The sequence below is a fragment of the Microcaecilia unicolor genome, chromosome 2, assembly GCF_901765095.1.
Source record: "Microcaecilia unicolor chromosome 2, aMicUni1.1, whole genome shotgun sequence".
NCBI classification, from domain to species: domain Eukaryota; kingdom Metazoa; phylum Chordata; class Amphibia; order Gymnophiona; family Siphonopidae; genus Microcaecilia; species Microcaecilia unicolor.
The window spans coordinates 473,992,540-474,064,628 of record NC_044032.1 but is presented as its reverse complement, the minus strand read 5'-3'; the positions used below and the strand labels follow the sequence as shown (position 1 = coordinate 474,064,628).

The window sequence follows — 72,089 nt, the reverse complement described above, 5'->3', positions numbered from 1 at the left end:
TTTCAATCTAAAGAGGGTTAAGGAACTTGCTAAAGATTACAATGAGCTCTGATCATTTGGCTATTCCTCCTCCAACTTAGCTAGCATTATGAAGCAATTTTCAAAAAATGGGCATATCTGTAAAATCTCAGGCAACTTTTAACTTGCAGACTTAATCAATTTTGAAAAATGGCTTGGAAAAACTATGAATACAAATCTGCCCTTGCTGTTTGGGTAGGTGCTTTGCTGAAGTAAATTTAAGTCCACCAGTATGATATGAGTATAAGACTATATACAAATGCTAGAAGCCTGAAAAATAAGATAGGAGAGTCAGAGTATTCAGCAATGAGGGCCTCATGCACAAAAGTTCCTGGTAACATCCGCTCGCTATTTCCACCTCGGTAAAAATTACCGAGGTGGAAATAGCAAGCTATGCTCAGAAGAAATCACATGCAAATGAGCTGCATGGACCTTTAATGTACAGCTCGTAGGGAAGGCTGCCAGAGCATGCACAGAGTAGCTACTTACAAAGCTGTGCATGCCCAGAACAGCCCTCTGTAGCATTTCATATCTTTCACACATGCATACAAGCTGCCTATGTGAAAGCCTTGTGTAGCTTTTTTTTTCCAAATTTGAAAGCTCGGTATGGGGGAGGGGAGAAGAAGAGATAAAGCACAAAAAAAAAAAAAGGGATTGATGGGGAGAAGAAAAGTAGAGTAAGGTTCTTTTATGACACCTGAGACTGTGCCCAACACTCTATGAGCTGTGCTCACCACCTCTGAATAGTGTACATGGCAAGGGAGAGATGTCGCTGGCACACTGCATTGATGCATGGACTCCCACCCTCTCTCACATGCTTCTATTTCATTTCATCTAATTTAAAAGCATCTGCTTAACCCCCCCCCCCAAAAAAAAAATAAAAAAATATTGGCTCAAAGCAGGTTACGTTGCATAAAATGAACCTATCATGTTATATAAACAGGAGCACTTTGATTTGCTTATATGGGGAATGTACATGAACACTCATGATCCCTTGCACCTCGGAGCTCAACTGCCCGCAAGAGAAGGCAAAGATGAGAAAGCAGGGGAAAAAATCCAGCACAAGTGAAGACAATGCTTACCAGCCAGTTGGGCTCCTCTCCATCAGCACTGTTCAGTACTAGCGTCCTTCCAACACATGGGAAATTGCCTCTTCAGTTTACTATTGTGCTGCTACAACAGCTCCTGACCTCCCGTAAAAGATTTGTTGTAAAAGTCTGTACATCACTCAGAATGTACTGTTAAATGGTAATCCACTCATTTTAATAACTTTGCATACCATTCCCATTTTCTGCTGCCAGAAACATAAATCTGTTCTTTGTGCATCTCCCGCCGAATAATGTGCTCACTAAATCTGCTGGAACAGGTCAAGAAAGCATGTTGCTGGTCCAGTAAGTTTGATGCATCTCCCCATAAATGAAGAGGTAGATATAGCAAGTATCCCAGAGACCTAGTGGAAGAAGGACAATAAATGGGACACCAAGGTACACATTACATTGCAATGATAGGGTGGATCAAATTAGAAGGGGGTGTTGCACTCTCTGTTAAAGAGGTAATTAAGTCAAACAAAATAAAAATTCTGCATGAATCAAACAGCAATGTGGAAATAGAAACTCCATGTATGAAGTGAGAGAATATATGTGTAGGGCTATACTACCATTTGCCAGGCCATAAGAGTGGCCTAGTGGTTAGGGTGGTGGACTTTGGTCCTGGAGAACAGATGAACTGAGTTCAATTCCCACTTCAGACACAGGCAGCTCCTTGTGACTTTGGGCAAGTCACTTAACCCTCCATTGCCCCATGTAAGCTGCATTGAACCTGCCATGAATGGGAAAGCACAGGGTACAAATGTAACAAAAGATAAACTGTTTAGTTAAATCATTTTGAATATCAAGCTTGAAATCTTCAACATGGATTTTGCAAAAGGAGTAGCTTGTAAAAATATCCTGCCCAAAACCAGAAATATTTTAGACATGTACCTTATAAAGAAAGTCTATTCATTTTACCCTCACTTAAAGCATGTGACTTGGGGAGCATTTATAAAGTTGCAAAATTCTATCTGCGCAAATCATGATCTATAAATCTGTGTTTTACTGCCACCTTGTGGTAAGTAATTATATTAGCTGACTTAGATAACCTTTGTTTACAACCTTTGATCCAACATCTCAGAAACCATATTTATGGTTAATTTCCCATTGGACGTGTCTAATATCCATATCCATTTCCAGTCATGTTGGGGAAGTTGTTTACTCTCAGCAGTAAGTCTCTAATGCAGACATAAGGCTCTGAACTGGCCCTATTTCCACCACCTCTCTGACCATCCAAGAAGAATAAATCACACCAATTCAATGATCAGCTATTCAGAGAAATATTCATCACAACAGTTGTACAAATCTAGTCATTTCATTTTACAATTAACTATTGTTTTTTTAAATTCCTCTAAAATAATTTTTAAAAAAATTGAAATTAGGTCAGATGTTCCACTATCTGCCATAGCTGTACAGCAACAAATGGAGGAAGTTCAGAAGACAAAGGACAGCGAAGATGACCAAAAATAACAAAATGGAAGATGCTTCAGTTGAAAATCCAATAAAACAATTTAATGAGCTCACCAACTTTTTATTGTGTATTTATTCTCTTATTGCTCATTAAATTGTTTTATTGGATTTTCAACTGAAGCATCTTCCATTTTGATATTTTTGGTCATCTTTGCTGTTCTTTGTCGCCTGTTTATGGTTTTGCAAAGACTTGTTTCTCCTGTTTTTTGCATCGGAAGTTCAGAATATGCATCAATTAACAAAATAGTACCGATGAAGGAATAAGTGCAATCTAGCTCTAATATTGCTTAATTTGTTATAAATGCATTTTGAAAGCATGTTGTTGCATTGGACTGACAAAATGAAGATATGTTTTTAAATCTAGTTATAAATATATTGTTAGCCCAATAAAAGCAGAACCTACAACATTTGTCACTATTTCTGTGTATCCAAAATGATTAAAACAATAACTACAGCACTTTATTCAATAAATGGAATTGAAATCTATTTTATCTTCTACGAACAGGACAGAGTCAGGACAGATTAGCCAAGGTAAGTGTTGCCTTACCAATTTGCTGTATTTTTTGAAGACATGAATAAACATGCAAACAAAGATGAGTAGGCTGATGTAGTTAAGTATATCTACATTTTCGGAAAGCTTTTGACAATGTCCCTCATGAAAGATTTCTGAGAAAATTGTAAAGCCATGGGATAGGAGGCAATGTTCTGTTGTGGATTGGAAACAGGTTAAATGGCCAGTTCTCTCAATGAAGGAAGGTGTATAGAGGAGTGCCACATGGATCTGTACTGGGACCAGAGTTTTAAAAATATGTTTATAAATGACCTGGAAATGGGAAAGATGAGTGAGGTGATCAAATTTCAGATGACACAAAACTCTTCAAAGTTGTTAAATCACATGCAGACTGCAGGAGTATATTGGCAGGCTGGAAGACTGGACATCCAAATATCAGATGAAATTTAATACAGACAAGTGCTAAGTGATGCGATTATAGCTATGTGATGCCAGGTTCCACATTAGGAATCACCACCAAGGAAAAGGATTTAGGTGTTATAATGGACAATGAATTAAAATCTGCTGCTCAGAATGCGCTGGAAAACAAAATTACAAATAAAATATTAGGAATTATTAGGAAAGTAATAAAGCATAAATTTAAAAAAATAACACACTGCATCTGTATTTCTGTATGGTGAGACCATACCTTGAGTACTGTGCGCAGTTCTGGTCACAGCATCTCAAAAAGATATAGTAGAATTTAACAAGGTACAGTGAAGGAGACCACAAATATTAAAGGGATGTAAATATTCTCTTATGAGGAAAGGCTAAAGGTTAGGACTCTTCAGCTTGGATATATGATGGAGGTCTATAAAATCCTGAATGAAGTGGAATATGTAAACCTGAATCAATTGTTTCTTCATTCAAAAAGTACAAAAGCTAGGAGACAACCATGAAGTTACACAGTAGCACATTTAAAACAAATAGGAAAAAAAAATTTTCATTCAACTTATAGTTAAGCTGTGGAACTGATTATTGAAGCAGATTTAGATCCCAAAGCAAGTGATATAAGCAGTAAATGCAGTTGAGTTTTTAAAGCGGTTGGACAAATTCCTGGAGAAAAAGTACATAACCCATTATTAAGGTAGACACAGAAAAAGCCACTGCTTAACCTTGGGGTGAAGTAAAATAGAATTTTGCTAATTTTTAGGACTCTGTCAGGTACTTCTGACCTGGACTGACAACTTTTTGTCTAATCTTGCAGGGCAGCTCTTTTTGGTTCTACTGCTAGATTTACTAAAATATGCTACTTGGGTTTTGGAGTTTAGTGCATTCCATGTTATTTTTCTCACATTAAAATTGTGCAGTAGTGCAATGTTTTAAAGTTACCAATCAGTTAATTGTCTTTAAAAATAGGATATACAAATAAATAAATACATACATATAAACATAGATAAATAGACGAATAAAGGACTGGCTGCAATTTTGATCTTACCCTCCAGCTGCACTAAGGAAAGAAGGCAAGTTCAGAAAGACCCCAGGTCAGCAGTAAAAATGTTGTAATGCCAGTGAACTGGATGCAAATCACCACTGACTTCAAGTGACCTGAACTAAACTTAAACCTTGTGGTGTTGCTCGGAAAAGGTAGTTAATCAAATTGGATTAACATAAATATAATTTTATGGCAATTCCTTTGATGGCATCCAGTGCTTTGGATACATGATGGACAGAAAGTTAGAGAGACATTTTCCTTGTTAGGTTGATTGTGAGCCCTTGGACCTAGGCTGAGTCCTAGGACAGACCTAGACCAAGGCCTAGGGCAGAAGAAGCTCACGCTATACAGAGACAACGGGCTACGAAGCCCAGCGCACTCAGGGAGACCAGCGAGCACCACCAGTAAGGGAAATAGACCATTCGTATGGGCCTCAAGGCCGAAATGGAACCCACACATACAGAGTCCAAACGTATGGGCCGCAAGTCCGAACTGGAATCCAAACATGCAAAAGGGAATGGAAAAGAACAGAGAAGAGTCCTGGAATGGACTGGCACTCAGGCCGTGCACAGAGCACCACACATATAGTCACCAACAAAAGGTCACAAGACCAAACACACAGATACAGACAACAACCAGAATAAGGGAACCCATGCAGTGAGGCAACCCCAAGCTGTACCACTCAGAGGGGCCTACACAGGATCCAAACAAGAGCTACAGCAAGAATAGGGTAAAAGGGAAACCACACAGAAAGACAGGAAGAGCTACACAGCTAGGTAAGGAGCAGTCCTCAGTAGAAGCAAACTGCAGGCAAAGGGTTAAGGCTAGGGTTACCATATGGCTCCAAAAAAAGGAGGACAGATTGAGCCATTCTGGGTTTTACTTCCATTGATTTCAATGGAAGCAAACCCCGGACTGGATCAATGTGTCCTCCTTTTTCTGGAGCTATATGGTAACCCTAGTTGAGGCAGACTATACAGCGAGACTGCTCAAGTTACACAGCTTAAACAAGAAGCAGTACTCACAAGACCAGATACAGCAGGTAAAGGGTTAGGGCAGGCCACAAAGAAAGACTGCTTCAAGCTACACAGCCCAGAGGAGGAGCAGTGCTCTCAAGAACCATGCAACAGATCAGCAGGTAAAGGGTTAAAGCAGACTACACAGAGAGACTGCTACAAGCTACACAGCTCAGATGGGGAGCAGTGCTCACAAGAACCAAGCAATAGATACAGCAGGTAAAAGGTTAAGAGAGACTGCTCAAGGGACACAGCTTAGACAAGGAACAGTTCTCAACAGATACAGTAGAAAAAGAGTTAATAGGGAAACCCAAAAGAAGGAAGTAAGCTCCCAGGGACTCACCCAGCAGGAAAGGGAAAGTCAAGGCACAGACACAGAGAAGCAGAGTACACAGAGAAACTGAACACAGCTGAACAACAACAACAAAGCAATCAGTGGGAGCTGACTCATTCAGACTCAAAGAACAAACACAGACAAAGAGAATAATGGCAGCCATACAAAAGGGAATTCACATGGTTCCACACGCAAGACCTAGTCACTACCCTGCATGTCCCAGCAGGATCATAACATTCCTCTATTTTATTTCCTCTACTTAAATATGCATATTACCATCAGAAATAGTTCTACCCCCAGCGCATGGTAATGGAAGGCATTTTTACCCACTGCGGTAAAAACAGCCCACATTGCTAGCACAGGGCCCTTTTAACTGCAGCTTAGTAAAAGGGCCCCTCACAGAGATATTGCTGTGGAGGAGGGAGAGGCAGAGCAACAAAGTGGAGAGAGAGATCCCTGCTATGTTCAAAGTGACCCACTCTCTATTTACTGATGACATAGGTATCACTCACACCAACCAAGAATTTTAACTTTCTATGCCATGCCCCATCCCTTCCCAACCTAGCCCCACCCCATTTTAACCTCCCCAATGTCCCAGTGTTCTAAACCCCAGTGCTTTACTGAACAGCGCCGGAGAAATAGCAGCAGAACAGCAGGTCAGAACAACTCCTTAATGCTCAATGTTAATGAGATGCAAATATAGGCACCCTGTTAGCATTGAGCATTAGGGAGTTCAGGGGAAGGACTGTGCCTGGAACATTCACTCAGAAGTTCTGCATTAAAGCAAACTTCTTGTGCGCATGCGCCTACACCGAGGTGTGGAGACAGAGCGACTGGAGCAAACTCTAAATTGAAATCATTTTTTAATATTGTAACTCTATTAGAACATTTGCAATTATGGTGTCCTGTCTTTCACAGACGTGGGCTCACTCAAGCTCACTCAGGCTAAGTATCGAACAATTTTAAACTCACAACATTTGCCTCAGTCAGCAACATTTTGAACTAGGGATTCATTTCATGTTGTTTCTGTCCCGAAACAACAGGCAAAAATCTGAAGTTTTTTCTTTAATACCGTGTCTGAAAGAGTGTGCATTCCTTGTGATCCTGAGCCCCCTTTCCCTCCTCAGAGCTGGGTCCCCATGAGAAATTGTTCTTCAGCCACCCTAATGCCTGCTCCGATCTGGCATTAGGTTTTCAGCAGTAACGGCACACTTGTTGACTGAGCTGTTGTTTGAGCATCAGAGGGAATAGGAAATGGCCTCATTTGGCTACATTTGCATGCTATTTGCATTGTTGTCCGGTGAGTTTGTTGTTTCCCGCGGTAGGGCCTTTTGAGCATTGTGAACCAGTATATGCGGGGGCTAGTGTGCCACTAATGGCCTCTAGTACCCGGGGTACCTTCTGAGCATTGGCCCACAAACATTTGAGTCACCGACCGCCTGTGAATGTCAGCATTAAAAAGAAAAGTGATGCACCACAAGGCCTCCACTCAAGTGTGTTGTCAATCTCTGCAGGATTCTGTTCCTGATGCACACTTCCTGTTGCCATGTGGGTGGGATCTGGCAGAGACTTGTAGCATGTTTGAGACTATGTGGATCAAACAAGAAGGAACTGCAAAGGAACGTTTAAGGTGCAAAGGAAGGGTGGAAGGAGGAGAGGGGAGGAGAGGAGAGGGGACAAGAGGAGAGGACATAAAGATGCTTGGCTGGAAGGGGGAGAGATGAGAATAGTAGAGGTGCTAGCACAGAGGGAAGGAAGAGAGGAGAGAGGAGTAGAGATGCAGGACTATAATAGAAAGGAGAAAGGATACATTGGTGGAGATGCTAGAAATGAAGAGAGAGAGGAAAGAAGAGAGAGATGCTGGATCAGATGCAAGAGAAAAGGTGGAAATGCTGGCTGAGGGCAGGGGAAAGGGGAGAGAGTGAAATGAAGAACAGAGTAATGGAGAAAATTTGGGTATAAAGTGCTGGAGAAAGAGGATGATAAGCAGATTAGAGAAATAATGTAGAGCAGAAAGGCTGATATAAGTTCATCGGTGGCTATCAGTGAACCAATGATGAATATCTGTGTTACCTGAATAACTCCTATAGGCCATCCCAGACTCAGATATTTAGTGCCAGTACCCAGATAAGGGCCAGCACTGAATATACAGGTCTAAGCATTGAAAGATATGCTGACTTCTGATGTATTTTAAGAAATAATGGGATAGAATATGTGTTTTTAGTATTTTATAATGTGTATGGTTGGAATTTGCCTAGCAGAGGCTACACCATGCTCCAACCCACCTGGGTGTCCCCTAGAGATCCACAATCCAAATATCTGGTAGTCTTTAGTTTTATGGGATGAACTATGAGCTGTCTTGGTGCTGAATGTGGTAACAGAAGAGCAGCTACAGCAAGAGAAAGAGCAGAGAGGTTTTTCTACTGGTCTGTATCACTGTGTGAGAGGCCAGCTGCTACCCTGTTGACAGTAATAATCTGCATCATCCTCAGCTTGAACTCCACTGATTGTGAAAGTGAAATCAGTCCCAGATCCACTGCCACTGAACCGCTCTGGGATCCCAGAGATACGGGTAGAAGCGCTATGGATAAGAAGTTTGGGAGACTGTCCAGGTTTCTGTTGGTACCAGGCTACAGTGCTGCCCACACTTTCACTGGCTTTACAGCTGATGAAGACTCTTTCCCCCACCGAATGTGATAAGAATTCTGGGGACTGAGTCATTATCTTCTGTCCACTGGAATCTGGATATAGAAATGATAAATATGTGCATGTGATCTATTAGTGAGATATGAAAAGGCTTAAGGTCAACTAATTTAAGAAAGAGTATATGAATAGAGAAATTAATTCATAAAATAACAGAACATTATATTTGCAGTTTAGTAGATATTCTGTTTAGTTCTTTCATGCTGGATAAAGAGAAAATTAATATTCTTACCTTTAACCCAGATGAACAGGATCCAGATGAGCTGGGTCTGTGATATCTTCATCTTTCCTGACTGGCAGTTGCTGATTAAAACACCATAAAGAGTAAAAGGAAACATTTATTTATAACTTATCACAGCTATAGTGAAATGTCTCCTGGGTGTGAATATGCAAAACAGACTCTTCTATATCAGAAACAGATCACCTGCATTATGAAACAAGCCCCAGAGATGCCAAGGGAGGGGGAGCTCTGTGCTGGGACCGCTGCTTTTTAACATATTTATAAATGACCTAGAGATGGGAGTAACTAGTGAGGTAATTAAATTTTCAGATGACACAAAGTTATTCAAAGTCGTTAAATCGCAAGAGGATTGTGAAAAATTATAAGAGGACATTACGAGACTGGGAGACTGGGCGTCTAAATGGCAGATGACGTTTAATGTGAACAAGTGCAAAGTGAAGCATGTGGGAAATAGGAACCCGAATTATAGCTACGTCATGCAAGGTTCCATGTTAGGGTCAAGGACCAAGAAAGGGATCTAGGTGTCCTCGTTGATGATACGTTGAAACCTTCTGCTCAGTGTGCTGCTGCGGATAAGAAAGCAAATAGAATGTTAGGTATTATTAGGAAAGGAATGGAAAACAAAAATGAGGATGTTATAATGCCTTTGTATCGCTCTATGGTGCGACCACACCTCGAATTCTGGTCGCCGCATCTCAAAAAAGATATAGTGGAATTAGAAAAGGTGCCGGGAAGGGCAATGAAAATGATATAGGGGATGGGACGACTTCCCCGTGAGGAAAGGCTAAAGCAGCTAGGGCTCTTCAGCTTGGAGAAAAGGCGGCTGAGGGGAGATATGATAGAGGTCTATGAAATAATGAGTGGAGTTGAACAGGTAGATGTGAAGCGTCTGTTCACGCTTTCCAAAAATACTAGGACTAGGGGGCATGCGATGAAGCTACAATGTAGTAAATTTAAAACGAATCAGAGAAAATTTTTCTTCACTCAACGTGTAATTAAACTATAGAATTCGTTGCCAGAGAATGTGGTAAAGGCGGTTAGCTTAGCGGAGTTTAAAAAAGGTTTGGACGGCTTCCTAAAGAAAAAGTCCATAGACCGTTATTAAATGGACTTGGGGAAAATCCACTATTTCTGGGATAAGCAGTATAAAATGTTTTGTACATTTTTGGGATCTTGCCGGGTATTTGTGACCTGGATTGACCACTGTTGGAAACAGGATGCTGGGCTCGATGAACCTTTGGTCTTTCCCAGTATGGCAATACATATGTACTTATGTAAGACCCTTGGTTTAAACTCCACTAGGATGCTCCTCTGCTCTACAGAGACATTTGTGTGGCCATACCTCTAAGAATGGTGTCAGACAGACTTCCTTGTCCCTACTTTTTTGCTGTTCATATGTTGGATGTTCCAGTTTCTAAAATGGATGTTCATACTGGATGTCCTCAGAATATGGACGTCCATCTCACATATTATTGAACAGTAAATCTTGACGTATTTCCTGTGACTTCTCTATTCTGATTTGAATATCCTTTCGAAAATGCTACTCCATAAATTAGGGACAATATTACTTGTATAGCAGACTGACCCTACACAGTGCATCCTATAATTATTTACAGGGTGAGGCTGAGCACCAACATTTGCCAAGATGATGTTACCAGAGGCAGAAGTGAGTGGACATCACTCCTACCTCCTTTAAGGTACAACCTAGGAAAGGGTCAGGGCGGACCTGCGGTTGGATGTGTGGGGGTGCCACTAAACCCCAGGGATTATTATTTTTTTATGTAGTGGGGGGGGGGGGGGGTTCGTTAGGTCAGGGGTCTGTGGGTGCCCTAGTCCTCAGAGATTATTTTTTTTAAACAGTGAGAAGTGTGCCAGATTGGGGGGTATCCTGGGAAGGGGTATAAGGTTGGTGATATAGGAGGTGCCACTAGATACCAGAGAACGTTTGTTATGTCAGGGAGAAAAAGAGGAAGGTTACCAATGCAGAAACTAGCAAACCAGTAAATTCAGATTAGACTATGCTGCCCTGGATTTAGCAGAAAAATTTGGGCAGTAGCCATGCCAGAGCTCACTGTTTACTTCCCTGGTTTGCTTCAGCATACTTAATGGCCATGTATTCTGTGGAAGTTAACCCTGTACTCAGTCCCGTTGATGCACTGCTCATGTGCGAATAACCAGTGGTATCCAAGTGGTTGAGCTGGTGGTAGCTTTCTATATTATACCCACATTCTTTCCCAGGAGCAAGTTCTCTGCAGAGGAATTTCCCTTCAAGACCCTAGTCTAGAGGTCCCTTCAAAAAATCACTCAGAGACCAATATGGGGTGGTCCAACTCTGTTTACCGAAGAGAAGTGGAAACAGTCACTGCTTTGATGTAGTCCTGCTGTTCTGAAGTTGTACAACACTGAAAAAAAAACCCTGAAATTTTCCACTTTCTCCCTTTATCTGTTTCTATGGTTCCTTCAACACAACACAACCCTGACACATCCTCTTGTGATTTGAAGGCACTGTGGACAAACTGCTTGGAAAACGTTCTTAAAATGGGTTTCAAAAATAGCGATTTGGAAGTTTTGGAAAAAAAAAAAAGAAAGTGCATCAACACCTTTCTGTCGCTTTTTTGATGTCTTTCTGTTTCAAAATCAGCCCCTTAGTGTAATTATGGTAATATTTGGTCATTTTACTATTGTGATAGTTAACAAAATTGTAAATTTTATGTTAAACTGTACCTGCTGTACACCGCTATGGGTGAATCTCTTCATAAAGGTGGTTAATAAATCCCAATAAATAAATAAATATAAATATATCTTCTCTGTACAATAATTTGGTATGGTATTGAAAACAGGAGCATACTGGATTGGTGAGGGTCCCAAACGGAACATTACACTAGCAAAAGTAATATGAAAATAAGATGAATTATATGCAAATGAATGCACAATAGCTTATTACTTTGCACACAGAATAATATGGTTTGCTTTAACCTTTAAACATGTTATTCTTCTCGGAAGTATAGTGAGTATCAATACTCCAGGGGACACAGAGTTAAAGGGAGAAAATGGCAAAGTTTAAGCTCTCCCATTCCTGAACTACAAATCTTCATGGTTGCCCTGACAGGACTCCCCTCCCTCCTCTATCCAATCAATAAGTGTGGAAAAAATTTAGGTGACTTTCAATCATGCTGCCGATGCTCAAGATCAACCCTCTTTCATAGGTCCACTTTTCTTGCCTTAGTCCAGTGGTTCCCAAACCTGGTCCTGGAAGCACCCCAGCCAGTCAGGTTTTTGGGATATCCACAATGAATATTTATGAGAGATATTTGCATGCACTGTCTCCATTACATGCAAATCTCTCTCATGAATAGTCATTCTGGATATCCTGAAAACCTGACTGGCTGGGGTGCCTCCAGGATCAGGTTTGGGAACCACTGCCCTTGTCCTTTCTGACATTTAGCTCATAGCTCTGGGGTGTCTGAAGGTGGCAGGAGTGGTCTTCACTCAATCCTGCAGATCTGGCAACATTTTCAACATGGTACTACCTGACCCAGTTGGGCCCTTTGTCCCTCATGGGGGTTTGCCATCATGCATTGCTACAGCTATGAACACACAAAGATCCTGGCTGTGCCAACATGATGTAAGTTACTGTCAGATTTACTGAAATGAGCAATTTAGGTTTCACAGTTTAGTGAATTCCATGGTAATGTACTCAAAGTAAAATTATTTGTTAGAGGTGGATTATATAATAATGGACATTAAAATGAATGTCGTTCACCGATGAGAGTGTGCAATATGCACATGTAGTACACACTTTCCTTTAAGTGTGTGCACTGTTTCCTGATAATTCCCTCATTTGCAATGGTTCTCATATGAATAATGATTTGCAGCCAGCACCAATTTAGCAGCCACAAATAGTTGTGCGACAAAGCGGTGTATGGAATTAGGAATTCCTGCAGGTCTAAAGTGGAGTAAGCAGTAGTCCATTCTCATCGGGTAGTTCTCTCCTGTAAGTTCACTCAGAAACTTCAAAATCTCCCCCTAGTAATCCTGCGCATGCTTGCATGCCCACCACACATGAGTCATATCCCCCACTGCCCCACATTGCCTCCAACTCAAAACCCTCCTTTTAACTTTGTTTACAGTAAATTTGGATGCATCGTATTATGCAGTGTGGTTCTTGTACCACTGAACCTTTTCTGATTGGGCCACCTGGTTGCTTTTGTATTCCCTTCCCTGTTTCTTAGGCAAGTGTGTGTGTGTTTTTCTGTTTTGTTTTGGGGGTTTTTTCTTGGCCAAACAACCTTTGTCCAGTAATGGTTTCCACCAATCATGGTTTAAGGCTGCTTTGAACTAAAAATAAATCCCTTATTGTTTGTAGCTGTAATTTAAGCATGCATAAAGGTAGTATTTTGCATTTGCTGTGTGTTTTTTTTGTTTTAATATTTTACTGTGCTGGTTTTGGAGCATTGTGCTAGAAGTCAGCTTTCATTAAAGAAATATTTTGGGAATGAATATTAATCTTTACTGACTAAGGAACAGCAGTGAGTGTTCAAGTTGGTAAGTCACATGTTAGGTTTTCTATATTTGGGCACAGATGAGGAAGTAACGTGTGGTGTTTTTTTTTTTTTTTTTTTTTTCCTACAGAGCTCTAAGGCACTTAACTTTTCTGATGACTAAAAATGTAGTCTGACCCTATTTGATAATCTCGGATTGCCTTGCCAGATTTTTGTAGTGACCGTTGATGAAGGCTTTCTCTACAGTAGAAATTGTAAATCGGAGGTGCCTAATACGTGGTATACAGATCATTTGTAAGGGGGGGCTATGTGGCAGCCCGCATGTTTCCTACCCTCCATCCTTCACCCCCACCGGTCCATCAGTAGCTGCTTTTCTGTTCTTCCCCCCAGGACGAAGAGCTCTCCCTTTCTGTCTCTCCCCCCATGTCTGTTTTGGCTTGCCTGGAATGCTGCCGGTGTCGGTAGCGTCGCAGTTCGGTCAGCCAGCCTCGGGGGCCTTCATTGGGCCATGCTTGGCCTCTGATGACGCAGCTTTCTTTTTCCTCAGTGGTGGGCCATGGCCCGGCGAGGGCCCCTGGGGCTGGCTCACTGGATCATTGTGCTGCCGCTATCGGCGGCGTTCCAGGCATGCTAGGATAGAATGTGGGAGGGACAAAGGGCGAATTTGCTGATGACACAAAGTTATTCAAAGTCGTTAACTCGCGACAGGATTGTGAAAAATTACAAGAGGACCTTACGAGACTGGGCGGCTAAATGGCAGATGACGTTTAATGTGAGCAAGTGCAAGGTGATGCATGTGGGGAAAAAAGAACCCGAATTATAGCTACGTCATGCAAGGTTCCACGTTAGGAGTTACGGACCAAGAAAGGGATCTGGGTGTGGTCATCGATAACACACTGAAACCTTCTGCTCATTGTGCTGCTGCGGCTAGGAAAGCGAATAGAATGTTGGGTATTATTAGGAAAGGTATGGAAAACAGGTGTGAGGATGTTATAATGCCATTGTATCGCTCCATAGTGCGACCGCACCTTGAGTATTGTGTTCAATTCTGGTCGCCACATCTCAAGAAAGATATAGTAGAATTGGAAAAGGTGCAGCAAAGGGCGACTAAAATGATAGCGGGGATGGGACGACTTCCCTATGAAGAAAGACTAAGGAGGCTAGGGCTATTCAGCTTGGAGAAGAGATGGCTGAGGGGAGACATGATAGAGGTATATAAAATAATGAGTGGAGTGGAACAGGTGGATGTGAAGCGTCTGTTCACGCTTTCCAAAAATACTAGGACTAGGGGGCATGCGATTAAACTACAGTGTAGTAAATTTAAAACAAACCGGAGAAAATGTTTCTTCACCCAACGTGTAATTAAACGCTGGAATTCATTGCCGGAAAATGTGGTGAAGGCGGTTAGCTTAGCAGAGTTTAAAAAGGGGTTGGACGGTTTCATAAAGGACAAGTCCATAAACCGCTACTAAACGGACTTGGAAAAATCCAAAATCCCAGGAATAACATGTATAGAATGTTTGTACGTTTGGGAAGCTTGCCAGGTGCCCTTGACCTGGATTGGCCGCTGTCGTGGACAAGATGCTGGGCTCGATGGACCCTTGGTCTTTTCCCAGTATGGCATTACTTATGTACTTATGTACTTATGTTCTTATGTACCGTCAGGAAGGAGTGTGCTTTATGTTCAGATAGCGTGCACTCTTAAAGCACAGTGTGCAGTATGCACAATATGCACATACCCCCTGATTTTATGAACTTGAATGCAAAGTTACATGCACAAGTTAAGCACATAGCTTTATTTATTTATTTGTCGGGATTTATTTACCGCCTTTTTGAAGGAATTCATTCAAGGTGGTGTACAGTAAGGATAGATTGAACATGGTCAATAGGTAATTACAGCAGTAAAAATACTCAAATAACAATACAAAGTATGGCGTGGAGGGACATAATTGAACGAAAACATCTATCTCCATGGGCGTTTATCTCCGAGAACGGGTCCGTGAAGGGGCGGACCGAACCGTATTTTCGAAAAAAATAGACGTCCATGTTTTATTCGACAATTTGTGAGCTGGGTGTTTTTGTTTTTCAGTGATAATGGAAAATGAAAGCGCCCAGCTCAAAAACGAATAAATCCAAGGCATTTGTTCATGGGAGGGGCCAGGAGTCGTAGTGCACTGGTCCCCCTCACATGCCAGGACACCAACCGGGCACCCTAGGGGGCACTTTTACAAAAACAAAAAAAAGGTAAAAGAGCTTCCAGGTGCATAGCACCCTTCCCTTGTGTGTTGAGCCCCCCAAATCCCCCTCAAAACCCACTGCCCTCAAGTCTACACCATTACTATAGCCCTAAGGGGTGAAGGGGGGGTACCTACATGTGGGTACAGTGGGTTTGGGGGGGTTGGACGACTAAGCATTAAGCAGCACAATTGTAACAGGTGGGGGGGGGATGGGCCTGGGTCCACCTGCCTGAAGTCCACTGCACCCCCTAACAACTGCTCCAGGGACCTGCATACTGCTGCCAGGGAGGTGGGTATGACATTTGAGGGTGAAAATAAAAAGTTGTGAAACATCATTTTTTGTGGTGGGAGGGGTTAGTGACCACTGGGGGAGTCAGGGGAGGTCATCCCCAATTCCCTCTGGGGGTAATCTGGTCATTTAGGGCACTTTTTGGGGCCTTATTCGTGGAAAAACAGGGTCCAGGAAAAGTGCCCTAAATTCTAGCTACAAATGCATACTTTTTTTCCATTATCGGCGAAAGGCGTCCATCTCTCCTCGGCCGATAACCACGCCCCAGTTCCACCTTCGCCACGGCTCCAACACACCTCCGTCAACTTTGTACGCTTCCGCGATGGAGTGCAGTTGAAAACGTCCAAAATCGGCTTTCCAGTATACCGATTTATTCGTTTTTGTGAGTTAAATGTCTATCTCCCGATTTGGGTCGAAATCTAGGCGTTTTTCTCTTTCAATTATAAGCTGGATAGTCACCATCAGCTGTAAAGCCAGTACAAATGTTTACAGCAATGTAGCCTGGTACCAACAGAAACCTGGACAGGCTCCCAAGCTTCTTTTCTCTGGTGCTTCTACCCGTGGCTCTGGGATTCCAGTGGCAGTGGATCTGGGACTGATTTCACTTTCAGAATCAGTGAAGTTCAAGCTGAGGATGCTGCAGATTATTACTGTCAGCAGCACTGGAGCACTGCTCTCACACAGTGATACAGACCCCCCCCCCCCCCCCCTTCCAACCCTTTTCCTCTCCGTGGCAGCGGTTTTGCGAGGCAGCTCTGGCTCACCCTCCTTCCTTCCTTGGTTCCCACTCTGACTGACTCCCCGAATCGATCGGCAGCCCCCCCCCCCCCACGCGTTTTAACCTTTACTTTCCGATGTGGCAGCGACGTCAATCAAAGAAGAAGAAGGGCACAACAGGCTTTCACACAGTGTCCCGCCTTCAGCATCAGTGATGATGCATTTCCTGTTTCCGCGAAGGCGGGGCACTGTGTGAAGAGAGAAGCTGGAAGCGAGGGAGCCTGTTGTGCCCTTCTTCTTCTTTGATTGACGTCGTTGCCACGTCGGAAAGTAAAAGTTAAAATGCGCGGGGGGGGGGGGGGTGGCTGCCGATCGATTCGGGGAGCCACAGAGCGGGAACCAAGGAAGGAAGGAGGGTGAGCCAGAGCTGCCTCGCAAAACCGCTGCGCTTGTGAGGGCAGCAGGGAAATTGGAAGTCCACAAGCCTCCTATACGGGGCGCCTATGGATTAAAAGTTCTTTGTCCCTCATTTTTTAATAACTAGCATATACTTAATTTTTTTTGGATCGCATGGTAAATTTGGGGTTCACCACCAACTTAAGCAGTCAGGCAAAAAGCTTGATATGAGGGCATGGTTAAAGATGTGGAGCTCTGTTGTCAGCCAATTGAAGACCGTGTCCAGAGATGAACTAAAGAAATTGAGCTATTGGATGAATGAATAGAGGCAGGGGCAGACTGATCATTGGGCAACCGGGCAGTTCCTGAGGGCCCAGAGGCTCTAGGGGGCCCAGAGGTTTTGCCCAGTTACCTGCCGCCTCCACACACTACAACCCCCCCACCCCGGTCCTACCTTGAAGGGCCCTGTGGTCTAGTTGCCTCTGCGGAGAGAGGGGGCAGGATAGAAAAACACTCTTTACTACCCGCTGCCGCTATTCTGTCCAGCGCCACTGTGTTTAAAAAATGGCTGCCAAGATTCCATACGGCTGTCTCACAAGACTGTCGAGACTTGCAAGACTACTCCAGGAAGTCTTGGCCACCATTTAGAAAACATGGCCACACCAAGCAGAATAGCGATAGAGGGCAGGAAAGAGTGGGGTTCTTTCTTGCCCCTGAAGAAGCCACTAGACCACCAGGGCCCTTCAAGGTAGAGGTCAGTCCATTTTATTGTATATTATTTATTGCAGGGAAGGGCCAACTGAGGCTCGGGGTACTGTGGTGTGTGGGAGGGGGGCAGCAGTCAGTGGTTGGGGGGCGGCAGATCACCCTCACTGCCTGGGGGCCCAGGTCACTGTCAGTTCACCCTTGAATAGAGGCTACGGATGATTCACCAAGTTGGAGCACTCTTGTCATGTGGTTTCTATTGAAAAAGAGTTTTGTTTCAGTAAAGAATTCAAACATCTTACGTTTAAATGGGTATTTTGCAGAGCTGCACCCTAAAGATCTTGAAGTAAAGATTGCCTGCTACCCAGTGCCCCCTTTCATAATGAGATCATGGGAACAGTATTACGTAAACATATACATACGTCTATCTCTAATGAGACATTCTATAAATTAGATGTGATGGAGGATCCTTGATTTTTCTACGCCAAAAGCCAAAATATCCTTCATTCAGTACTGATGATACTGCTTTTACTCTGAACAAATATGTTTACTTAATTCAGAGATCATCTCATTACACGAGGTCTTATCTTTGTGTTGTAAGTGGAAACAAAAGAGCAGCTGCAACAGTTAAAAAGAGCAGAAAGAGTTTTTGTATGGGTCTGTATCACTGTGTGAGAGGGGAGCTATAACCCTGCTGACAATAATAATTTGCAGCATCCTCAGCTTGAACTCCACTGATTGTGAAAGTGTAATAAGTCCCAGATCCACTGCCAATGAACCGCCCTGGAATCCCAGAGGCACGGGTAGAAGCATGATATATCAGAAGCTTGGGAGCCTGTTCAGGTTTCTGCTGGTATCAGGCCACGTACTTGTAGCTGCTACCCTGAACACTGGAACTGGCTTTACAGTTGATGGTGACTGTGTCCCCTACAGACACTGACAAGGATTCTGGAAACTGAGTCACCACAATCTCTCCACTGGAATCTTTAAAAAAAAGAAAAATAATACATACATGGGCATATTATTTAATCATGAGGGAACAAGTTTAAACCAATTACTTCTTCATCAAATGTTTATGAACAAAGAATTACCCGTTAATACATTTTTCAGATAACAGAAGTATGTTTCTAAATTCATTTCTCTTCTCAGTTTTAAATCTACTATTAAAGTTTTATTCTTACCCTTTATCCAGAGGAACAAGATCCAGATGAGCTGGGTCTGTGATATCTTCATCCTTCCTGTCCAGTTGCTGATTAATAGACACTAAAGAGTAAAAGGAAACATTTATAAATCCTCCCAGCATTTGTGAAATGTCTCTTGAGTGTAAATATGCAAAATAGACACTTCTATACCAGAAACACATCACCTGCATTCTGTGTGGCTGGTTCTATAAATTGGTGAAAAAACAAGAGGGAATCCAAAGTGTACAGAGAGAAGAGGAAATAACAAGCACAAGGAAACTTCTAAACTGGATATGCCAGAAAATATGTTCTCATATAAGATCCGACATGGGCCATACTTTGGCAGATGCCTGTGGGTCGTAAATGTTGTGGAAAAAGGACTCACTGTCCTTGTTATTTTCTTCCCAAGACAAACAGCAGTAAACCACGACGGCACTGCTGGAACGCTAGGCAAACTGTTGTTGCCAATGCCAAGGTGGAACGTGGCCAACCCTGAAGTGCATGAGCTGGAGAGCTGGAAGTTGGAGCAAAGTATTTTGTGACCTTGCCGGTGAGAGCAGGCCAGCCTTCTAGCCGCGCCACCATGGTTTACTGCTGTTCATAGGAGGCAGCTCAGTAGGTGTTGCGGGTACTTGAGCACCCCCAATATTGATTAACCTCTTTTACTATGTCCAGGGAGAAGTAATTTCCTTTCTTGGGGGGGGGGGGGGGTTAGCACCCCCAATAATTTTGAACAGTGAGCTCCTATGCTGCTGTTTGTCTTGGGAAGAAATAAGAAAAGGGACAGTGAGTTCTTTTTCCATAACATTCACGACTCCTGACACAGGCATCTGCCGAAACACAGCCCGTGTTGGTTCTTACGTGAATAAATATTTTCTGGCGTACCCAATTCTGAATGTTCCTTGTGATTGTTGCATCCTCTGGTTCTATAATTGCCAAGCTTTGTGTTATTGTTATTCTTATATATACCATCTTCACGTTGTGAAGTACTTATACTGTGCAGAGAATCAGTTTTGTAAAAATTATGTCCAGTTTATCCTAGCCAAGGAACTGGTATTATCAGTTAAGGTGGAACCTGAGACTTTTCACCAGCTGGTTTTCTTGCCCATAGCCATCTGGTGATGCATGGCAGTGTTGGGCAACGTTGTTTGACACCTGGGAGTTTTAAAGAGTTAATAAAGACTATTTTCTTTTAAGGTTTGCTTCTCATTTAAATGCTATGCCACTTACACACACTGTTTCATAATAGCTCGTAGATTCCCTGCTAGTACTTGTGCACATGAGTATATTGAGAAATATGAGTGCTAGTATTCTATGAAGCCAATATTCAGATTGCTAGAGCTGGCTGGGCTAACTCCTGCAGTTGGCACTAAAGCAGGATATTCAATGTCTGGCCGTTTCCGGTGACCGGCATTGAATATAAGGTTTACTTTTGATTGGTTTGACTTTGACCTGCCAAGCCGATATTCAGCACTGACCAGTCAAAGTCAAACCGGCCAAAGATAGGACTGCTTTGCATGCAGCCAATTATGGCAGCTAAAGTTAAGCGATGATGCCCAGAAAATCGATGGATAGTCAGTTGTATTGGCTGTTAACCAGAAATATTCAGTGGGACATGTCTGGCCTTATCCCGCTGAATATCAGCAGATAGCCAGCTATGTGGCATTTAACCAGCCAGGTGCTGATCCTGGCCGGTTAAAAGCCTTTGATTTTCAGGGGGTATAAGTTTATGTGTGAAAAGGGTGAGTAAATGTGGTCACTCAGTTATACAGTTCCCCTTTTAATTCCACTTCCTACCACTGAGCTACTATAAATCTCTGGCAAGTCAGTTATCCTTTCTGGGCTAAAGTTAATTCACATCCGAAATAGGTGAACCTCCTCTGCCTCATGCTTAATCAGGCAAAGATTTTTCACATATTTTCTTGGGGTTACTTGAATAAATTTAATTTAAAATTTATACTCCAAACTATACCCACAGTAAGGCCATCATCCTTTATGTCCTCCAGACATCCGTGAAACCAGTCGTCTAGGGCTTACCATGACTTCAGAATCACAATCCTACAATAGACTGGGTGAGAGGCAAAATTACTGCCTGGAGTGATACCTGTCATCAGCATTGTTTGGACTCCATGATATCTGCTGTTACCCTAGCCACTACTACTATTCTTGATGATTCACCCTGAACCAGTGAGGTTCAGGCTGAGATATGCCTTGAGCAGCAAGCAGAGACATGTCCTCCTCGTCAGGAGAATAAGGATGCCGTGGATCACCTACTGGGAGGGAGGCTTCTTCAGGGTAAAACTTACTCACTCTCAATATCCAAGGCCCAGGCCATGGCTGACTACATGGCTAGATATTTTCCTAAGGAATTTGCTCAACCTCCTATATAATATACCTTGCCTGAAGAACCGGACCTTGGGAGCATGGTCCAAGACACCCCTGATTCCAGGAAAATAAACAGTTCTGAGGACAGCTTGAAGGAAGCTGCTAGCCACTGTCTTGATCCATTGCTCCTGAGAAGAGGGGCTCTTTGAGGAGGGAGCATAGTTACCGCCACTGCTGTGACTTCAGCCGATTCACCTCTCTGAAGGAGGGGACAAAGTGGTCAGGCCCTGTGGCTTCTACATGCCTTTCTGCCATGCTACCATCCTTCCAAGGTGTGCACAAGGTTTTAAAGTTGCCAGTGGCAGGAAACTGTCGGATCGCTTGTGGGTGATGACACAGGTCTGGGTGGGGCTTGGGGATATTTTCAGAAGGCTGTGGCTCTCCTTCAGTGCCTTTACAATGGATTGCTTAGTAGTTCCCAGTGTGTGTTGCAGCTTCCTGATTCCTTGATTCTAGCCTTTTCGCAGTTCCTGCCTCGATTTCTGCCTTGCCTCAGTTCCTGCCTCAGTTCCTGCCTTGGTTCCAGCTGTTGCCTCAATTTTTGCCTTGCCTTTAGACTTTGCCAGCCTTCAGTTCCAGCCTGGATTTCTGTTTCTGTTAACCCAGACTCTGGTTGCCTATTGTGCATAGTCCTGTGACTACTATGGATGTCTCACCTGTTAGCAGTTGGGGCCTGGTTAACACTCAAGTTGACCAATTATTGCCAACTCGGCTGAAGTTCAAGGCTTACCTTTCCTGATCTGTGACAGGACCCTAAGTTAATGCATCTTATGCACCTAAGTTAATGCATCTTATGGTACTGTGTAGATCTCTATCAGGGGCATAATCGAAAGAGAAGGGCGCCCATCTTTCGACACAAATCGGGAGATGGGCGTCCTTCTCTCAGGGTCGCCCAAATCGGCATAATCGAAAGCCAATTTTGGGCGTCCTCAACTGCTTTCCGTCGGCGTGTCGGCAGCATACCGAAGGTGGGATGGGGGCGTGCTTAAGAGATGGGCGTCCTCGACCAATAATGGAAAAGAAAGGGCGTCCCTGACGAGCAATTGGCTGACTTTACTTGGTCCATTTTTATTCACGACCAAGCCTCAAAAAGGTGCCTGAACTGACCAGATGACCACCGGAGGGAATCGGGGATCACCTCCCCTTACTCCCCCAGTGGTCACCAACCCCCTCCCACACCAAAAAAAATTAATTAAAAAACATTTTTTTTCCAGCCTCTATGCCAGCCTCAAATGTCATACCCAGATTCTAGTATGCTGGTCCCTGGAGCAGTTTGGGTGCAGTGTACTTCAGACAGGCAGACCCAGGCCCATCCCCCTTACCTGTTACACTTGTGGTGGTAAATGTGAGCCCTCCAAAACTCACCAGAAACCCACTGTACCCACATGTAGGTAGGTGCCCCCTTCATCCCTAAGGGCTATGGTAATGGTGTACAGTTGTGGGGATTGGTTTTTGGGGGGCTCAGCACACAAGGTAAGGGAGCTATGCACCTGGGAGCAATTTGTGAAGTCCACTGCAGTGTTCCCTAGGATGCCCGGTTGGTGTCCTGGCATGTGAGGGGGACCAGTGCACTATGAATGCTGGCTCCTCCCATGACCAAATGGCTTGGATTTGGTCATTTTTGAGATGGGCATCCTCAGTTTCCATTATCGGCGAAAACCGAGGTCGCCCATCTCTAAGGTCGATGATCTCAACATTTAGGTCGACCATCTCTTAGGTCGACTTAAATGTTAAGATTTGGATGTCCCTGACCGTATCATCGAAACAAAAGATGGACACCCATCTTGTTTCGATAATTCGGGTTGCCACGCCCCTTCGCGGCACCGTCCTTAGAGATGGGCGCCCTTAGAGATGGTCGTCCCCGTTCGAAAATGTCATTGTGAGTTGTAATGAGATGTTTTTGCTTTGATCTAAGGGAGGTTTGGAGGGCTGGGGCTCACAGGGAGTGAGACAGAGGAGGAGAGGAGAGCACAAAAACATAAATGCTTTGGGGTGGGAGGCAGAGAGCAGGAAACAATGCAGGAAGCAAAAGAGAGGAAGACTGCTGAGAAGGAGAGTGTGAAGCTGATAGTAATCCTCACGCAATTACCCTTAACAATGAAAAAGTAATTAACTATGTTAATGCCATAGCTATAGTTAATTAGTAGTTAACCAATAATTTAATTACTGGGAAAAAGTAATTAACAACTGTAATGCATTACTTGTAATACGATACCACACAACGCCAGTTCCAAATATAACTCTCTTTTGGTGCCTGAGGCTTCTGTCTAGTGTTAAACAGAGAACATTTTTGTAGTACAGAATTGAAGCTTTTTTACCTTTTAAGCAAATGCAATGATTCCTCTCCCTCACCTTTAATTCAACTATGTAAGGTATTCTGGACTAGGTTCCACCCAATGCCAGCTTTATGTAGCACAGAAACATAGAAAAATAAAAAATGGCAGCAGATAAAGACCATGTGGCCTATCTGGTATGCCCATCCATACCATCTACTACACCTTCCTCTCTCTCTTAGAGATCCTCTGTGCTTGTCCAATGCTTTGTTGAATTCAGATACAGTCTTCATTTTCAATATGTCCATGGAGAGGCCAGTCCATGCATCCATCACCATTTCCATTTCCTTAGATCACTCCTGGGTGTATCCCCTTTTGCTCACATTTTGCTGCCATTAGCTCTCTCCTCCAAGCAAGCATCTCTTTAGGAATTCTTTCTGATTGTTGACCAGTTTCTAGATAGGCCCTCAGTACTGCAGGCAAGACAATCTGACTTCCTTGCTAAACAAAGCACAGACCTAATAGGAATGCTTAATAAAATGAGATTAGCTCTTGATACTGGTAACTCATGGCATATATTCAAAAGCAAACGCAGGCACTAGATGTCAATAGTGTCGTAATAGCACCCGCGTTTGCTCCTGCCTGATGATCAGAGTCGGCGAGTGCGTGTAACAATGAGCTCTCTGGTTCTGAATACAATGAGCATGCAAATACATGGTAAACAGAGCATTACCTATTCCTCCCCAATTGTCAGTGGGCAGCGTGCCAAACAAGGACACTGCTCCTGTGGCAAATTCTATGCCAGTTCAGAGCTGGTGTTAGGGTTTGCCTGGGCATTGGAAAGGAATGGAAAGACCCTATTCAGCATTCCTGTGCATGCTTACAGACCCTCCCCCATGCACAAAATAGGCTGGAGGTCCATTGTACCTCCAGACCCTCCTACTATACCCTCCGCAGGGCTCGTGGTCCGGTGGACCTTTAGATCCTTCCCACAATAAAGATGAAATCCCTGGTGTTCCAGTGTGACCCTAGTAGCCCCCCTTCAACTTGCCCTGGTGGCCTAGTGCCCCCCCAAGCCACCTGACCCCCCTATTGTACCTGTAAAAAGGAGGAAGGAGAAACCCTCCTCTTGCAGTACCGCCTTCAAAATGGTGGTGCCATGCCCTGCCTGGCTCATCCTGGGATGCACTTGGAGGGGTCTCCCCTTCATAGCATGCAAATGTATATTCGCCATTAGCTCTGATCATTGTTGTACTTCTGCAGGAGGTTGAATCCTCCTGCAGAAGAGTTGTTTGACAGGTACGGGCTGTCAAAAAAAACCAAATCCTGGACCTGTCAAACAGACCACCAAACACTCCTACCCCACCCGACCCCCATACACCTGTTCTCTAGACCCCCCACACACAACCCCCCCACAACACAGGTGACCTCAAGACCCCCCCCCCCCCACTCCAGACCCTCCATGACCTCCAGACCTTCCCCACCATACCTATAAGCAGGAGATGGGAGTAGCCCTCCCTCCTCCTACGAGTGCCGCCTTCAAATTGGCAGTGCCCTGCCCGCCCCACATGGCACATCCTGGGATGTGCTGGGTGAGGGCTATCCTTCTATATAAGGGAGAAATATGGCACTCATGGGATGAGGGAGTGCTACTCCCTCCTCCTGCTTACAAGTATGGTGGGGAGGTATTGGGGGTTTGGGGGGGGCAGTAAGGCACTAGGGAGGGTGAAGGGGGACTACTACGGTCAAACTGCACCACCAGGGATTTTATCTTTATTGCTGGAAGGGTCTGGAGGTCCACCAGACCTCCAGCCCCCTGTGTCAGGGGGGTCTGGGGGGGGGGGGGTTGTGTAGGGCAGTTGGGAGTGGGGGGGTCTGGTGGTCTGTTTGACAGGTCCAGGCTTTTTTTCGACAGCCCAAACCTGTCAAACAACTCTTCTGTGGGAGGATTGTTCTTTGGACAAATGCCCAGGCACAATCCACCCACAGAAGTACACCAATGATCAGAGCTAATAGCACACATAAATTTGCATGCTATTAGCTCTGATCATTGGGGCTTTATTTCCCCACGCTGTTATGGCGCTAATTTTACAGCGCTGTTCGGAACAGCATGGAGTTTTTGATCATCTGCCTATCAGTTGTCCTGGTTCAAATTGATTTTTCCACTGCTTTCAATCTTGTAGACCATAATCTTTTATTAAACCTCTTCATGACATGGAGATGGGAGAGATTGTTTTGGTTTGCACTGGTTTATGTCCTATTTAACTGGCTGTACTTTTCAGGTCTGTGTTGGGAATACTCTTTCATCTTTTTTAAACTGGCAATTGGTAAGTAAGGTTTTTCTTTTCTGATGATGGGTCCTCTTACATATCAAACATATAAATGACAAGTGACCGACTCACTCGCAAATGTGCAGTAGAGACTTCCCTCTCTGTCCTGCCCTCACGTCAAGACGTGATGACATCAGAGGGCGGAACAGAGAGGGAAACGGACGCTGCCGCTAGAGCCTGGAGACAAAGCAACATCACCGGCGCACCAACCTCCACCCCCCCATCCCCGCCGCCGCCGCCACCACTCCCACCCCCCTCCGTATCAGGCCCCCTACACTGACATGACAGCGCCTCTCACCTCCATGTGGAAGCACTGCAGGCAGCAGCAGAGCGAGAGGTGAGAGGCGCTCTCATGTCAGTGAAGGGGGCCCGGCATGGAGGGGGGAGGGAGCGGCGGCGAGGAGGGTAGCTGGACATGGGGGGAGGGCAGGGGGGAGAGAGGAGGGTTGCTGGACATGGGGGGAGGGCAGGGGAGATAGGAGGGTCGGTGTACAGGGTGAGGCCAGGGGAGACAGGAGGGCTGCTGGACATGGGGGGGGAGGACAGGGGAGAGAGCAGGGTTGCTGGACATGGATTGATGGAGTGGAGGGGAGGGCAGGGGAGAGAGGAGGGTTGCTGGATATGGGGGGAGGGCAGGGGAGAGAGGAGGGTTGCTAGACATGGGAGGGCATGGGAGAGAGCAGGGTTGGTGGACAGGGTGGGAGGCTAAGGGAAAGAGGAGGGTTGCTGGATATGGGGGGAGGGCAGGGGAGAGAGGATGGTTGTTGGATGGGGGGAGGCCAGGGTTTACAGGAGGGCTGCTGGACATGGGGGAGAGGGCAGGGGAGAGAGCAGAGTTGCTGGACATGGATCGGGGGGAGGGCAGGGGAGGGAGGAGGTTTGCTGGACATGGATGGATGGAGGTGAGAATTATTACAGTTTGCAAAACACAAATCTCGTCCATTTTAACGGGCTTAACGGCTAGTATAAGAGATAAAACACATTTTGTTACAAAAATTGTTGATGCTGATTTTGAGAATAGACCTTTTTTGATGGTAACCCTTGATATATGTTCCCTGTATACCTCCATACCTCAAAATGAAGCACTAGCTGTAGAAGTTTTGGAATCAAGGGAAAGACCACATTTGATTCAAACTGAGTTTCTGTTATTACTAACTAGAACAGCTTTAAAAGAAAATTATTTTCTTGTTCAACTGTGTATTTATCTCCAGACCAGTGGTGTAGCAATGGAGGCTACCTTTGCCCCCTCAATTGCAAATTTATTTGTGGTATCTTTTGAAAAAGAATGGATAGTGGAATCACCCTTTAAAGATCTGATACATCAATTATGGAGGTTTATTGAAAAATACTTTTATGCTCTGGAAGGGGTTGATAGAAGAATTAAGCAATTTGTTACATGGTTAACTGTTGTAACGATAACATCCAGGTTACTGAACAACATTCTTTTACTCAGATACATTATCTAAATGTAGATATCAAACTATATAACATGTTTCTCTACTCAAATCTTTGAGAAGACAACTGATAGGAACACATTTATGCATTACTCTAGTTGCCACCTCATGCATTTTAAGAATAGTCTGCCATAATCACAAATGCTCGGAATACATTGAGTTTGTTCTGAGAAAAATGTTTACAAAAAGCAAGCAAACAATTTCATGAGCAAACTGAAAGACAGGGGCTATTCTAATAAGGTCCTTAAAAAAAGTTTACAAGAGAGCAAAATACAATAACAGAGAGCTATTGTTAGCTGGTTTGAATCAAAGGATGGAAGTTGATGATGTTTTGTCAATGGTGAAGTACACGACTTGCAGCTCTAATATTGCTAAAATGGTGCGCAACCAATGGGATATCATAAATCACTCCCAACATTTAAGATTGTCAATTTACAAATTGCTTTTGCAAGGGGAAATAATTAGAAAGAAAATTGAAGTCCTACAGATTTACATGAAAAGTCAACAAAGAGCGGAAGTTTGTCAACCACTTCAAATGCAGCACTTGTCAGATTTGTAAAATCACATTACAAACTAGAGTGTTTGAAGATGAGATGAACAAGAGAACATATTGTTTGAATCATTGTACGAACTGTTTAACAGATATGTGATGTAATTCATTGCCCATGTAAGAAATTGTATGTGGGCATGACCACTATTGGGCTCATTTTCGAAAGAGGACGCCCATCTTTCAACATAAATCGGAAGAAGGACGTTCTTACAGAAACGTCCAAATCGGAATAATCGAAACCCGATTTTGGATGTCCCCAACTGCTCTGCATCGCAGAGACGGCCAAAGTTCAAGGGGGCATGTCGGAGGTGTAGTGAAGGCGGGACTTGGGCGTGCCTAACACTTGGACGTCCTTGACCCATAATCAAAAAAAAGAAGGATGTCCCTGATGAGCACTTGGACTTTTTCACCTGGAACTGTTTTTCTTACGACTAAGGCACAAAAAGGTGCCCGAAATGACCAGATGACCACCAGAGAGAATCGGGGATGACCTCCCTTTACTCCCCCAGTGGTCACTAACCCCCTTCCACCCTCAAAAACATCTTTCAAAATATTTCGTGCCATCCTCCATGCCAGCATCAGATGTCATACTCAGGTCCATGACAGCAGTATGCAGGTCCCTGGTGCAGTTTTAGTGGGTGAGTGCACTTCAGACAGGCGGACCCAGCCCCATACCCCTGTACCTGTTAAGTTTGTGGGGAAACAGCGAGCCCTCCAAAACCCACCACAAACCCACTGTACCCACATCTAGGTGCTCCCCTTCACTCGTAAGTGCTATGGTAGTGGTGTACAGCTGTGGGTAGTGGGTTTTAGGGGTGTTTTGGGGGGGCTCAGCACACAAGGTAAGGGAGCTATGCTCCTGGGAGCATTTTACGAAGTCTACTGCAGTGCTCCCTAGGGTGCCCGGTTGGTGTCCTGGCATGTCAGGGGGACCAGTGCACTACAAATTCTGACTCCTCCCATGACCGAATGGCTTGCATTTGGTCGTTTCTGAGATGGAATTCTTTGGTTTTGAAAATCAGCGAAAATCAGAAAAGTCAATGTCTAGGGATGGCAAAATTTAAGGATTTGGACGTCCCTGATGGTATTTTCAAAACGAAAGATGGACATCCATCTTGTTTCAAAAATACCGGTTTCCCCTCCCCTCGATTGGGACGATTTGCGAGGACGTCCAAATTGAAACTTGGACGTCCCTTTCAAAAATGCCCCTCCAGTACTACTACTACTACTACTTATCATTTCTATAGCGCTACTAGATGTACGCAGTGCTGTACACTTGAACAAGAAGAGACAGTCCCTGCTCAAAAGAGCTTACAATCTAATTCAAAGTCAGGATGTTGGAGCAGAGGTCAAAGATGAACAGAATGAATAGGAAGGAGCCAATAGTGGAGCATTGTAGTTTTTTTGTTTGATATTGCATCTTAGACAAAGTACAGCGACAAGAAGCAAAATGGATCTTTGATATGAAATCTACGGAACCAGCTGGATTAAGCAGTATCATTGATTGTCATATTTTTTATTATTAACCCTTTATGTCATATAGAGTCTGTGGTACAGAATTTTTTTTTATTATCTCATTTATACCCCACATTTTCCCAACTGTGTCAGGCCCAATGTGGCTTACATCATATTGCAAAGGCGGATGCCAATGCAGTAAATTAAGCTAATACATCATGAAACCTACATAAGAAATAATGGAGAGGATGGAGAAGAAACGAAAGGAACAGGGAAATCAGGGGAGAGAAGGGAAGGGTGGATGTGTCCAAAATTGTCATTATATTGTTATCAATCAAGTAGTGGAGACACATGTTTTGCCCTTGGGGTAAGCATTTCTAAATAACAAAGTCTTTAGAGATTTTATGAAATTTAGATGGTTGTGAATGGTTTTTATAGCTTTTGGTAAGGAATTCCATAATTGTGAACTGATGAAGGAGAAGGATGAAGCACATGTGGATTTATACTTAAGCCCGTTGCAGGTTGGATAATGAAGGTTAAGGTATGAACGGGATAGTCTTAATGCATTCCTCGGTGGCAGGCCGATTAGGTCAATCATGTAGTCAGGGACTTCACCGTAGAGAATTTTGTGTACTACTACTACTATTAGCATTTGTATAGCGCTACCAGACGCACGCAGCGTTGAACAATTGACATAGAAAGACAGTCCCTGCTCAGAGAGCTTACAATCTAAGTACAGAAAGCAAATGCAACTTCTCTCAGAGCGGTTTAGCACTCTCAAATTTGGTTTTACCATAAATTAATCTTGCTTCTGTGTTTTGGGCGATCTGCAGTTTCTTAATAAGTAAATCCTCTTTAAGATTTGGGGCAATTCTATAAATTGGTACCTCGGTCTAGGCGTCCCAATGCCATGCATCCAGTTGTTTTAATGTACTCCTCTGTGATACTCCTGGAATAAATGGGCAGTAGAAATGCACACTCTTGTTACAAACAACCTTCCAAACCATAAGAAGTATCAGAATAGTGCTCTGCACCTATAATAGGTTATGTCATCTCTGCAGCCCTGTTCCTACTACTAATCATTTCTATAGTGTTACTAGATGTACGCAGTGCTGTACACATTAAATGCACTTTTTCTGTCCTTAGAGGGCTCACAATACCTGGGGCAATGGAGGGTTAAATGACTTGCCCAAGGTCAAAAGAAGCTGTAGTGGGAATCAAACCCAGGTCATCAAGATCAAAACCCTCCGCACTAACCATTAGTCTATTACTGCTGATGAGTAATGGGGCCTCTTATGGGACCATCCTATTACAAGTCCAAACTTTAGGTTGTGCTTTCCTCAATCATTTACTCTTCTGGGTGTGCTTAAAATTTGTTTTATATGAACTTTTTACATCAAAACATTTTAATTTCTCAACAATGTGTCTTTAAAAATCAATCTTGAGTAAATAAATTGCATCTCTCAAATTCAAGCAATCTCATGTTTTAAATGGATCATGGTAACAACCTTTAAAGATTCCTGCAAAATGAGTTATGATGTTACTCTATTTAAATGAATGGGTTAGCGTGTGATGTATAAGCGCCATAGTAGAACATAATCTTTTAAGAAGCTGGAAGTATGTGAACTGGGAGGTTGAAGAGTAAGTTTTATAAGTTATACAGAATGAGTCCTTTTAAACTTATAGGATTCTTTATTTTTCAGACAAACAACAAGTTGGTGATTTGAAGATTCCCAACTTTGGTGACAATGAGCAGCACAAGTTCCTGATGAAGCCATAAGATGAATGAAACGGTGACCCCATAAAACATTAAAGCTAAGTACTGTTCATGAATGACATTATAATTTTGGTGTTTTTATCATCACAGTATTATTTTATGTATTTTTTGATGCTGTACACAGTAATAATCTGGATCATCCTCAGCTTGAACTCCACTGATTCTGAAAGTGAAATCAGTCCCAGATCCACTGCCACTGAACCGCTCTGGAATCCCAGAGGCATGATTAGAAGCATCATAGATAAGAAGCTTTGGAGCCTGTCCAGGTTTCTGTTGGTACCAGGCTACATAGTTGCTAACATCTTCACTGGCTTTACAGCTGAGGCTGATTGTTTCCCCCACTGACTTTGATAAGGATTCTGGAGACTGAGTCATCACAGGCTTCTCACTGGAATCTGGATAAAGAGAGGATAAATAGAATGAAATATGACAAAAGTTTAAAGTGGAGCAGTAGCCTGGTGGTTAGAGCAGTGGACTTAGAAATCACAGTTCAAATCCTACCTCAGAAAATTATAAGCCCTATTTGGGTGAGGAAATATCTACTGTACATGCTTGTTGCTCAGAATTGTAAAATCCAAACTGTAACATAGTTACAGTTTTTTTTTTTTACTTAAAACATTATGTATAAAAAGTAATAGATTTTTTGATATGTTTATTTTGAATAAAGAGAAAATTTGCATTTTTACCTTTAACCCAGAGGAGCAGGAGCCAGATGAGCTGAATCTGTGATATTTTCATCCTTCCTGACTGGCAGTTGCTGATTAATAAACCATAAAGAGTAAAAGGAAACATTTATAAATCCTCCCAGCATTAGTGAAATGTCTCATAGGTATGAATATGCAAAACAAGCCATTTTTTAAAATCATTTATTTATACTTTTTCATTTTACAAGGGTCACTTGCAAACAGTAATACAGAGATGACTGTACACTAATACGATATCAGAAGAAAACAATCTCAACTAGATAACCTATAGTTTCTAGGCCCCAAAAATGATTGACCTGACTCTGTCTTCCTTAACTATTCACAATGTAACCCATAATCGTGAGGTAACAAACTGTATTTCCATCATTTACAATGTATTGTAAGCCACACTGAGCCCGCAAATGGGTGGGAAAATGTGGGATACAAATGCAACTAAATAAAAATAACTAAATAAATAAAAATAAATGGATTATATACAATCTTTCTCTTTCTTAGACCACAAAATAAATAGGGAGAGTGAAACAAGACAAGGAGATCAATTAAATAACAGTAAACAAAGAAAACTTGGTATTAACCTGATTATCCCCAGTTACTATTTATCTGAATCATTATTCTACATTGATCGTCTGGTTGGCTTCCCCAAACCCAAAACGGTGTATAGTCCATCAACCTCGTTGGAAACATACTTATTGTCCAATATTAGTAGAAGTAATACACCTGATTTCATTTTTTTTTTCCTTTTAAAACCAGAAATTATTCAACAATACAAACATTTGAATCTACAATCCAATTCCCATTGATTAAAGTAATCCCAGTTTCACAGGCTTCACTCCTTTTGAATTAATACACTAAGAAGAATCATATCAAAGGAAAAAACATTAGGAGTTATATCCGGAACTCTGGGAAAACAACAATCTCAATATTAATCATCTGTAACAATATTCATTCTGTCCAAATTTTTCTGATCTATTATCATCCTCAAAATCCCAACCGTTTCCTACTTCAGTAGAACTTCATTTGCTGTATCAACTTTTCACTCTCAAAGGATTCGATCAGACCATTCATGTGGGTCACTAATAAGATCATATCTGAGGCAAAATTATTTACTACCACCGTTAGGTCCTGGAAGACCTTCCAGATGGTATTCAATGTAACCTACACGGGAGCCAAAAACTCCAAGCTGATAGCTTTTACGGGTTTAGGAGTGGCACCGCCGACACTGGTTCAGCTGTAAACGACTTCTGTTTCAGCTTACACCCCTAACTCACTCCTCCACTCCTTTGGACATTGTGGATAAATGATTTGGGAGCGATGAAGTTGTTTCCAGGTCCAAGAGCATCGGCGCTCCTTCACCGGCGCTAAACAAAGGACTCATCAACCCAGTCATCTGTGGGCAGCTCGTCGCGCAGCGGTCCCACACTTGCTGCACAGGGGACAAAACGCTGGTCATTGGCGGCTGACCCCCCATTGTCCCCTTCCTCTCATTTAAGGTAACTGCATATGCAGAGAGGAAATTTCAAATAAACAAAGATTAAACTTCAGAGGACAGCTGGACTGTTGAGTGTACGAGCTTCAGGTCACCATCTTTCCACTCTCTCTAGTTTGGGACACTTTGTCTGGTTTCTCCTCAGAGACCTGTCTGATATGGGTAACCCTTCAGCATAGCCCTCTGAGTCATTGAAACACGGAAGCCCCTCCACCACTTACAAGGTGGTGTCCCTTCGGAGGGGACAAGCCATTATATATCAGAGAACACCACCTACGTTTATTGGCCCAGTTTATCCTATTCATTCATAGGACTGTTTAGAGAAGTTCTTAATTCCTATGCCTTCTATTGTTATACTCTGCAATCTTAGGCAAGTGACTTTGGATGTATTTCCCTTTATTCAAATTTATAGATGATTGAATGCAATATGCTGGTCCTGTACTTTGAGCTTCTAGTGACAAACTAACTAATTTGGTACTGAACAGTATGATAATGGACAAAAGACACAAAGCTAAACAGAGAGAAGTCTAAGTTGGTGACATGAAAAATAATGGCCAGGAAGTCAGCCTGGTGGCTCATCCCCACTGCCTCATTTTGTGAGTTGAAGCTCATGATTTTTTATTTCTGTTTCTCAATACAACCAGAGCTGAGGATAGTCCAGAGGCAACATTCACGCTCTCAGAACAAACGGCACCTGCTTTCAGGACTTAGGGTTCAGGCATTACCAGGTTACGGAGGGAGACATGGTATGTGGTGTCTAGGCAAGGACGGCCACTACAATGACTGTGCTAAGTGATGGATTATACAAAAGGTGAAAACTCCAGGTATTTGCAAATGAAGTTTCATGCTGCTGTAGGTCAAGAGAGTCTGGACCTGCTTAAACTAGAATCCTAAATACCAGTAGAAAACTCTCAGGTCAAAGAAAAGATTGACTGGGCAATAGAGTTGGTATTAAAAGAAAATTTACGCTAAGAAACAAGTGGCTCAGCATAGTTACTGACTTTCATATTATTTTGGCATTTCATGATTCGGATAGGGGTGATGGACCTCTGTATATATCTCAGGAATATCTTATACATGGTAACATAGCAGATGATGGCAGAAAAAGACCCGCATGGTCCATCCAGTCTGCCTAACAAGATAAACTCACATGTGCCATTTTTTGTGTATACCTTACCTTGATTTGTACCTGTCTTTTTCAGGGCACAGACCATTTAAGTCTGCCCAGCACTATCCCCGCCCCCCAACCACCAGCCCCGCCTCCCACCACCGGCTCTGGCACAGACCGTATAAGTCTGCCCAGCACTATCCCCACCTCCCAACCACCAGCCCTGCCTCCCACCACCGACTAAGCTTCTGGGGATCCCTTCCTTATGAGCAGGATTCCTTTATGTTTATCCCACGTATGTTTGAATTCTGTTACCGTTTTCCTCTCCAGCACCTCTCGCGTGAGGGCATTCCAAGCATCCACCACTCTCTCTGTGAAAAAATACTTCCTGACATTTTTCTTGAGTCTGCCCCCCTTCAATCTCATTTCATGTCCTCTAGTTCTACTGCCTTCCCATCTCCGGAAAAGGTTCGTTTGCAGATTTATACCTTTCAAATATATGAATGTCTGTATCATATCACCCCTGTTTCTCCTTCCTCCAGGGTATACATGTTCAGGTCAACAAGTCTCTCCTCATACGTCTTGTAACGCAAATCCCATACCATTCTCATAGCTTTTCTTTGCACTGCTTCCATTTTTTTAACATCCTTTGCAAGATATGGCCTCCAAAATTGAACATAATACTCCAGGTGGGGCCTCACCAACGTCTTATACAGGGGTATTAAAACCACTTTTCTTCTGCTGGTCACACCTCTCTCTTTACAGCCTAGCAATCTTCTAGCTACGGCAACCGCCTTGTCACACTGTTTCGTCGCCTTCAGGTCCTCAGATACTATCACCCCAAGATCCCTCTCCCCGTCCGTACCTATCAGACTCTCACCGCCTAACACATACGTCTCCCTTGGATTTCTTCTCCTTAAGTGCATCACTTTGCATTTCTTCACATTCTTCTAGCTTCCGCAGATCATTTTTCATGTTTTCCACTCCCTCCGGGGTGTGCACTCTGTTGCAAATCTTGGTGTCGTCCGCAAAAAGGCAAACTTTACCTTGTAACCCTTCGGCAATGTCACTCACAAATATATTGAATAGAATCGGCCCCAGCACCAATCCCTGAGGCACTCTACTACTCACCTTTCCCTCCTCCGAGCGAATTCCATTTACCACCACCCTCTGGCGTCTGCCTGTCAACCAGTTCCTAATCCAGTTCACCACTTCGGGTCCTATCTTCAGCCTGTCTAGTTTATTCAAGAGCCTCCTGTGGGGAACCGTGTCAAAAGCTTTGCTGAAATGTAAGTAGATTACGTCCATAGTACGTCCTTGATTTAATTCTCCGGTCACCCAGTCAAAGAATTCAATGAGATTCGTTTGGCACGATTTCCCTTTGGTGAAACCATGTTGTCTCGGATCTTGCAACTTATTAGCTTCCAGGAAATTCACTATTTCTTCCTTCAGCATCGCTTCCATTACTTTTCCAATAATTAAAGTGAGGCTTACCAGCCTGTAGTTTCCAGCTTCTTCCCTATCACCACTTTTGTGAAGAGGGATCACCTCCGCCATTCTTCAATACCATGGAACCTCTCCCACCTCCAACGATATGTTAAACAAATCTTTAAGAGGACCCACCAGAACCTCTCTGAGCTCCCTCAATATCCTGGGGTGGATCCCGTCCGATCCCACTGCTATGTCCACCTTTAGAGTTTCAAGTTGTTCATACACATTCTCTTCCTTGAATGGTGCTATATCCACTCCATTCTCACATGTACTTTTGCCAGTCAATTGCGGTCCTGCTCCAGGATTTTCTTCTGTGAAAACAGAACAAAAGTGTCTATTAGCAAATTTGCTTTTTCTTCATCATTATCTATATAGCAGTTCGCAGCATCTTTCAGTCTCACAATTCCCTTTTTAGTCTTCCTCCTTTCACTAATATACCTGAAGAAATTTTTGTCACCCCTCTTTACATTTCTAGCCATTTGTTCTTCCGCTTGCATTTTCGCTAGACGTATCTCTCTCTTGGCTTCTTTCAGTTTCATCCGGTATTCCTCCCCGTGTTCCTCTTCTTGAGTTTTTCTGTATTTCAGGAATGCCAACTCTTAGTTATAGTACTGATATAATTAATCAGTTTAAATACAGTTCGAATCCTGGTTTATTCTATTAGGTTCAGATCAGAACACAATCATATTAACAGATTCCCATTTGAATCAAAAGTAGTGATGACCAACACTTTTCTGTCTATCTATGAGCCCCTTCAAATCTAAACAAGTTTGATCATTATAATCAAAATGGCTTAGAATAGTAAGAAGCTTTAGTCACTAGATTGGGTTAGTTTAGATCTCCAGATGAAAATACTGTAAGAATATTGTTATTGTGGCATTGATTCTCTGTCATTCAGGAAGTGGTTCTTTTACCTTGTCTACAAAAAAGTTTTTTTTTAATGGGATGGGAAAAGGGCCTGAGGTAAAAATGAAACCAGTGTGTGCCCCAAAACGGCCTGAGCACTTAACACCACCCATTGATCTAGCAGTAGAGGCTCACGCGCTACACATCAGTTGACCAGTCGGCGCGTGCCAAATGCCAACTACCACTGGAACTGGCGTACGTAGGAGGAAATAAATAATTCAAGCACATGTTATGGGCGCATGTCAAATCTTAAATTATTGCCAGGAGGGCGTGCTGGCCTGGTGGTAGTCTCATTTGGGCACACGCTGCACATGCGTACAACCTACCGCGGCTTAGTAAAAGGCGCCCCTAAATGCTCTGCTCAGTCTCCATTACCGTTTTCACAATAATATTTTGCAGGAGAAGAGATGGGGCAGTTCCTCGGGATGCTAGGAGGGATTATAGGGCCTGAAGTGAGTTATTTCTATTTTATGAAAGCTTTATTGAACCGTGGAAAAAACAGTGAGGATAAACCAAGGAGGATACCAAATAACTTTATTGGGGTTTCAAAAACGAACCGACATGGCCGTGTTCCGGCCCTAAGGTCTGCCTCAGAAGTCTTGATCCATCTCAGGTGTAGTAGTAGAATATAATACACTGATGAGAATTTGTGTCCAATATTTGGATAAAAAGAAAAACAAAAAAGGCAACAGTCTACTTGCTACATAAAAGTCTATTATAAAAAGTAGACCGAGACACATATAAAAACAAAGAAATAATTTATTCAAACCAAGAGGGTACTGCTTTTATCTTGGTTTGAATAAATTATTTCTTTGTTTTTATATATGTGTATCGGTCTACTTTTTATAATAGACCAATATTTGGATAATACAAAAACTCCTTCACTCGCTTCTCCTTGGAAAATGGTGTGTTGTTAGTTAAAAAACCAACATAAGAATAAAACTATGATTGCTTATCAGACAAACACTTTCAAGAGCATACAGGGTCCCCTCTTCACAAGAATAAAAAAAGAAATGCCACCAATAACAACATTGAAATTGAAGGCCCCTATTGCTAAGTTGTGTTAACCGTTTAATGTAAGAATTAGCACACACACTGACAGTTAATGCAGCATCTTAAGACATAGCATGTGGTAAACAGCTAACATGAAAGACTGTGTGGAATAGGCATAGAATGAGCAACAACTGAGCCTTATATTTAACATGGAGGCATTTACTGCACATTAGGGGCAATTCTGTAAATGGGGGCTCAGTAGGAGCCTATTCTAGAAAGAAAAACAGATGCCTAATTGCCTTTATAGAATACTAGAATAACAGGTCAGATAAGTATGATAATTTAGGCACAAGCACTTACGCTAGCCACAGAATTGGTGTAAATGGTCACTTAAGTGGAAGAGTTATGTGCATAACCTATAATATTCTAGAAATTACTTATGTCATTGTGTGCACCTGCCTGTGCTCCACCCAGACTATGCTATGTGCACACTTACTTGCATATTGCATAGTTATAAAATTGTGTCTATGTGGATTATCAGCATTTGCCAGTATAACTTATGCACGATTCAGTGCCTAAGTTTAGTCTCCTTCTTTATAGAATGGTCCTCCATGGGAGTAATTCTTTAAGGAAGGTGCCAACATTTAGGCATCAGGTATGTGCATAAATGGCCTGAATATTGCATATAAGTGCAGATGTGTGCATAAATGCCAATATACTGGATATGTGCCATTCTATAACTAGGCTCATATCTTTGATAGAATATACTTTGTAAGTGGTCAACCCACTTGCATTTGTAGCTTACAGAATACTGTAATTTATGTGTGTATCTTCCATATCTAGTTGAGAACATTTATGCCGGCTCAATGACTGGTGTATGTTCTCACATCTATGTGGATATGCCATTTTGAAGTACATGGTGGCCTGAATGCAAGAATTGTTTTCCCTGATGCAGTTGAGTGAAACAGGGCTCCCTGTCGGGTCTTTTTGGAATTGTTTTGAAGATGAAGTGGCGACTGAGCAGTTAAGACTATTTGAATTTCTTTCTTTGAATTAATCTTTAGTATTAAGAAATTATTCCTGTTTCATTAGACAACAGTACCCTACTTTGTTTGTTTTTCTTATAGGTGGAGTTTTTTGTGACTAGTGATGATTGTGCGCCTTGGCTCTATACTAATGTGAAGAGTGGGGGCGGTTCACTGAGGTCTTTTTTTTCTCCAGTTTTTGAATACATGTGGTAGCCATGAAGGGGGTGTTTGTTGGTCTTTTTGGAAAGTTGGTAGTATAAGAATTTCAGAATTAGAGTTTTCAGCTCTTGTGACTTATTGGTCTACACACATATATACCCAGTTGTGCTAGGATTCTGTAAAGGAAAATAGACCTTTACTTTTCATTAGAGAATAAGCTCAATAAGTGCCCTTTAGAGGCCTAAATGTAGGCACCCCTTTATAGAAATGCCCAGTAAAAGGGTATGAGGAAGTGGATGGTAGATGGCCGGGTTCCCTTAGGATCACTCCCTCACAAAGACAGTGAGCTTAGGGAAGGTGGAATTACACCTGCTGAGTCAGAGGGGCGGGGCACAAGCAGAAATGAGGTTTAATGCCCTGATCAGAGAGACTGGAGTCAAGAAGCCTCAAGGGTTCAGTCCTGAAAGAGGACTTCCCTGCAGTGGCGTAGCTAGGGTAGTTGACACCCGGGGCCGGTCATTTTTTAATACCCCCCTCCAAAATCCAGTACTAGGCATACCGAGAATACAAAACAATCAGGATCTCTAGAACAATTTTACCATACCATAAGCAGTAATTTCTATGAGTCACATAAGGAAAAGGAAAGCATCTTAAACACTACAGTGAGCACTAGAACATCAATTCGCCTATTGTAAAACGTAACCAGACAAAATAGTACAGATCGTCGATCCTGCACAGTCAATGCCAACTGAAAGCCGTGTCTTTTTCACAAACACAGATAAACCCTAAACCACTATAGAATAAGTAATCAAACTTTCTATTTAGACAAAATTTAAACTGAACCCCCAAGAGGCCTGACTGAGCATACAATGCAACAAGACAGAAACAGAAAATAAAATACCACCATTTTATTGGACTAAAACATTTAGCTTTCAGAGACCAAAACCTCCTTCCTCAGATCAGATCAGTACAGTATAGTGATTTTACAATATCCTATCCTGAGGAAGAGGGTTTTGTTCTCCGAAAGTTAGTCAAAATATATTAAAATTAGTCCAATAAAGATTACCTTATTTCCATGTTCTATTTATTAACACAGCTACAATACTACTTTATCCTAAAGCAAAAAAATAAAAATATATATTTTACTTGCAGTTTGTTGTCTCTGGTTTCTGCTTTCCTCATCTTCTTTTCACTGTCTTCCTTCCATCCAGCATCTGCCTTCTCTCTCTCTCTCCCTGCCATCCAGTGTCTGCCCTCTCTCTCCTGTCTCCTCCATCCAAAGTCTGCCCTCTCTCCCTGCCCCTTCCATCTAGGTTCTGCCCTCTCTCCCTGTGCATCTCCTTCCTTTGTCTTTCCTTTCCTCCATCCTTGTCCAACATTTCTCCTCTCTTCTCTCTTCCTTCCATGTGCATTTCCTTCCTGACTTTCCTCCCCTCCATCCATCCATCCATCCATCCATCCATCCATCCATCCATCCATGTCCAACAACTCTCCATTCTCCCCTGCACTCTCCTCCATCCACCCATATCCTTCAAATTTCCTCTATCCCCTGCCCCCATTCATCCATCCATATCCAGCAATTCTCCATCTATATCCAGGAACTCTCCATTCTCTCCTGCCGTCTCCTCCATCCACGCATATCTTTCAAATTTCATCTCTCCCCTGCCCCCATTCATTCATCCATGTCCAGCAATTCTCCTCTCCTCTGCCCTCTCCTCCATCCATCCATATCCAGCAAATTTCCTCTCTCCCCTGCCCCCTCCATCCATCCACCAGCAATTCTCCTCTCTCCCCTGCCCTCCCCTCCAGTGATCTCTTCTCTCCCCATGCCCTCCCCTCCCATCCATGTCCAGCGATTCTACCTGCCCTCCCTCAGCTCCCCCACAGCTCTCCTCTCTGTTCCTTCCTGCCCTCCCCTCCATCCATCCATCCACCCACGTCCAGCAATTCTCCTCCCCTGCCCTCCCCTCCAGAGATCTCTTCTCTCCCCCATGCCCTCCCCTCCAGTGACCTCTTCTCTCCCCCATGTCCAGCATTCTCCTCTCTCCCCTGCCCTCTCCGTTCCTTCCTTCCCACCCACGGGAGCCCTCCTCCTCCTCTCCCCCCCCCCGTATCATAACCCTTTACTTCCCGTGGTGGCAGCGGCGTCAGTTCCGTTATGAAGAAGGCACTGCAGGCTCCCCTCCGGCTTCAGCTTCTCCCTTCGCTCTTCACACAGTGAGTGAGTGTCCCGCCTTCGCGGAAACAGGAAACGCGTCATCGCGAAGGCGGGACACTCACTGTGTGAAGAGCGAAGGGAGACGCTGAAGCCGGAGGGGAGCCTGCAGCCTACTTCGTAAGTAACTGACATTGCTGCCACTACGGGAAGTAAAAGGTTATGATACAAAGGGGGGCGGAGAGGAGGAGGAGGGCTGCCGAGACAGTGCTATATATACTACACTGGGCTCTAGAGCACCAATTAACCTACTATTGGGAAACTGGAACAAGCTGCACTGTTACACATTCCTACACAGATGCTATGTGCTAGCAGAATCCTTCACCTCAGGCACACATGCAGAAGAACATGGACAGATCCTCATCTATATAACATAAGAGTAGTCATGCTGGGTCAAACAAATGGTCCATCTTATCCTGTTTCCAACAGTGGCCAACCCAGGTCACAAGCACCTGGCAGAAACCCAAATTGTGACAATATTCCAATCTAATACAGAATAGGGAGCCACAAAAACAAAACAAAAAAAAAACCAAAACAAAAGAAACCACCACCAGCAACAAAAATTGAAATAGAGAACCCCCTCCTCTCTGCCCAAGGAAGCCAGACTCTATAAATAGTGGAATACTGACTTAAGAAAATGCACTCAGACCCCTGCATTTGAAGGTATAGGAGATGTGCATTTTCAAATACTGTCATATTCCTAATATCAAATTGAAAATAAAATACCTTTTTCTACTGTTTTCTACTCTGTGACCCTACCTCCTTCCCCTTTCCAGTAGTGCCTTCTCTGTGTCCCTATCGCCTCCCCTTTCCAGTAGTGCCCTGTGTCCCTATCTCCTTCCCCCTTTCCAGTAGTGCCTCCGTGTCCCTATCCCCCTCCTTTTCAGTAGAGCACCTATCTCCCCTCTTTTCAGAAGTGCCCCTGTGTCCCCATTTCTTCTTTCTCCAGCACTGCCTCTTTGTGTTTCAATGCCCCTACCCTCTCCCTGTCCAGTATTGACTCTATGTCCTTCTCCATCCCTGCCCAGCATTTACTATATCCTTCTCTCTCCCCATGTTAACCTTTTTCCCTGTCTCTTTCAGCGCTCCCCAGTGTTTCATTTGGAGGGGCTGGTTATAGGCAGGGCCGTGCCAAGGGTCTCTGGTGCCCCCCTGCAGACTATCAGTTGGCGCCCCCCCCCCCCCCCCCCCGGTTTGGCACAAGATGCAAAGGAAATAGGAGCTGAAAGATGGAGTGCATCTTTGTGGGATTGCTGAACAAATAAAGGGTTTACAACCACTTAGCTTTATGTTTCAACATTTTTATTGATGAGGAAATAAACATGGTATAACAGATACCATAAAATATAAAACTTCAACAGTACAATGGAACATCACATATAAGTATTGAACAGACCATCATCAAATTTTTATACTTTTCCCCCTCTCCGCTGTATGTGCCAACCAATATTGGGGATAGTGTGTTTAAACTTCAGACCATGTGTACTTCCAAGGCAACTCACAGTAGGTTAAGGAGCAAACTTCGCCCCCGTGGACTAAGTCCTTGTATATATCGGCCTCATATTGACATTAACTGTTTTTTTCTTTTCGGGGCTCCCTTACAACCACTTAGCTTTTCGTGCTTTCATGTTCACGAAATTAGTAATTAAATCTTTGATATCTAACTGGGCACATATATCATTCTCAATAGCAATCGTGGCAAGGCTTACAAGCCTTTCTTGCGAAATACTTGATCGCAAATAATTTTTTATGATTTTTAACCGTGAAAATGATCGCTCACCACTTGCCACACTGGCAGGAATTGTCAGCAATATTCTTAGAATGATGCTCACATTTGGGAATGGGAGGCTATTTGATAGAACAAATTTTAGAGTTTCAAAAGGAGTATGAAAATGGCACAATTCGGTCTTAAACAGATCTTTAAAGGCACAGTTCAGTTCCATTGATGTCCTTATTATCACCATCTGATAAATGAAGTTGCAAATCATTGCAATACTGTTGGAGCTGTTCATGATCTGTTTCGGCAAGTTTATTTATGTTGTACAGCAATTTGAATTGATTGTAGTGTTGTTGTAATTGATCAAATCTTTCACTGAGAGAAGTCATTGCAACATCCAAAATTGTAAAGAAAAAATTTACACGAAATTTATTTTCAGGTGATTGAGGCGATTCATCTTCTTGTTCATACTGGAACTGTTTAGTCTTCTTCCTCCGACAGATTTGAGCAGTGGCTTTGAACTCCGGTTCCCCCTCAACGTCATGACAAATTTGCCGAGCAGTTTGAAGCAATGACTCATAACTGGAATCAGTACGGTAGTTAGAAATAAACGTTTTTAAGTTGTTAATGGCTGTCAAAGCAGTTGCAACATTTTCACTTTTACTCTGAAGAATCTTACTGACTGGATTCATATGATTCAATAGGTCATGCCACAGGATGAGGGAACACAAGAACTGGAAATCCTTCAACTTGGTGCTCAAAATATGCGCTTCATATTTTGATTCATTGTCATATTTCTCATCACTAAGAATCTCATACAGAGCATCATAGATTTCTCCAATTTTGTGCCTGAGTGGCTGCAGAGCATCTATGCGACTTTCCCAAAGAGTTTCTGAAAGAGGTTTCAATGTCAGAGAGGGAACGTGCTTCCTGAGAACTGCCCAGCGCTTCGTTGATGACGAGAAAAACTTATATAATTCTTGAACTGTTCCAAAGAAGCCAATGGTCTCATGATTCACTTTGGCAGCATCATTTACAACTAAGTTCAGGCTGTGAGCTCCACATGGAATGTAGGAAGCACGAGGGTTCATGTTTAAAATCAGCCTCTGCAGCCCATTTCTTTTCCCTTTCATATTGGCTCCGTTGTCGTAGCCTTGACCCCTTATATCACCATTATTAAGATTCCAGGTGCGCAGTTGATTGATAACAGTGTCACACAGACCCTCTCCAGTTGAATCATGAACTTCTAGGAAGCCTAGGAAATGTTCTTCAATGTCTACATTTCCTTTTTTGCAGTTAACAAAGCGAATAATAACAGTCATCTGCTCAGTGTGACTGACATCTGGTGTACAATCCAATATTATAGAATAGTACTTTGCTGTTTGATTTCAGATAAGATCTTCTCAGTGATGGCATTGCCCAAAAGCGAAATAATTTGATTTTGTATGCGATTGCTCAAATAATAGATTTTGGATTCCTCTTTTACAGCCCTCCTTATATGTGCTGCCATGACAGAATCAAACTTTCCAAACAGTTCAACCAGTTTAAGAAAGTTGCCATTATTTTTTTCAAACAGCTTTCCAGATGTGCCTCGTAGAGCCAGACATTGAGATCCAAGAAATTTGATTATTTCGATGAGCCTTTCAATTACATCTGACCAATGTTTTTTTTCTAGCTCATACAGCCTTTGATGCTGTGAATCAAGTGTAGTTTTGTTTTTCAGATTCTTTTTGAAGTCGATCCACATTTTTGAATGTTTCATATGAGCTAGACTTGTTTCATGTGTAAGCAGTGCTTTGGATAAACTCCTCCAGTTGTTGTAGCCAGTCGATATAAAACTACTCGATGATTCACTTGGATCTGTTGGTGAAAACAGTTTGCAGCAGAAACAGAACACGTGATCTGTGGAAACCGAGTACAGTAACCATGGTCTTGGCAAAAGTTCACCATTTTCCATTTTTCGGTTGTAGTATATATCGCTGAACTTGCGTCCACTAGAGTTTGCGGGATACAAAATGCCTTTCTTTTGAACAGGTCCTGATTCTGTGAGAATTCTTACTTTGTCAGTGAGTTTTGGCCATTTTGCTGGATCAGATAGCTCAGGTGCCAAGGAATCTGAAGGGCTTGATCCAGAGGTACTTGTACCTGGTTGGGGGTCTTCCTCCTCCTCCTCCTCATCATCATCATCAGTGAGAGTAAATGAACAGGAATCTTCTGATTGTTGGCTGGCAATGACTTTCTTCGATGGGCTTGATCCAGAGGTACTTGCACCTGGTTGGGGGTCTTCCTCCTCCTCCTCCTGAGAGTACTCACCAGTCACTTTTAATCATTTGACAAAGCTATATATTGCTCCTGCTTGCTTCTGGATGGCTTCTTCTTTTGCTGCTTTTCTTTTTCTGTTTTGCCAACCTGACAGTTTCTTTTTAGTTGCCATCACAACCACGACCAGTTTGTGTGAACACTCAAAAGCTCTTTGACTTTTATACTAAAAACAAACCAACAACAACAAGAATCATTGTCAGTTTGCAGCATGAATGTGTCTGTATAACACAGAGTGTGTGTGTCTCACAGACAGAGATCGTGTGTGTGTATGTGTGAAAGTGACAAAGGGGGGCGTAATTGTGAGGGTGCGGGAGAGTGTGCGTGTCTCACAGACAGAGATCGTGTATGTGTGTGCGTGTGTGTGTGTGTGTGAAAGTAAGGGTAGTGGGGTTGTTTTTGACGACTGGTTGTTGTGTTGTAGCGGATGGTGTGGACGTCGGTCAGGTTTCCTCTTACCTCTTGTGCTGTTCTGATGGATGTTCAGAGCGCAGGGCAGGCTGGCAGGATTAGCAGTCTTCCCAAAGTGTACCACTTTGCACTTGCCAACATTAAATCTCATCTGCTATTAAGATTCCCAGTCTTCCAACTTCCTAAGGTCTTCCTGCAATTTTTTACAATCCGCATGCATTTTAATAGATTTGAATTGTTTTGTGTCATCTGCAAATTTAATTTCCTCACTCATCATTCCCATTTGCAGATCAGTACAATATAGCACCGGTCCCTTTACAGATCTAGAATAACACAGCTTTAGAATTTCAACATGACATTTAAATGAACTTTAGTTGGTGCCAGTCAAGTTAGTATTAAGGTGTAAAAGTACCTACATTCAATCTACATATTATAAATATAAAGAGCCTGATTATAACAGGGTGCCTATGTGGAAAGTTAAAAAAAAGGCTCATATTTTATTTCAATTTTCTAAAAGCCAGTTTCTTATACATCTGCACACAGCTACTGAAAACAGATCTTTTCAAGAAGGCATACCATAATCATCCATCTTAAACACTAAATAATAACACTACACAGGATCTATCCCTCCCCATCTTCAAATCCTTGCTTAAAGCCCACCTCTTCAATGTCACTTTTGGCACTAACCAGGACTAACCAGGAAACCCAGAATGCCCCAATTTGATTGACTGCATTCTTGTAAGCTCCTTTGAGCAGGGACTGTCCTTCTTTGTTAACTTGTATAGCGCTGTGTAACCCTAGTAGCGCTTTAGAAATGTAAAATAGTAGTAGTAGTACTATACAAAACCAAAAGCCTATCACGATTGATTACCCTCCTTGCTACTCCAACACACAGAAATGTCCTTGCCTTGTTTTTCCTATCTTCCTCTTTGCCTTTCTGTTCCATCAGCTCTTATTTTCCTTTCCTGCCCTTACTCTCCCCTCCTTCGTTCCTCCCTGATTCTAGCTTGTTCTCTCCCCCCCCCCCCCCCCCCCACACACACAGAAATTTCCTCCTTGCCTTGTCTTTCTTTTCTTCCCCAGCTGGCCTGGTTGGTTCCAGTTCCCCCAACCTGCAGCCTCAAATGTAACTTTCTTTATCCCTCCCCCCCCCCCCCAACACACAGAAATTTCCTTGCCATGTTTTTCCTATCTTCCTCTTTGCCTTTCTGTTTCATCAGCTCTTATTTTCCTTTCCTTACTCTCCCCTCCTTCGTTCCTCCGAGTCTAGCTTGTTCTCTTCCCATCCCCTCCCCCCCCCCCCCCACAGAAATTTCCTCCTTGCCTTGTCTTTCTTTTCCCCAGCTGGCCTGGTTGGTTCCACTTCCCCCAACTGCAGCCTCAATGTAACTTTTTTCTTTATCGATATTACAATTAACAACAAGTGTAGGCCAGCCAGCCATAATGAAACGTTAAGGCGAAACCGTCCTTACCAATGCCAATGATGTCCTGACCTTGTCCACCACTCTCTCTCAAAAAAACCCCAAAATGAATGCCGATGCGGCGGACTTGCGGAGCGCTGCAGGAGCGGGCAGCAGCAGCTAATCATGCAGTGATCCAGCAGTGGCGCCAGCTCTCAGCAGTCAGTGCACTCAACGCGTCGTCGTCGTCGTCCTTCGGAGTCGGACGGACTGCCTGCGAGGCTCCAGGCGCGATGACGTCACGCCGTGCATCACGCTGGGGCGGTCCTAACAGACGAACGACGCAGCGCACGGGAAGTCAGAAGCCAGAGCGAGCCAGCAGCGCATGCGCGTATAGGCGCCAACGCGAGAGCTGTTTGTAATATGTTTTTTAATTTTATTAAACACAACATTGACTCGGCGGGCGGTGGCGGCGGCGGCGCCCTTGAACATGAGGCGCCCCCCTGCCGTGCTTACCCCGCTACCGGGTTAGCACGGCCCTGGTTATAGGGACACTCTAGCACGTGTTATATTTGTGCAGAGATTTTTTTTTTCTCCTGGTCAAGGCCACTAAAACAGACATCATCTTATGAGAATCAGGTGCTCAACATTCAGAGTTTCTCTCTATTTATTTATTACATTAATACCCTACATTAAACATGAATTAGGTTGAAACAAAACAGAATAATCCATTTGTGTACCTAAAGGTAAATCACAAAACAGATGAAAATGTGATTTCATGTGCCCCAATGAAAGGAGAGTTTAATTCTACTTTCATTTAATTTCAATATATTCTATCTTCCCATGGCAGATTACAACAACAAAAATCCTTTATCCTCCACTTTTTAAGACACTGCCTATCCTGCTGGATAGTGATGGCACAAGGGAAGCAAGTTTGGTCCAGTGAAGACTAACTCAAAATAACCTGTTCCTTAGCTGGGCCATTACCATATTAAAAATGCGACCATACCATGCCTCTGTGGCTATGTTCCACTAATGTAAAACTGGATTTCTTGACTAGGGACACAAGCATACACTTATTTATTCAATACCACAATTCCTCATGTACAGCCACAAAACAACTTTTTAGAGTGGATAGTATTCCTTTTATTATCGACCAATAAAGAGTTTTTAGTTTTGACACAGTATAAGTCATCACAAGAACAAAATATAAGAAAACCAATGGGCTGCATTAGGGATTTATAACCCATTTATGTTTAAGCAAAAGAGATCTGCATGAAACAAAATATTTATTTTTATTTTGACTTATAAAACCACTTGCCCCTGAAACATGTTCAAAACGGAATAATCCATTTGTGTACCTAAAAAGTAAACTACAAAATAGATGAAAATGTGATTTCATGTGCCCCAATGAAAGGAGAGTTTAATTCTACCTCCATTTAATTTCAATATATTCTATCTTCCCATGGCAGATTACAACAACAGTTAAGCTAATGAACCCATCAGAAAACAGGATATCCTCACTGAAATCTGGGTATCTGTATTGCATAGAAGCACAGTGAAGAAAAATCAAACTATACAGTTTATAATTGCAGTTTCTACCAGCTACCATAATTTTTGAAGCTGCTTTAGTGATATTCAATTGTTACTACATCTACATTTCTCCTCCAGCTTTTAAAGCACTGCCTATCCAACTAAAACAACTTTTGACTTGTTACAGACATGGCCCAACAATAAAGAACGACAACATGGATACACAGCTGCTCATACCTTTGGTTTGCTTGTGTGAAGGGCAGTGAAGGCTGAGCAGGGGAGTGTAAACAAACCAAACTGGGTTCCATGCTTACAGTGGACTAGATGGCTCACTTGGACTCCTATTAAGCTTTTTCTAACTTCTCCACCCCTACCTCCCTCTCTTCAGCCAGCTCTCTCCCTTCTGCATAGTTATTTTTACTTTCCTGAAGCCTTTTCCCTCCTGCTGCACCAGCAATTCACAGTCAGCTGTTTGCCAGCTTCAGGGCTTCTCCTCAGAGGCCTCCCACCTCTAGTTGCTTAGAGTAGGTGGGGACACGTCTGAGGAGAAGCCCCGAAGCTGGCAAACAGCTGACTGTGAATCCCTGGTGCAGCAGGAGGGAAAAGGCTTCAGGAAAGTAAAAACAACCACTGACTGGAGAGAGCGGGCAGGAAAAGAGACAATAGAACAGATGACTGGAGCAGGACAGGGGAGAGAAAGATTTTCCATGTGGCGCATAGGCGCCATTTTTTCAAAATATCTGTTTAGGGGAGCGACCGCTCCCCCTGCGCCCCACCTAGCTACGCCTAGGAAACTGTAAGAGTCAAGTCAGCGTCCAGGAGTTGATTATATGTGTAGGAGGAAACTTTACAGAATCTTCTTAAAGTATATGAATGTGGGATGTGTCCAGAAAGGGCCTGAGATGGCATTAGTTGCCACTGGTTGAAAATCACCACTGACTTCAAGTGACCTGAACCAGTGGCGTAGCCAGACCTGACATTTTGGGTGGGCCCAGAGCTAATATGGGTGGGCACTATGTATACAGGTATGAATAGTGTTTCTTGGGATAATGCCTTTGAATGCACTTGATGATTGAATTACTGACACTAACCTTTTCAAGAACGCTGGCACTTTCCAAGTTTGATAACGCTGTCTGCTGTACCCAGACCTGCCAAGTTACCCAGTTCCAAGACAGCGATTTCAGATCAGTCCTGGCTTTCTAACAACCTTATCGGGATATCTTTATGGGACCTGCAGCATAGTTTTAAATGGGTAGAATCAAAGACTATAAATTCTACACAAAGTCAGCTCTGGCCAAAACGTCTTCTGCAATGCTTCAAAGCAAACTTTTTCAAGGCACCAAAGCAAAGACCAACTGTGCCATTTTCTCAGTCATCAGGGGCAGAGAGGGCAGCCAGCTGGCACACTTACCTGCAAAATCCAGGTAGAGAGCAGTCAGCTGGCACACTGGATGTATCAACAGCCAGGGAGCTGCACGACATGGAGCAGCACCTGGAAGTGCAAGCAGGAGACGGAGCTCGGAGGCAGTCCTGTCACAGAAGGAGTATCCGGATTCGCCCTGGAGCCCTGCGGGTAGGGCACAGAACCCGCCTCAAAACAAAACATGCTTGGCTTGGAGTTTTCTGCTTGCTGCAGTTACTTCCTGCAGCATGGGCTCACTTAGTAAACTTCTGCAATAGTAATTAACTTTTGATTCAAAATGATTTCAAAGCTACTTCTTGAAATAGGGAAAGATTTTTGATAGCCTAGTTCTACTTAATTCTTATAGCAGACCCGTAACCATATCTTGAGAAACAGCCAGCAACCCTCTGCACAGTTTTGTCTGTCTTTGCTGGGCCGGCTGGGGTGTCTCTTTGTCAACAGGACAGGAGGCAGAAAAAGAAGCTTACAGTTCTCAGGAAGTACTTGCAAGCCCTAATCTCTTGCTCCCTGTAAGTTTGTATTGCACAATGGAATACAATTGCACATTCTACATGCTACCCAAGATCCACAAACCGGGAAACCCTGGCAGACCAATCATATCAGGTATTGGCACACTCACGGAAGAAATATCTGGATTCATAGAGGGAATTCTGAAGCCTCTCGTACACGAAACTAACAGCTTCATACAAGACACCACAGACTTTCTGAATAAATTGAAAAATATCAAGCAACTACCACCTAACACCCTTCTGGTCACGATGGATGTAGAATCACTATACAGCAACATTCCACATGCGAATGGCATAGCTGCATGTGGAAGATTCCTAAAAAAATCCACACTGGACCATCAATACTCACCAGAAACTATTACAAAATTAATCAAATTCATTTTAACTCACAACTACTTCCGCTTTAACAATGATATCTATCTGCAAATAATGGGCACTGCGATGGGCACCAGGACAGCACCCCAATATGCCAACCTTTTTATGGCTGAGCTGGAAGAGACATTTCTGAATACACACCAGACCAAACCTCTAAAATACTACCGGTACATCGATGACATTTTTATGATTTGGACGGAGGGGGAAGAAACTCTGAAACAATTTTATTCTGCCTTCAATACATACCATCCTACAATCAGATTCAAAATTGACTACTCCCCAGAAAAAGTCAATTTTTTGGACACCACGGTCTCAATCAGTGATGGGTGTATACAAACATCTATATACAAGAAACCCACAGACAGATGCAGCTACCTCCACAACTCCAGCTTCCATCCTTCACATACAAAAAGATCCATCATTTACAGCCAAGCCACAAGATACCACCGTATCTGCTCTGACCCAGGGGACAGAGACAGACACTTTAAAAGCCTGAGTAAATCCTTCAAACAGAAAGGCTACAACCCCAAAATAATCTCCAAGAATATTGCCTCCTCCCTCAAAACACCCAGGGAGAATCTGCTACAGTACAAGGAGAAAAAATCCACAGACAGAATTCCCCTTGTAGTGACATACAATCCAGAGCTGGAAAAACTGAGGAAAATCATAAGAGATCTACAACCTATACTCCAGGAGGATGAATTACTGAAAGAGATATTCCCATCCCCACCAGTACTGGCCTTCCGACAACCACCCAACTTAAAACACAAGCTAATCAGAAGTAAACTTCCATCACAGACTGAAAAGGAACAGAAGGGCACACGTCCCTGTAATTTATCCAGTTGCAAACTATGCCAAAATATTTCACAGGACCCCACAGTTACCCACAAAGGAAAGATATTCAACATAAAGGGATCTTTCACTTGCTCATCTTCCAATGTGGTATATATCATTCAGTGTAAAAAATGTAACGAAGGATGCTATATTGGAGAAACAGGCCAGATGCTTAAGACAAGATTCAATTTACATAGACATCACATGAACAATACAGCCAGTAGGGCCCCCACCCTGGTGGGACAGCACTTCACAGAACCAGGACACTGTACCAGTGATTTCACAGTGAGAATACTGAAAGGTAACTTTAAAACCATACAAGAACGTAAGACCTTTGAAGTCAAAATGATTGAATATTTTAACACCCAACAGAAAGGACTTAACAAGGACCTGGGGTTCCTAGCCCATTATAAACCATAAAGCTGTATGTCTCTGTTGATCACCCCACCCCTCACCTATCCACACCCATCCTGTTAGAATATCAATGATATGCTTTGATGTCCCCATGCATACCTCCTACCCACCCCATCCTCCCACCCTGTCAGACTGTCATAGTAATGCTTGAATGTTTTCACTTATATACACTGTCAGCTAGCACATTTGCTTATTTCCGATCTGACGAAGAAGGGCAACCTTCGAAAGCTAATCAAGAAATGTATTAAGTTATGTCCAATAAAAAAGATATCATCTTATTTTCTTTTCCATGTTTTATTTTGTTTGATTTCTATTGATAACCTTAAGAGTGGACTAACACGGCTACCACACTCCTCTACTTAATTGCTTAAAGGAAAAGCTTCTAGGACAGCCCCATCCACTCTTACACCCACCTTAAACACCTTCCCATCAGTTGTTCAGCATGACCTAAGAATGCCACCAGACAGGCGAATGCATTCCCCTTTAAGAAGCTGGTGCCTTGTGTCACGGGCTGCAGGCTTTTAGTGTGCATAGGGACACCCCGCTTTCACCTCCCCCCTCATCCTCGGAGGGCTTTTTAGGCGTTCTCCGGTACCTCCTTGTACAGGGAGGAGGTCTGGGTAAAAAAAAAGTTGAGCATTTGATCAGAAAGTTCTAGTTAAGCAAGCATTATTTTTTTCCCCGTAGGTTTACTAGTTCGTGCCTAATTTTATATCCTTACAACTGAATCATACAGTAATGTCAAGGAGCAGAATATTTCACAGCTAATATTCTTCTCCTTGGCATTACTGTATGATTCAGTTGTAAGGATATAAAATTAGGCACGAACTAGTGAACCTACGGGGAAAAAAATAATTTAAAAACACGGCAGCCCCATAAATCGTCAGCAGATTTCACGTAGAGATTCAGAAGCAGATTAATTAAAACTACGCCAGGAAGGGCAGTAGGCGTGTGGCGCCACGCTACGACAGACTTCTGGATCGGTGCACTTTAAAAAAAAAAAGGTTGGTACTGTGGAGGAGGACAGAGGAGAGCTTCTAGCTGCAGTGCAGGCTGCATGTGGATGAGCGAGCGAGCCACAGCAGAAAGGCTGTGTACTCCCACTGTTAACCTGCACCTATCAGGATAAATTGGGCAGGCCTGAGCTCAGATTGGGTGGGCCTGGGCCCAGCCAGGCCCACCTGTAGCTACGCCCCTGACCTGAACTAAACTTAAACCTAGTTGTGTTGCTCGGAAAAGGCAATTAATCAAATTGGGTTAATATAAATATAATTTTATGACAATTCCTTTGAGGGCATCCAGTGCTTTGAATATATGATGGACAGAAAGATAGAGAGACATTTTCCTTGTTAGGTTGATTGTGAGCCCTTGGGCCTAGGCTGAGTCCTAGAACAGACATAGGCCAAGGCCTAAGGCAAAGGAAGCTCACGCTATACAGTGACAATGGGCTACGAAGCCCAGCACACTCAGGGAGACCAGCAAGCACCACCAGTAAGGGAAATAGACCACTCGTATGGGCCGCAAGGCCAAAATGGAACCCACACGTACAGAGTCCAAACGTATGGGCCGCAAGTCCGAACCGGAATCCAAACATGCAAAAGTAACATAGTAACATAGTAGATGACGGCAGAAAAAGACCTGCACGGTCCATCCAGTCTGCCCAACAAGATAAACTCATATGTGCTACTTTTTGTGTATACCCTACTTTGATTTGTACCTGTCCTCTTCAGGGCACAGATCGTATAAGTCTGCAAAGCACTATCCCCGGGTCCCAACCACCAGCCCTGCCTCCCACCACCGGCTCAGACCGTAAGGGAAGGGAAAAGAACAGAGAAGAGTCCCAGAAGGGACTGGCACTCAGGTCATGCACAGAGCATCACAAATAGTCACCAACAAAAGGTCACCAAACCAAACAACCAGATACAGACAACAACCAGAATAAGGGAACCCATGCAGTGAGGCAACCCCAAGCTGTGCCACACAGAGTGGCCTACACAGAATCCAAACAAGAGCTACAGCAAGAATAGGGTAAAGGGGAAACCACACAGAAAGACAGTAAGAGCTACACAGCTAGGTAAGGAGCAGTCCTCATTAGAAGCAAACAGCAGGCAAAGGGTTGAGGCAGACTATACAGCGAGACTGCTCAAGCTACACAGCTTAAACAAGGAGCAGTACTCACAAGACCAGATACAGCAGGTCAGTGGCGTTCCTAGGGGCGATCCGCCCCGCCCCCCGGGTGCAGCGCCCCCCGATCAGCGCGACCCCCCCCCCCAGCGAAAGGACACCCCCCACCCCGGCGAAAGAACCCCCTACCCCCGGGTGCATGCCACTGGGAGGGGGTGCCGCGCGCCGGTTAGCGTCGTTTGTTTCCATGCTCCCTCTGCCCCAGAACAGGAAGTAACCTGTTCCGGGGCAGCGGGAGCATGGAAACAAACAACGCTGACCAGCGTGCAGCACCCCCCAGCGGCCTGTACCCGGGGTGGACTGCCCCCACCGCCCCCCCCTTGGTACGCCACTGCAGCAGATAAAGGGTTAGGGCAGGCTACACAGAAAGACTGCTTCAAACTACACAGCCCAGACGAAGAGCAGTGCTCACAAGAATCAAGCAACAGATACAGCAGGTAAAGGGTTAAGAGACACTGCTGAAGCAACGTAGCTTAGCCAAGGAACAGTTCTCAACAGATGCAGAGTTAATAGGGAAAGAGTTAATAGGGAAACCCAAAAAGAAGAAAGTAAGCTCCCATGGACTCACCCAGCACATACAGCAGGAAAAAGAAAGTCAAGGCACACAGGGAAGCAGAGTACACAGAGAAGCTGAACATACCTGAACAACAACAACAACAAATCAATCAGAAGAAGCAGACTCATACAGACTCAAAGAACAAACATAGACAACGAGTATAATGGCAACCATACAAAAGAGAATTCACACTGTACCACAGGGGCAGACTATGCAGAAGCAAGGTAAGCTCACAGCTGAAGGAGATAACACTAGAGCATCCTATGCAGGCAGAGGCATTCTTAAATAGGGTCTGGCATCTGAAGTCAACTGCCTCAGACGTCAGCCCAATCCCTGACATGGCCAATCAGGCCAAGTCACTGCCCTGCCTGTCCCAGTAGGATCATAACATTCCTCTATTTTATTATACTTTAAATGTGCATATTACCATCAGTAATAGTTCTACCCCAGCGCACGGTACAAGCAGCCACCATTGCTAGCGCAGGGCCCTTTTAACCACAGCTTAGTAAAAGGGCCCCTCACAGAGATATTGGTGTGGAGGAGGGAGAAGCAGAGCAACAAAGTGGAGAGAGAGATCCCTGCTATGTTCAAACTGACCCACTCTCTATTTACTTCTGACATAGGTATCACTCACACCAACCAAGAATTTTAACTTTCTATTCCATGCCCCATTACTTCCCAACTTAGCCACACCCCATTTTATCCTCCCCAATGTCCCAGTGTTCAAAACCCCAGTGCTTTACTGAACAGCGCCGGAGAAATAGCGCCAGAACAGCAGGTCAGAACAACTCCTTAATGCTCAATGCTAATGAGATGCAAATATAGTCACCCTGTTAGCGTTGAACATTAGGGAGTTCTGGCACATGCGCTCAGAAGTTCTGCATTAAAGCAGAGTTCTTGTGCATATGCGCCTACAAGGAGGCGTGGAGACAGAGCGACTGGAGTAAACTCTAAATTGAAATCATTTTTTAATATTGTAACTCTATTAGAACATTTGCAATTATAAGTATCAAACAATTTTGAGCTCACATTTGCCTCATTCAGCAACATTTTGAACTAGGGATTCATTTCATGTTGTTTCTGTCCCGAAACACAGGCAAAAATCTGAAGTTTTTTTTTATCCTATGTCTGAAAGAGTGTGCATTCCTTGTGATCCTGAGCCCCCTTTCCCTCCTCAGATCTGGGTCCCCATGAGAAATTGCTCTTCAGTCACCCTAATGCCTGCTCCGATCTGGCATTAGGTTTTCAGCAGTAACGGTACCCTTGTTGACTGTGCTATTGTTTGAGCATCAGAGGGAATAGGAAATGGCCTCATTTGGCTATATTTGCATGCTATTTGCATTGTTGTCTGGTGAGTTCGCTGTTTCCCGCTTTTAAGCATTGTGCACCAGTATATGCAGGTGCTAGTCTGCCGCTAATGGCCTCTAGTGCCACCGTTACCTTCTGAGCATCGGCCCACAAACATTTGAGTCACCGACCGCCTATGAATGTCAGCATTAAAAAGAAAAGTGATGCACCACAAAGCCTCCATTCAAGTGTGTTGTCAATCTCTGCAGGATTCTGCTCTGATGCACACTTCCTGTTGTCATGTGGGTGGGATCTGGCAGAGACTTGTAGCATGTTTGAGACTATGTGGATCCAACAAGAAGGAGCTGCAAAGGAAAGTTTAAGATACTTGGCTGGAAGGGGGAGAGACGAGAAAATAGAGGTGCTAGCACAGAAGGAAGGAGGAGAGAGGAGTAGAGATGCGGGACTGTAATAGAAAGGAGAAAGGATACATTGGTAGAGATGCTAGACATGAAAAGAGAGGGGAAAGAAGAGAGAGATGCTGGGTCAGATGCAAGAGAAAATGTGGAAATGCTGGCTGAGGGCAGGGGAAGGGAGAGAGTGAAATGAAGAACAGAGGAATGGAGAAAATGTGGGTATAAAATGCTGGAGGAAGAAGAAGAGGATGAGAAGTGGAAGAGAGAAATAGTGTAGAGCAGAAAGGCTGATCTGCGTTCATTAGTAGCTATCAGTGAACCAATGATAAATATCTGTGTTACCTGAGTAACTCCTAGAGGCCATCTCAGACTCAGATATTTAGTGCCAGTACCCAGATAAGGGCCAGCACTGAATATACAGGTCTAAGCATTTAAAGAAATGCTTACTTCTGGTGTATTTTAAGAAATAATGGAATAGAATATTTGTTTTTAGCATTTTATAATTAGTATGGTTGGAATTTGCCTAGCAGAGGCTACACCGTGCTCCAACCCACCTGGATGTCCCCCAGAGATCTGCAATCCAAATATCTGGTAGACTTAGTTTTATGGGATGAACTATGAGCTGTGTTGGTGCTGAATGTGGTAACAGAAGAGCAGCTACAGCAAGAGAAAGAGCAGAGAGGTTTTTCTACTGGTCTGTATCACTGTGTGAGAGGCCAGCTGTGATACTGCTGACAGTAATAATCTGCATCATCCTCAGCTTGAACTCCAATGATTGAGAAAGTGAAATCAGTACCAGATCCACTGCCACTGAACCGCTCTGGGATCCCAGAGATACGGGTAGAAGCGCTATGGATAAGAAGTTTGGGAGACTGTCCACGTTTCTGTTGGTACCAGGCTACAGCGCTGCCCACACTTTCACTGGCTTTACAGCTGATGAAGACTCTTTCCCCCACTGAATGTGATAAGAATTCTGAGGACTGAGTCATTATCTTCTGTCCACTGGAATCTAGATATAGAAATGATAAATATGTGCATGTGATCTATTAGTGAGATATGAAAAGGATTAAGGTCAACTAATTGAAAAAAAAGTATATGAATAGAGAAATTCTTAAAATAAAAGAACATTATATTTGCAGTTTAGTAGATATTCTGTTTAGTTCTTTCATGCTGGATAAAGAGAAAATTAATATTCTTACCTTTAACCCAGAGGAACAGGATCCAGATGAGCTGGGTCTGTGATATCTTCATCTTTCCTGACTGGCAGTTGCTGATTAATAAACCATAAAGAGTAAAAGGAAACATTTATTTATAAATCCTCACAGCTATAGTGAAATGTCTCCTGGGTGTGAATATGCAAAACAGACTCTTCTATATCAGAAACACATCACCTGCATTATGAAGCAAAATCAGAGATGCCAAGAGGGGGGACATTTTTTGATAGGTTTTAGCATACACTCACAGCCTTCCCTACTCTGCACAGTCCCTCCCCACGCCAAATCCACATCCTAGCTCTACCCACTGACCCACTGCTATTCTATAGTCACCACAGAAAATACCTTATTTAGAGGCAGATGCAGCAACCAAACGTAAAAAAATCTAAATCGTTAAAGTCCCTAACGATTTTAAAATAACGAAAAATGCACCAAAAAAAAAAGTCACACATGCTGAGATCGGTAGTGAAACGTACAATGTATCAAAGAATCACAATACACATCGTTAATCGGCCCCCAAATCATGCGCAGAGCAGCCAAGCGTTATGTTAGCTGCTCTGCGCATGCCACAAACAGTCAAAACACAGTCAAATCGCAAGCACATGGCTCCCAAATAAAAACAAAAATAAAAAAAAAGGGTCGGGAGGGGGCAAGGGCGCTCATCAGGAGCGTCCTGTACAGACGGCCTTGCCCCCCCCCCGCTGCTCCCCACTTTCCGCCGCTCCCCCCACCCCGAAAAAGCAAAATTCTAGCAGCCCCTGCCCCCTCCCCACTTTCCGCCGCTCCCCCCACCCCGAAAAAGCAAACTTCTAGAAGCCCCTGCCCCCCTCCCTTCCTCACTACTCTCTCACCTCAGCTCCGCCTCCCGACATCCTCCGTCCGTGCCCCGCCCCCTTTTGGGGTCGTCGCCGCCATTCCCCTCCTCCATCGGGCCCCCCTTCCTCTTACCGGGCCCGTGCAGCGCCTCTCTCCTCTGTCCGAAGGCGCTGCACGGGCAAGAAGAAAGCTGAATCAGCTGATGCCTGCCTTCGCCTAGCTTCGATAGAGCGTCTTTCTCCTCCTGGGCCCGCCCCTGTCTGACGTCAGTAACCTACGTAGGTTACTGACGTCAGACAGGGGCGGGCGCAGCAGAAGAAAGACGCGCCATCGCGAAGGCAGGCATCAGCTGATTCAGCTTTCTTCTTGCCCGTGCAGCGCCTTCGGTCAGAGGAGAGAGGCGCTGCACGGGCCCGGTAAGAGGAAGGGGGGCCCGATGGAGGAGGGGAATGGCGGCGACGACCCCAAAAGGGGGCGGGGCACGGATGGAGGATGTCGGGAGGCGGAGCTGAGGTGAGAGAGTAGTGAGGAAGGGAGGGGGGCAGGGGCTTCTAGAAGTTTGCTTTTTCGGGGTGGGGGGAGCGGCGGAAAGTGGGGAGCAGCGGGGGGGGGCAAGGCCGTCCGTATAGGACGCTCCTGATGAGCGCCCTTGCCCCCTCCCGATCCTTTTTTTATTTTTATTTTTTATGTGTTTTCTGAGGTCCTTTGGACCAATCACAGCGCTTTTAGCTCTGCTAATGCGCTGGGATTGGCTCAAAGTTTGTTTATTTTTTCACTTAACACTTTTTCCTGCCACGGAGCTGTCCTAACGAGAGGTCCAGACCTCTCGTTAGTTTTCCTGCCTTTTTCCTGCGTAAAGGCAATCGGAAAAGGTTAGTGCATGTCGTTTCAATGGGGTTTTCACACTAATTGCTCATCTCCATTCCGTTTTCGTTAGCTGCTACTGTCGTCGGAAAATAGGCTTAAGTGCATGGAAAGGATAGGAAATTCTTCCCTGAGGGCTCATTTAACGATGAAAAACGTTTAGTGCATCTACCTCTTACTCCAGTAACAGGGATGGATGTGATTTTTGAAAACTGCTCTGAACAAACATTTCTTGGTATAGTGCTATTTCAGTGGACTTTAAATCAAGAGACTCAGATTGAAATCCCACTTTAATGATTTTTTTCTTTCATGAGCCTTCGAGATACAGAAAAATATCTACTGCTTCTAAATATATAAGCCACCTGCAAGCCTGAAGGCTATTGAAGTGGTTAAAATTCAGTAGCAGTAGGTAGTTTTCTGTTCCTGGAGGGTTCACAATTACAACCTAGGACCCTTGGTTTAAAGTCCACTAGGATGTTCCTCTGCTCTACAGGGACATTTGTGTGACCATACTTCTAAGAATGGTGTCAGACAGACTTCCTTGTCACTACTTTTTTGCCGTTCATATGTTGGACATTCCAGTTTCTAAAATGGATGTTCATGCTGGATGTCCTCAGAATATGGATGTTCATCTCACATATTATTGAACAGGAAATCCTGACGTATTTCCTGTGACTTCTCTATTCTGATTTGGATATCCTTTCGAAAATGCTACTCCATGAATTAGGGATAATGTTACTTATAGAGCAGACTGAGACTACACAGTGCATCCTATAATTATTCACAGGGTGAGGCTGAGCACCAATATTTTCCAAGATGGTGCCACCTGAGGCAGGAGTGAGTGGACATCACTCCTACCTCCTTTAAGGTACAACCTAGGAAGGGGTCAGGGTGGACCTGCGGTTGGATGGGTGGAGGTGCCACTACACCCCAGGGATTTTTTTTTTATGTAGTAGGGAGGGGGTTGGGTTAGGTCAGGGATCTGTGGGTGCCCTAGACCTCAGGGATTATTTTTTTAAAGCAGTAAGAAGTGTGTCACGTTGGGGAATATCCTGGGAAGGGGAATAAGGTTGGTGATATAGGAGATGCCACTAGATACCAGAGAAAGATGGTTAAGTCAGGGAGAAAAAGAGGAAGGGTAGCAATGCAGAAACTAACAAACCAGGGAAGTCAGATTAGACTATGCTGCCCTGGACTTGGTAGAAACATTTGGGCAGTAGACATGCCAGAGCCCACTGTTTACTTCCCTGGTTTGCTTCAGCATACTTAATGGTCATGTATTCTGTGGGAGTTAAATCTGTACTCAGCCCCGTTCATGCACTGCTCATGTGTGAATAACCAATGGTATCCAAGTGGTTGAGCTGGTGGTAGCTTTCTGTATTATCCCCATACTCGTACCCAGCAGCAAGTTCTCTGCAGAGGAATTTCCCTTCAAGGCCCTAGTCTAGAGGTCCCTTCAAACAATCACTCAGAGACCAATATGGGGTGGTCCAACTCTGTTTACCGAGGAGAAGTGCAAACAATCACTGCTTTGATGTAGTCCTTTTTTTGTTCTGAAGCTGTACAACACTGGAAAAACAAACACTGAAATGTTCCACTTTCTCCCTTTATCTATTTCTATGGTTCCTTCAACACACACAACCCTGACACATCCTCTTGTGATTTGGATGCACTGTGGACAAACTACTTAGAAAAAGTTCTTAAAATGGGTTTCAAAAATAGTGATTTGGACGTTTTGGCAAAAAAAAAAAAATGCATCAACACCTTTGTGTCGCTTTTTTGATGTCTTTCTGTTTCAAAATCAGCCCCTTAGTGTAATTATGGTAATATTTGGTCATTTTACTATTGTGATAGTTAACAAAATTGTAAATTTTATGTTAAACTGTACCTGCTGTACACCGCCATGGGTGAATCTCTTCATAAAGATGGTTAATAAATCCCAATAAATAAATAAATACAAATATATCTTCTCTGTACAATAATTTGGTATGGTATTGAAAACAGGAGCATACTGGACTAGTGAGGGTCCCAAAAGGAACATTACACTAGCAAAAGTAATATGATAATAAGATGAATTATATGCAAATGAATGCACAATAGCTTTGGAAACAGAATAATATGGTTTGCTTTAACCTTTAAACATGTTATACTTGTCCGAAGTATAGTGAATATCAGTAAACCAGGGGACCCAGAGTTAAAGGGAGAAAATGGCAACGTTTAAGCTCTCCCATTCCTGAACTCCCCTCCCTCCTCTACCCAGTCCATAAATGTGGCAAACATTTAGGTGACTTTCAATCATGCTGCCGATGCTCAAGATCAACCCTCTTTCATAGGTCCACTTTTCTTGCCCTAGTCCAGTGGTTCCCAAACCTTATCTTGGAGGCACCCCAGCCAGTCAGGTTTTTGGGATATCCACAATGAATATTTATGAGAGATATTTGCATGCACTGCCTCCTTTACATGCAAATCTCTCTCGTGAATATTCATTGTGGATATCCTAACAACTTGACTGGCTGGGGTGCCTCCAGGATCAGGTTTGGGAACCACTGCCCTAGTCCTTTCTGACATTTAGCTCATAGCTCTGGGGTGTCTGAAGGTGACAGGAGTGGTCTTCACTCAATCCTGCAGATCTGGCAACATTTTCAACATGGTACTGCCTGACCCAGTTGGACCCTTTGTCCCTCATGGGGGTTTGCCATCATGCATTGCTACAGCTGTGAGCACACAAAGATCCTGGCTGTACCAACATGATGTAAGTTACTCTCAGATTTACTGAAATGAGCAATTTAGGTTTCACAGTTTAGTGAATTCCATGGTAATGTACTTGAAGTAAAATTATTTGGTAGAGGTGGATTATATAATAATGGATATTAAAAAGAATGTCGTTCACCGATGAGAGTGTGCAATATGAACATATAGTACACAGGGGGAGAGGAGGGTTTCTGGACATGGGTGAATGGAGGGGAGGGTAGGGGGAAGAGGAAGGTTGCTGGACATGGATGGAGGAGAGGGAAGGGAGAGAGAAGAAATGCTGGACATGGATGGAGGGGAGGGAAGAGTGAGGAAGGAGATGAGATGAGGGAAAAGGAAAAGAGGAGAATAACTGCACATGGATGAAGAAAATAGTCAGAAGCTGGATCCACTGGACAGTCAAGTCTGCGGAGGACCCAGCTTTTACTTATGGATGTAGGGCAATAAATGAACTAGAAAGGTGGAAAGTAAAGAAATAAATGGAAAGGAAGCCCTGAAAACGGAGTTAAGAGGACAGATAGCAGCAGAATTTATTTATTTATTTATTATTGCATTTGTATCCCACATTCCCCTACCTATTTGCAGGCTCAATGTTGCTTACATAGATTTAATTAACATTGTCATATCAGGATATTAGATACAGTTAGTAATGTGTAGCGATCAAGAGGGGAATAGGGAAGAAGGAAGAGAGTGATTAGGATAGTTATAGAAGGTGGGCATTCATAGTTGAGTGGCTGGTGAGGTGACTTAGTGAGGTTATAGGTTCCCATTGTAGGCCTTGTTGAAGAAGAATGTTTTCAGAGATTTTCGAAAGATTTCTGTTTCGTTGATTGCTTTCAAGTCTGTAGGTAATGCATTCCATAACTGCGTGCTCATGTAAGAGAAGGTAGTAGCATGCATCAGCTTGTATTTAAGTCCTTTGCAGTTGGGGTAGTGCAGATTGAGAAATTTGCGGGATGATCTTGTGGCGTTTCTGGGAGGTAGGTCCACGAGGTTTAGCATGTAGCTTGGGGCGTCAGCATGAATATTTTTGTGTACAATCGTGCAGATCTTGAACGCAATGCGTTCTTTAAGTGGGAGCCAATGAAGTTTCTCTCTTAAGGGTTTTGCGCTTTCATATTTGGTTTTTCCAAATATGAGTCTGGCTGCCGTATTCTGGGCAGTTTGGAGTTTTTTGATAGTCTGTTCTTTGAACCGGCGTACAGTACGTTGCAGTAGTCCAAATGACTTATTACCATAGACTGTACCAGGGTACGGAAGATGTATCTCGGGAAGAAAGGTTTAACTCTTTTTAGTTTCCACATGGTGTAAAACATCTTTTTCGTTGTGTTTTTCACGTGGGTATCGAGAGTGAGGTTTCGGTCAATGGTGACTCCAAGAATTTTCAAGTTTTGTGAGACCGGAAGGGAGCAGTATGGTGTGCTTATGGTGTTGAAGTTTTTTGTGTTATGTTGTGAGGTGAGTACAAGACATTGTGTTTTTTCTGCATTAAGTTTTAGTTGGAATGCATCTGCCCAAGTGTGCATTATTTGGAGACTTTGGTTGATCTTGTTGGTGATTTCATTTAGATCATGTTTGAATGGGATATAAATTGTGACGTCATCTGCATAAATGTAGGGGTTGAGATTTTGATTGGCTAGTAGTTTGGCTAGAGGTATCATCATTAGGTTGAATAATGTTGGTGAGAGAGGGGATCCCTGGGGAACTCCATATTCAGGTATCCATGGTGGTGATCTGTCCGCGTTTCTTGTTACTTGGTATGATCTTGTGGTCAAGAATCCTTTGAACCATTTGAGAACAGTGCCTCCTACACTAACGTATTCTAGTATATGTATAAGTATATCATGGTTAACCATGTCAAAGGCACTGGACATGTCGAATTGCAAGAGGAGGATGTTGTTACCAGTTACAATTGCTTGTTTGAATGAGTTCATTGTGGACCCTAGTACAGCTTCGGTGCTGTGATTCGTCCGAAATCCTGATTGGGACTCGTGCAAAATTGAGTGTTTATTTAGGTATTCAGTAAGTTGTTTTGTCACTATGCCTTCCATGAGTTTGGTCATGAGTGGGATAGATGCTACTGGTCGATAGTTGGTTAGGTCCATTATGCTTTATTTAGCATCTTTCGGTAGCGGACTGAGTAGGATGTTTCCTTTATCCGTGGGAAAGAGTCCATTTTGAAGCCTGTAATTTATGTGGTTCATGAGGTCTGTTTTAAATTGTTTGGGTGCTGATCTTATTAGACTGTTAGGGCAGATGTCTAGTTTGCATTGCGATTTGGCGTATTTTCCTAGCCAATATGAGATTTCTTTTGATGAGAGCGTATCAAAGTCGGTCCATGATCGATCTGCTGGGCATTCTCTGGGTTTTGGGTCTAGGCATTCAAGGATATTTGTGTAGTCCGTTGTGTTATTGGGTATCATGAGTCGGAGCTTTATGATTTTTTCATTGAAGTAGTTCGCAAGGTTGGTTGCTGATGGAGTATCTGAGTTGTTGGAGGTGATCTTGGTAGTATTTAGCAGATTGTTTACGAGCGAGAAGAGTTTGTGTGTATCCTTGTAGTTTGGTCCTATTTTGGTTTTGTAATAGGTCCTTTTAGTTTGTCTGATAGAGCATTTGTATTTTCTTTGTAGTTGTTTCCAGTCTTTGTGTGTGTTTTCATCTTTTTTCTTGCTCCATGCTCTTTCCAATCTTCTGACTTGTGTTTTTAGTTCTTTCAATTCTTCGTTGAACCATGGTATTGAGTTTTTTCTATGTGAGGTTCTGGTTTGAAGTGGTGCTATGTTGTCTAGCGTTATTATGCATCTGTTATCCCAGTCTTGGAGAAATTGTGAAGAGTCTGTTGGTATTGTCCATTTGTCAGTGTAGAATTGTTGCCAGAATGTTAGTGGGTCTATTTTGCCTCTCGTAGTATATGTTTGTTGTTTTTTGTTTTTGTTGTGTATTTTTTGTTCTCCAGTGGAGGGAAAGGTTTGCACTGTAGTGGTCGGACCATGGCCTGGCTATCCATTTTGTGTCTATTAGTGTGATATTTGGTTCTGGTGAAAATTTGTGGGTGATGATGTCTAGTGTATGTCCTTTGTTGTGGGTGGGTTATGTGTTTGGCCATAGTTGCAGGAAGTCTTTGAATTCACGTACATTGCTTGAGTTCATAGGCGGTCGGTGGCCCAACTGTTTGGGGAGGCTAAAGGGGGCAGGGTTAGTGGTGGGGCCAGGGGTGGAGCTTAAATCCATAATTGTCTGATAACACACAGAAAAAAAATAAATAAATGTCACAATTAATACCTTTTATTAAATTTAGATATTAGTTATGTATTATATGTCAAAGAATAAAGTGGTTGCTGAAAGCATATACTAACCACAATCGCTCAACTGCAAAACACTATGCACAACTTTGTGCAAAAACACACTCTGAACCTTACTGTACCATAAATATTACACTGGGCAGAACCTAATACACCAATATACCACCCATACGGAAAATGCAGACCGTCAACAACATTGAAACAAGGGATCATAATATCACAATTCTCATGTAGAGCCACAAAACATCCTAATTCATGTTTAATGTGGGATAAAATGTCATAAATAAGTAAATAAACTTTTAATGTTGAACACCTAATTCTCAAAGTAGACATATTCCAAACACTATAATGAAAATAAAATGATCTTTTCTACCTTTGTTGTCTGGTGACTTTGTTTTTCTGATTGTGCTGGCCCAGTATCCGATTCTGCTGCTATCTGTCCTCTTAACTCCATTTCCAGGGCTTCCTTTCCATTTATTTGTTTACTTTCCGCCTTTCTCCTTCATTTCTTGTCCCACATCCGTAAGTAAACGCTGGGTCCTCCGCAAACTTGACTGTTCAGTGGATCCAGCTTTTGCCTATTTTCTTCATCCATGTGCAGTTTTTCTATTCTCTTCCTTTTCCGTCATCTCATCTCCTTCCTCACTCCACCCTCCCCTCCATCCACCCATGTCCAGCAACTCTCCTCTCCCCTGCCCTCTCCTCTTCATCCACCATGTGCAGCAACCCTCCTCTCCCCTCCCCTCCATCCACCCATGTCCAGCAACTCTCCTCTCCCCATGTCCAGCGACCCTCCTCTCCCCTGCCCTCTCCTCTCCCCTTCATCCATCATGTGCAGCAACCCTCCTCTCCCCTCCATCCACCCATGTTTCCTTCCTGCCCCCCCCTCCCCGCCGTACTTGTTTCCTTCCTGCCCCCCCCCCCCCCGCTGTACCTTTAAATATTATATTTTTGCTGGAGTCGTGGGCAGCGCCGGCATTGAAGGCATCAGCAGGCTCATCACGGTTCCAGCAGCCTTCCCTCGCAAGTCGGATGATGGCTCCGTCCTCGTAGAAACAGGAAATACATCAGAAGAGGGCAGAGCCATCATCCGACTTGTGAGGGAAGGCTGCTGGAACCGGCGGGCGGGCGGTGGTGGGGGGGGGGGGGCGGGGCAGTGGCGAGCTGGGGAGGCTTAGCCTCCCCAAGCCTCTTATACGGGGCGCCTATGCTTGAGTTAATATCTTCAAGGTGAAGATTGATGTCTCCTGCTATGAGAAGGTTCTGGGTGGTAACACAGGTGTTTGATATAAAGTCTAGAAAGTGCGTTTGTGAGTCTTGCCAATTACCCGGGGGTCTGTAGAATAAGATTAGGTTTAGGTGATCACGTAGGTTGGAGTGGTTGATTCTGACTGAGGCTATTTCGAGTTGAGGGAGAATGGACTCTGCTGTTGTTGTGACTGTGAATTGAGATTTATAGATTATTGCTATTCCTCCTCCTCTTTTTCCTTCTCTTGTCCAGTGTGTAATTTTGTATCCTGGAGGACAAAGCTCTAGTATTATTGGGTCTTTGGGGTTATGGATCCAAGTTTCGTTGATAAGTAGGAAGTCGAGATGGTCAGTTGTGATCTAGTCGGTTAGTGTTGTGGTTTTATTGACTGCCGATCTGGCGTTGATGTATCCTATTTGAATTTGTTGGTGGTGGTGTTCAATTGAGTTTGCGGTGGTGTTAATTTTTATCAGCTGTCTGTCTTCTTGATGTGTAAGTTTGTTGTGTCCTTTGTTCCTTTCTGTTGATGGTGACCGAGGCTAGCAGGTTTTCCTTGCCATTGTTTAATTTTTTGAATACTCATATTGTATATTATTTGTGTGAGCAGTTTGTGTGTTGTGGGAGTTTTGTTGTCTGTATTGGGGGTTGTGAATGAGTAGTAGGTTAGGGAGAGACAGTATGTAATTAGGAATAATTTGCAGGGGTTCATATCAGTGTTAGTTTGTGTATTAATATGTATGTATGATGCGTTAGGGGATTCGGTTATAAAACAGTAGTATTATTGTTGCTGGACAGATATGTCATTAAAGCTTTTAAAGGAAGTCTTTCAGCCTACTGCAATATTACTAAACAAATCAAGCTCAAATGTTTAAACAGCTGTTCACCACCAGGGTTTGGTAAACACAAGATTAGATCATCGGACACCTAGAACTAACACTGTTTAGGAAAAAAAAACACTTTTTCTAAAGTGAAACATAAACTCCCCAAACTACCAAGCAATAACTTTTCTGTCAATATTTTACAGGCTGCTTACAACAATAAACTTAGATAAAGTATTACATCATATCAATAGAGCAAAAAACCATGAGGGAGTTTATTTTCAGGGTTGTGACCAGTTCTAGTGGCGGTCACCTGCCAAGCAGTTCTGCAGCACTGCTCACTTGCATTTAGATTGAGCCGTCCACAGAGTTGATTCACATGGACGATCGCCGGAGGAAGTCTGTGCGTGCTTGCTTCTCTGCGCACAGGTTGGTCCTCCGCTCCGGTATGGGGTGGGGTTCGGTCAGGTAGGATATCGTCCACGAGGCAGGTCAGAGATGCGCCCCACCGTCAGTTTCTCTGGTCCATTTGTTCTCGGTGTGGCTGAGGTGTTCTGTTTTCAGCGGCGATTGGCGGCCTTCAACGGCTCCCTCCCTGTATGGCTGGGTCACCGTGCGACTCCCCTCGCGGTTGTTTGGTTGGCGGTCTTGCCTGTCTCAGTTGTCTGTGAGGTGTCTGGTTTTCTCACCACTCAACCCCTGCTGTCTCCTGTCGTTGGCCACTCGGGTCGTTTTCCAAATCGCGACCCAGGAGGACTAAGTCAGGTCCACAAGCTCTTTTGGCTTGGGAGCTCCTCGCTAGGAGTCCTGTCCATCGGCCATCTTGCTGAACAGAACCAGATACTGGGCCAGCATGATCAGAAAAACAAAGTCATCAGACAACAAAGGTAGAAATAAATCATTTTATTTTCATTATAGTGTTTGGAATATGTCCACTTTGAGAATCAGGTGATGAACATTAAAAGTTTATATTTATTTACTTATTTATGGCACTTTATCCCACTTTAAACATGAATTAGATTGGAACCTGGGATCATTTAAATTTTTTTTCCTGGAGTAATGCATTGCCCCCCCTCCCCAGGCTCCCTCCCCGGCTATAGCCAGCTCTGCAATTTGGGGGGGGGGGAACACAGAGGTGGACGTGGGCGGCACAGAGGTTGACAAGGGGGGGCGTAGAGGTGGACTGGGGAGAGAGCCTGTTGTTAAACATTTACCAGCAACACCACTGCCTGATGGTGACCATGTCCCCCACTGACACTGAAAAGAATTCTGGAGACTGATCATAGACGGTCGGTAGCCCAACTGTTTGGGGAGGCTAAAGGGGGCGGAGCTTACCTCCATACGCTCCGTGGCAGCGACGTCAATGAAGAAAAAGACTACAGGCTCGCCGCCAGCTTCTCCCTTCTCTCTGCACACAGTGTCCCACTCTCGCGGAAACAGGAAATGCATCACCGCAGAAGGCGGGACACTGTGTGCAGAGCGAAGGGAGAAGCTGGCGGCGAGCCTGTAGTCTTTTTCTTCATTGACGTTGCTGCCACGGAAATAAAAGATCAAAATGCGCGGGACGGGAGAGTGGGCTGCACCACAAGCGGAAGTCGACGATTGGGCTGGGGAGGCTTAGCCTCCCCAAGCCTCTTATACGGGGCGCCTATGAGACTGATGAGTCATTATCTTCTGTGCACTGGAATCTGGATGAAATTTTTTTTATTATGCACACAGATGTATTATTTATTAGTTAGATATGAAAAAGTTTAAAGTTAGCTACTTTATGAGAATATATAAAAAGAAAAGTACTTCTTAAAATTATATGCTGGATAAAGAGAATCTTTTTTTTATTATTATTATTGTTTTGCAAGGTAAACTTATTTAACATTCTCACCTTTAACCCAAAGGAGTACGATCCAGATTAGCTGAATTTGTGATATCTTCATTCTTCCTGGATTGTCAGTTGCTGATATTAAACCTTTCTTTTGATGAGAGCGTATCAAAGTCGGTCCATGATCGATCTGCTGGGCATTCTCTGGGTTTTGGGTCTAGGCATTCAGGGATATTTGTGTAGTCCGTTGTGTTATTGGGTATCATGAGTCGGAGCTTTATGATTTTTTCATTGAAGTAGTTCGCAAGGTTGGTTGCTGATGGAGTATCTGAGTTGTTGGAGGTGATCTTGGTAGTATTTAGCAGATTGTTTACGAGCGAGAAGAGTTTGTGTGTATCCTTGTAGTTTGGTCCTATTTTGGTTTTGTAATAGGTCCTTTTAGTTTGTCTGATAGAGTATTTGTATTTTCTTTGTAGTTGTTTCCAGTCTTTGTGTGTGTTTTCATCTTTTTTCTTGCTCCATGCTCTTTCCAATCTTCTGACTTGTGTTTTTAGTTCTTTCAATTCTTCGTTGAACCATGGTATTGAGTTTTTTCTATGTGAGGTTCTGGTTTGAAGTGGTGCTATGTTGTCTAGCGTTATTATGCATCTGTTATCCCAGTCTTGGAGAAATTGTGAAGAGTCTGTTGGTATTGTCCATTTGTCAGTGTAGAATTGTTGCCAGAATGTTAGTGGGTCTATTTTGCCTCTCGTAGTATATGTTTGTTGTTTTTTGTTTTTGTTGTGTATTTTTTGTTCTCCAGTGGAGGGAAAGGTTTGCACTGTAGTGGTCGGACCATGGCCTGGCTATCCATTTTGTGTCTATTAGTGTGATATTTGGTTCTGGTGAAAATTTGTGGGTGATGATGTCTAGTGTATGTCCTTTGTTGTGGGTGGGTTATGTGTTTGGCCATAGTTGCAGGAAGTCTTTGCATTCACGTACATTGCTTGAGTTCATAGTAGAGAGTTGCACGGGAACGGGGTTCGAGGGAATCCCGCGGAACCCGCGGGATTCCCGCGGGGACGGGGCAGTTCCTGCGGGGTTCCCACGGGGATGGAAGCAGCTCTGCGGGGTTCCCGCAGGGACGGATGCAGTTCCTGCGGGGTTCCCACGGGGATGGAAGCAGTTCTGCGGTCTTCTCGTAGAAGTGTAAGCTGCACCTGCACCAGCCTCTCATCTACCGAATACCAATTTCTTTGAGTGCTGTCTTCTCCTCCTCTTCTTCTTCCGTGCGTTAACAGCACAAATGTGGAAAGTCTTCCATTAAGGAGGTGGTAGAGTCACAAATGATGACGGAATTCAAAAAGGTGTGGGATGAACACAGAGGATCTCTAATTAGAAAATGGAAGTTATATAAAACCTAACCTTAAATGGCTGCATGTGTGTGGATGTGTCAAATAACGCTTAGATGGCGACTCTGGCTGTGATGAACTAGGGCTGATACCTGGCAGACTTGTATGGTCTGTGTCTCATACATGGCAATCTGGTGTAGGATGGGTGGAAAGGGCTTAGACATCAACTTCAGTGGCTGGAACATGAAGACAGTGCTGGACAGACTTTTACGGTCTGTGTCCCACAAATGAGAAGATGAATAGACTGGAGTGGGCTTCTATGGCAACTCCAGTAGTTGGAACATAAGGATAGGGCCAGATAGACTTCTGTGGTCTTTTTTCCAGAAACACGAAAGAAACACCATAATCAAGTATATAATATCACACTTGTTGATTTAATGATGACTTGATCATGAGTGTGACTATTGGCAGAGTGGATGGACCGTTCAGGTCTATTTGCTGTCACTTACTATGTTACTATTAATCCTCTTTGCTACCAGGCTGGTGCACAGACCTCAGCTCTGACACAGGCATGAGAATCAGATGTCACCTGACCTACTGGCACGTGCATGTGGCGACCTCTCAGCACACAGTGCAAGTGAATTGGAGACAAGTCTTACATGTGTGCACCAGAGTGTTCCAACTTCCAGCGTCCGTTCCTTCCTTGCCTACAGTGCTGTGGCTCAAATCCAGAGAGAGACTGAGGGAGCTGACTGGAATTTTCTTTTATGTACCATTAAATTCTTACGGGGATGGGTTGGGATGGGTGGGGACGGGTTGGGATGGGTTAAATATTTGCGGGGATGGGTGGGGATGGGTAAGATTCCAGCGGGGACGGGTGGGGATGGGTAAGATTCCAGCAGGGACGGGCGGGGATGGGTAAGATTTCTGTCCCCGTGCAACTCTCTAGTTCATAGGCGGTCGGTGGCCCAACTGTTTGGGGAGGCTAAAGGGGGCAGGGTTAGTGGTGGGGCCAGGGGTGGAGCTTAAATCCATAATTGTCTGATAACACACAGAAAAAAAATAAATAAATGTCACAATTAATACCTTTTATTAAATTTAGATATTAGTTATGTATCATATGTCAAAGAATAAAGTGGTTGCTCAAAGCATATACTAACCACAATCGCTCAACTGCAAAACACTATGCACAACTTTGTGCAAAAACACACTCTGAACCTTACTGTACCATAAATATTACACTGGGCAGAACCTAATACACCAATATACCACCCATACGGAAAATGCAGACCGTCAACAATATTGAAACAAGGGATCATAATATCACAATTCTCATGTAGAGCCACAAAAC

At 43.6% G+C, this 72,089-nt stretch overlaps 2 gene segments (V, D, J or C); both read right to left on the bottom strand.

The window, feature by feature from the left end:
- Positions 1–8,344: 8,344 nt before the first annotated feature.
- LOC115462148 lies at positions 8,345–8,922 on the bottom strand. The segment is given in 2 exon segments: positions 8,345–8,652; positions 8,847–8,922. Coding segments are annotated over 2 exon segments (360 nt in total).
- A 22,062-nt stretch (positions 8,923–30,984) lies between these two features.
- Positions 30,985–50,052, bottom strand: LOC115461312. The segment is given in 4 exon segments: positions 30,987–31,501; positions 31,793–31,863; positions 49,668–49,807; positions 49,988–50,033. Coding segments are annotated over 2 exon segments (363 nt in total).
- Between the last annotated feature and the right edge of the window lie 22,037 nt (positions 50,053–72,089).